Source organism: Eulemur rufifrons, chromosome 14 (genome assembly GCF_041146395.1).
Source record: "Eulemur rufifrons isolate Redbay chromosome 14, OSU_ERuf_1, whole genome shotgun sequence".
Lineage (NCBI taxonomy): Eukaryota > Metazoa > Chordata > Mammalia > Primates > Lemuridae > Eulemur > Eulemur rufifrons.
The window spans coordinates 22,187,922-22,260,010 of record NC_090996.1 but is presented as its reverse complement, the minus strand read 5'-3'; the positions used below and the strand labels follow the sequence as shown (position 1 = coordinate 22,260,010).

General features: G+C 36.1%; 2 protein-coding genes across 2 annotated transcripts; both read left to right on the top strand.

The window, feature by feature from the left end:
• Positions 1 to 24,124: 24,124 nt before the first annotated feature.
• On the top strand, positions 24,125 to 51,954 carry LOC138394649 (phospholipid-transporting ATPase ABCA3-like). Its single transcript, XM_069486838.1, has 10 exons — positions 24,125 to 24,213; positions 24,596 to 24,806; positions 27,399 to 27,549; positions 31,190 to 31,288; positions 32,962 to 33,133; positions 33,868 to 34,165; positions 38,515 to 38,761; positions 38,883 to 39,087; positions 47,020 to 47,204; positions 51,939 to 51,954. The coding sequence occupies exons 1-9, from the start codon at positions 24,166 to 24,168 to the stop codon at positions 47,071 to 47,073; spliced, it is 1,485 nt and encodes a 494-aa protein (XP_069342939.1). The 5' UTR covers positions 24,125 to 24,165; the 3' UTR covers positions 47,074 to 47,204; positions 51,939 to 51,954.
• Positions 51,953 to 70,704, top strand: LOC138394650 (phospholipid-transporting ATPase ABCA3-like). Its single transcript, XM_069486839.1, has 6 exons — positions 51,953 to 52,064; positions 52,329 to 52,523; positions 53,600 to 53,787; positions 54,383 to 54,553; positions 55,308 to 55,498; positions 70,389 to 70,704. Exons 2-6 carry the CDS (start codon positions 52,446 to 52,448, stop codon positions 70,421 to 70,423), a joined length of 663 nt encoding a protein of 220 aa, XP_069342940.1. The 5' UTR covers positions 51,953 to 52,064; positions 52,329 to 52,445; the 3' UTR covers positions 70,424 to 70,704.
• Positions 70,705 to 72,089: the final 1,385 nt, after the last annotated feature.

Sequence of the window (72,089 nt, the reverse complement as noted above, 5' to 3'; positions counted from 1 at the left end):
ATTTTTAGATGACTGGAAGTTAGACTAAATTCTTTTGCTCCCATGATAACATCGTTATCCAAAATGTGCAGGTTTGGCATAGCCCTCATCCTTACCATTCCCTGGGCTCCAATTTTGCCCTCGCATCCCTGTAAGGATGCTAGAAGTTCTTCTCAGTCTCCCAGTGACTGTCTTTAGACTGCCAAATTCCCATAGGATTTCCTTCAACCAGCTCATGGGCCAGTGATTCTTCGTTGCTTTCTGATCTCTCTAATGCAATCAGCTGATCATTTTGATACTCTCAATCACCTTTTCTAGTTGTCCTTGGGAAGATTCATCCAAAATATCTGGTCCCCTCTTCCTAGAAATAGAAGCCTGAAGTTTTTTTAAGCCGATTTAAGGAAATTTTATTATATTACAATTGACATAGCAATTCAGTGGAGAATTGTCTTTAAAAGGTCTGTCTACCTTTATAGGATGCAAGTGGAAGCACTGGAGCAAATTTGAAATCCAGATAAAATATTGCACTTAGTTAGATCAGGATTATATTAGCAGACAGCAGTGAAATCGATAGATTTTATCTATTTTTTTGGAGATTATTAAAAATACTGATGATGGATAAAGTATGACATGGGTAAACTAAGTAGAATAATTAAAAATAATTCATAATGTTAGAAAGTACTCTCTCTTGTGATTTAATCTGGGTGTTTTTTTACTTTCCTCATCAATGTTGATTTTATATCCTCTTGATATCTTGACAATAATTCTTTTGCTATGCTTATAAACTTAACGACATCCAACCCTCAGTAATTATCTATTTGTTCATCTATTCTTTCTTTTTCAGTTTCACAGTATACACTGAAAGCATATATTTTAAAATTTATCAAGGCCTTTTTTCCCTACCCATAACTTCAAACTTTCTGCAAACACTAAGTATATTCAACTTATGTTAATAGTTATGGTATACATTTATAATTTTTCAAGCTAAGTTCATGAATAAATATATTTAGAAAAAGAATTTTTCATAATAGTTGTATAGGTCAGTCTGTTTAAATGATTGTAAATATTTATCACCACATATGTAAGGCTAAGCTTTCCAGGAAAAGTTCTTCCTCACACTTTCACATTTATTCATTCATTCAGCACATATTTATTGAACCAATATTGTGTGCTGTCTAGGCACTAGAAATACAAGGGTGAAAAGGAAAGACAAATTCTCTCCTCTCATAGAGCTTACATTCTAGTAGTGGTATGTGGTAGTATAAAAAGTTATTTGTAATTCCTTATTTTACAGATTTCCCTAAACTAACTTTATAATGTCCTTCTTATTTGCAGCCCACTTTGCTGCTCCTGCTGGAAACTTCCTATTTTTTGTCAGTTTCTTTCCATTTAACTTTATTTCTCTGAACTATGGAAACATAATCCTCACTAACAAATTGGCTGCCTGTCTCAGCTCAAATGTTGCATTTGCACTAGGGCTTAATCTTCTGCTCCAGATGGAATTAAAAGGTGAGTGTTTGCCTTGCGAATTTTGCATTGCTGTTTTGATTCCTAGAAAAGTGTGGTGAGGTAGTGTGGGTAGGACAGCAGATGATGTGGTAAGAAAATCTTATATTTATTCATCCCCAGATGTTTATTTATTATTATATAAACACAATTAAGTGGACTATAAAAAAATCAGAAGTATGCAAAATTAATAGTTCCCCATCTCTCCATAATAATATCTTTAATCGATCTTATCTGATCATTTTCCTAGGGTACCCCCAGGATACAAAAACATAGGACCCATGTACTTGTCCTCTCACCTTACTTTCACTCTTTTCCTACTTGAGGTGAGGGAAAGCTAGTTTTCCTCTTTGTCTTCCTTTCTAGAATGGACTTCCTTTCCAAAATGACATTTATATTGCTGGCTTCTGAGGGCATATAATGCCACATGTAGTATTATGCTAATACAAGATAACGAAAAACAGTGTTACTAATCCAGGCTCATAAATTGGCGGGTATTTCAAATGTTACTATGCCATCAAATTATTTTACTTTTTCTTTTCTGCTAAGTGAAATAGGCATCTTAGTGTGTTTCAGTTTGAGTGGGGGGAGGAATTCTTTTGTGTTACATAAAGGGATTTGAATCCTCTATGTGTTTTAGGTAGTGTAAATTACAGTGCTTAATCTGTGGCTAATTTAACTTCTGTTTATGGTGTCTTTTTTCTAAAAGTTTTTCATTTAATGTAATCAGAATTTCCAGTCTTTTTTCTTTAGTTTGTATACTTGGATCTTGTTCAAGAAATCCTTCTATACCAAAAGTCATGAAGACAATAATCCTATGTTTTCTCTAAAATTTATAAATGTTTGATTTTTTATATTTGGCTTTTTAATAAATATAGAACTGATCTTTCTGTTTATTAGGTTCTCTAAGAACCTAACATTATTTTTTCCAAATGAAAATTGAGCTATTACAATCATACATTAAATAGTTTGTTGTTCTCTACCAGTCTCTAATTCCACCTTTGTTTTACATCATTTTTCTATATATTAATATGTGAATGGATCTATTTCTGGTGATCTTTTCTATTCTATTGATCTTTTTAAGTTTATTCTTGTCCTAACACCACAATGGTTTTACTTATTATAGTGTTATAACAAGTCTTAATATCTGTCAGTCTTGTTCCCCCCTGCCTTACTATTCTTCAGTTCTTCTTTTTTTTTTTTTCTTTTGAAAGGGTTAAGTAAAGAGGTTTTATTGGAGTGTTCGTGGGTGAGGGTAACGGGTCCCAAGAGAGGGGCCTGGGCGAGGTTCTCGGGTCCCGGGAGAGACAGAGAGAGAGAGAGAGAGAGGCGCGCCCGAGAATTCGCCTCTTCAGTTATTTTTGTTACTTTGCTTTCCACTTGAATTTTAGGATCACTTTGCCAAGGTCTATGAAAAATCCTGTTGGGATTTATTGGGAATTTTATTGCATTTACTGAATACTGGGGAGGATTGAGGATACTTAATTTTCTCATCTGTGAATAAAAATCTATGCCCAATGAATAGCTAATCAGAATATATATATGATTTATTTATAGATACTTGAATAATTCTTTATACATGAAGCATTGCAAATTTATATGTGGGTTAATTAATGTGGGATTTTCATTGGTTTAATTTGGAATAGGACATACACTCAGTTTTCTAATTGAATTTTTAAAATCAGTTTTGTTTCTTTTACATTATTTAGTGATTCTTTCTATGTTATTTTCTTTTCCTTTCAGAAACTCCTGTTGTGTTTAGGGTAGGTGAATTTTTCAAGTTATGGGAGATTTCCTGAAGTCTGTTTTCTGCCTTCTCCTTTCTTCTGTGGTTTCTAATTTGCTGTTCACTGCCTCTAAAAATGGCTTTCATTTTGATAGTCATTTTTAATCCCACTAAATACTTTTTTTCTCAGATTATTACCTTTTCTTTTAGCTTTCTAAAAAAACACAGTGCTTATAAATGTTCTTCCCAAGGTGCTGATTTACAGAAAAGAAAGGGCTAAAGTTGAAGGGTAGACAAGTTTCATGGGACATTGTCATCTTCATGTCTTGCCTCTTAGAATTATGGGTTTTCTGAAAGCCCTAATGCTTTTCCAGTTGTGCTGCCCTCTGGAGATAGAGGAGATAGAAGAGGAAAGGATTCCTTGTTTTCTTTTGGTGACTTCCTTTTTCCCTTTCCATCAGTCCTAGACCTAAGCAAAACTACTTTTTCTCTTCTGCTCAGTAGTCAGTATCCATCTTAGTGATACTAAATATTTTTCCAAATTTGTATATCCTTATAGTTATTTCAATGAGAATTTAGCATGAGAGGAGGAGCAGTGGGATAGGATCTAATAGGTCTGATTTTTTCCTGATTCTTTTGTTATTATTTATTTTTGTTTTAGTCATTTATTTTGTCTCAATCATTCCTATTTGTTTTTGAAGGTTTTGAAGGGAGAGTGGAGAAACTCAATGTTATTACATATTTTATCACTTTCTTGGATGACCTAAATACTAAGGATATCAGCAGATAGATAATTCACAATTCACAGTGGCAACATTTAGAGTATCAGTCTTTTTTCTTTGTTGTTTTAATCACAGAGCTTTCATCTATGGTAAATATCTCCTTTTTATTTCAGATATTGGTGTTAAGTGGAATAATGTTTGGACACCAGCCACTCTTGGGGATAACCTCATCTTTGGCTATTTGTTGGTAATGCTTTTACTTGATGCTTTCTTATACGGCCTAGCTACCTGGTATATAGAATGTGTCTTTCCAGGGCAGTTTGGTGTGCCTCAACCATGGTACTTTTTTCTTATGGTGAGTTTTAATGCCACTGTTATTGCAAAAAGCTATAATCCTTATAAACTTATTTCATAATATTTATGATCAAATCAAAGGTCAGGTGCAGAATCCATTTATACTGAAATGCTAGCCATTTCTTGATACACTCGAAAGCCTTCTGCGTATGCAGATGCACAACATCTATGGATAAGACTCCCTACATTAAAAATTGTGAGTATTATAACCCTTCTGCAGCCAAAGGTACATGGTGGATTATATTGGAGGATAAAGAAACCTAAAATTCTTCAAAAGGAGTTTACATCTAAATTAATGTGATGGTTTCTTAGATCCTAATGAGAAGAGGATTAGGTATTTCCTATGTATGAGTTTTCACCACTTGCTTCCTTTCAGTGGTTAAACCACTTTACTTGGAATAGGAGAGCATCTGCCTCTTGCCCTCTACATTTCCTTAAAATTACTGGATAATATATGGTTCAAAGAAGATACGAGCAAGTCTGATAAAAGGCATTGGCCATGACCTCTGTTTTGAGTAATTTCACTTTGTCTCTACTTCTTGCACATTGAATTTTAATAGTTTTTGTTTCTAAATGCTGGAGATTCAAATCCTAGGTAATTTTTGGTGCAAAATATAATCCCGGAGAGTATACCATAACTTTCTACATCTCACAGGTAAACCAAGCCAAAATGTTTTCAAGTTCTCAGAGTTTTATTTCTTTATCATATTTAAATTTTTTAATTGAAGTGAAATTCACATAACATAAAGTTAACCGGTTATTTGAAAGTGAACAAACTCAGTGGCATTTAACTCATTCACAGTGTACATAGAGGATGTGCAGCCATCATCTCTATCTAGTTCCAAAATGTTTCATCACCCAAAAATAAAATGCTGACCCATGAAGGAGTCACTCTCCACTTTTCTCTATTCCAAGCCCCTGGCAAACACTAATCTGATTTATTTTTCTATGGATTTACGTATCTTGATATTTCATAAAAATACAATCATATAATGACTATTTGTCTTTGCTTCTTTTACTTAGCATAATGTTTTTGAGGTTTTTCCATGTTGTAGCATGCATCAGTATTCATTCCTTTTTATGGTTGAGTAATATTGCATTGTATGTTTATAAAGCAGTTCCTTTATCCTTTCAACCATTGGTGGTTATATATGTTGTTTTTATATTTTGACTGTTATGAATATTGCTGCTGTGAATATTAGTGTTAAGTATTTGTTTGAATACCTGTTTTCAATTCTTTTGGATATATAGCTAGAAAAGGAACTGCCAGTTCATATGATAATTCTATGTTTATGTTTGGAGAAACCATCAAACTGTGTTTCCATGGTGGCTGCACCATTTTAGACTCCTATAAGAAATTAGAACTCTCGGGGTTATAATTTCTCCATATTTTTACCAACACTTATTTTCCTTTTTTCTTTTGTTTTAGCCATTCTCATTGGTATTAAGTGATATTTCATTGTGCTTTATTTGCATTTCCCTGGTGACTAATCATGTTGAGACCATTTCATGGGCTTGTTGGCCTTTTTCTTATCTTATTTAGGGAAATGTCTGTTCAAGGCCTGTTTCTGTTTTTTAATTGGGTTGTTGGTTTTTTTGTATAGCCTGAATATTTATTAGATACATGATTTGCCAGTATTCTCTCCCATTCTGTGGGTTGTCTTTTCACTCTTTTGATGTGTCCTTTTATGCACAGAAGTTTTTAATTTTGGTGAAATCTGATTTATCTATGTTATCTTTTGTTGCTTGTGCATTTGGTGTCATATATAAGAAATCATTGTCAAATCCAAGGTCATGAAGATTTGTCTCTGTTTTCTTCTAAAGTTTTCTTCTAAAGTTTTAGCTCTTCTTGTTTTTAGATTATTGATCCATTTTGAGTTAATTTTTTTATATGGTGTGAGGTAGGGGTCCAGCTTCATTCTCTTGCATGTGGATATCTTGTGTCTGGGCACAACTGTTTGAAGAAACTGTTCTTTCCACCATTGAATGGTCTTGGCACCCTTGATGAAAATCAATTGGCCATAGATGTATAGGTTTTTTTTCTTTATCCTCAGTTTTATTCTGTTGTCCTATATGTCTATCCTTATGCCATTATGACACTGTTTTGCTTACTGTGCCTTGTAGTAAGTTTTGAAATCTGAAAGTATAAGTCATCCAATTTTGTTCTCTTTTTCAAGGTTGTTTTGGCTATTGAGGGGTCCTTGAAGTTCCATATGAACTTGAGTATCATTTTTTTCAATTTCTACAGAAATGGCCATTGGAATTTTGTTAGGTATTGTGTCTAATCTGTTGATCGATTTAGGTAGTATTGCCATAATAAAAATGTTAGGTCTTCCAATCCATGAACTTTCTATTTATTTAGGTCTTCTTTAAATTCTTTCAGGAAGATTTTATTGTTTTTAGTATACAAGTCTTCCACCTTCTTAGTTAACTTCATTCCTAAGTATTTTATATTTTTGAATACTATTGCAAGTGGAATTTTTAAATTTCTTTTTGGATTGTTCAATTCTGGAATATAGAAACACAACTGATTTTTGCATGTTAATCTTGTACTGGCATCTTTGCTGAATTTATTATCTCCAGTAGTGTGTGGAGGGAGTGGGAGTATATTCTTTGGGATTTTCTGTATGTAGGATCATGTCATCTTTAAATAGATAGTTTTACCTCTTCCTTTCCAATTTGGGTACGCTTTATTTCTTTTTCTAGTCTCATTTCTCTGAATAAAACTTTAGTACAATGGTGAATAGCAGGGGTGAAAGCAAGCATCCTGTTTCTGATTTGAGAGAGAAAGCTTTCAGCCTTTCACCATTGAATATGATGTTAACTTTGTTTTGTTTTATTCCCCATAAAGGCCCTTTATCATTTTTAGAAAGCTTTCTTTCATTCCTAGTTTTCTGAGTGTTTTTATCATGAAACACTTTTGTCAAGGGCTTTATTTGTATCAGTTGAAATGATCATGTGGCTTTTTTCCTTTTGTTTATTAATATCGTATATAATTTTTTATATAATTTTTGTAAATATACAAAATGCATCTTTGCATTCCTGGAATAAATACCACTTTGTCATGGTGTATAATCCTTTTAATATACTACCAGATTCAATTTGCTAGTATTTTGTTGAAGAGATTTTTACATCTATATTCATAAGGGATCTTAAAAATACCTTTCTTTCCTTGTGGGTATCTTTGCCTGGCTTTGGTATCAGGATAATACTGATCTAATGGAATGAGTTAGAGTTGGAGAAGGAGTGTTGTTAATTCTTGTTTAAATGTTTGTCATAGCTCACCAGTAAAACAATCTGGTTTTGGACTTTTCTTTGTAGGAAGGTTTTGATCACTAGTTCAATCACTTGTTATAGGTCTGTTCAGATAGAGTGCTTCATTTCTTAATGTTTAGTTCGGTAATTACATTTGGCTTTCTTTGTAGCGCTCATACTGGTTTGGCAAACCAAGAATTAGAGAGAATAAAGAAGAAATCGAAGACAATAGCAGCACTGAAAGCAACTATTTTGAGGATGAATCTACTACACTGGTGGCAGGTATCCAGATCAAACATTTGCACAAGGTATTGTTTCAGAGGTCTCTGTTTCCTGCAGGGACTGAGAGCTATATACTGTGCATTGGAATTGTTTTGAACTGACCATTCCAAGAAAACAAATGTGATGCTTAAGAGTCATAATCAACATAGTTCTACTTTAAGTGACAGAGCTTGTCTGTTGGTATAATTGTGTATATGTCTATAGCTACACAACACACACACACACACACATACAACTTTACAAATATTGTCTTATTTGCTCCATATATTATGCATTACTTTGAATCTCCTTTGTCTTGGCAACCAGTGATATTTGATTTTGTAATAATTTATGTGAAGAAAATAAACTGGATAAAAATAGTAATATTTGGGTGTGGATAGGAAGGATAACACTACTGGTTGACTGGTCATGAACTTTTTCAGCTTTTCTATGTCTGCAGCAGTCATTATTTCGTCTTCATTTCTGAAAGCTATTTTTACTGGGTATAGAATTTCAGGTTAACACATTGACTGCCACACTAGAAAAAAATTTTTTCCTTGGGGCCACAGTGTTTTATTACAAAAATAGAATAAAAATGTTGAAAACAAAATGATCATTTCTAATTTAATGAAAAATTTGTTATTTTTTATTGTTTTCTGTGCATGAGTTATATGAAACTTGAAAAATAGTTCACACAGTTCCCAAGGTAAAGAGATGTGTGAGTTATTTATGCTTTATGAGGCCCCAGGCTCAAAATCTAGTGCGTGAATTAAATACAACTCACATGGCAGTTAATGTGTTAAAGATCTTGCTGCATTATTCACATGCATTGTTTCTGATTAAAAATCTGCTTTAGTTCTTGTCTTTTTCCCCCCTACATACATTATTCTTTTTTTCTGGCACCAAAAAAATTTCAAGACATTTCTTTATCATTGGTTTTATGCTATTTGATTATTATTTTCCTTGGAGGTATTTTTTTTTTTTTGTCCTTTGAGTCTATTGAATCTGTATTTTATCATTTTCATCAAAATTGGGAAATATTTGTCCATTATATAGTTATTTTTATGTCTCACACCACTTCAGGGATTCCAGCTACATCTTTATTATTCAACTAGAAGTTGTATCACAGCTTGCTGTTGCTTTGTTTTTTTTTTTTTTGGTTACTCTTTTCTGCATTTTTTTTTCTGTTGTTTCTGTTGCTGTATCTGAAAACTAACTATATTTTCTTTTGTAATGTCTAAGCTGTTGTCAATCCCATCCAGTGTATTTTCATTTTAGAAATTACAGTTTTTACCTCTAAAATTCTTTTTAAAAAATATCTCCATGTCTTAACTTTTTTGAACATATGGCACTTATAATAATCATTTTACTGTCTTTGCTCATTCTAGCATGTGCTTTAGTTCTAGGTTGATTTCAGTTGATTGATTTCCTTATTATGGGCCACATTTTCCTGTGTCTTTACATGTCTGGAAAGTTTTATTAGATGGCACATACTGACATTTTACGGTTTTTGATAATGGACATTTTTATATTCCATTAAATATTTTTAATCTTTATTTTTGGAAGCAATTAAATTATTTAGAAATAGTTTGAGTCTCTCATGTCTGCTTTGCTTCATCTGTAGTTAATTATTCCCCACTATTGAGGCAAGACCCATTTTTGTAATCTACCCAGTGCCCTATTAACCTTGAAATTTTCCAGTCTGGTTAGTGAGAACAAGCATCGTTCTTGGCCCTATGTGAATAGCAGAGACCATTGCCTCTAATCCTTAAGTGGTTCTTTCTCCAACATTAAGTAGTAGTAGTTTCCTCACAAGCATATGTTAATCAATTCTTATGTGAATATTTTAAAAGGACCCATTTTAGATCTCCAGAGTCCTCTCTATATACAGCTATCTCCTCTTCAATATTCTGTCCTGTGAATTTTATTTCTCTTGGCTTCAGTGGACTTTCAGCTCCATAATCATTTATTGAGGAAATTACCCTTTCTTGTTTAGGTATTCTTGGCACCTTTGTCGAAAATCAATTGACTGTGTATGTGTGGGTTTATTTCTGCCTTCTCCATTCTGTTCCATTGGCCTATATGTCTATTTTTATGCTAATACCATGCTGTTTTGGTATGTATTATAGCTATTTTTACTATAGCTTTATAATATATTTGGAAATTAGGAAGTATGATACCTCCAGCTTTGTTCTTGCTCAAAATTGCTTTGGCTGGTCAGGGTCTTTTGTGGTTCCCTCTTAATTTTAGGATTTGTTTTTTCTATTTCTATAAAAAATATCTTTGGGATTTTGAAAGGGATTGCATTAAATCTGTAGACCACTTCAGGTAGTATGGGTATTTTAACAATATTAATTCTCCCAAGCCATGGACTCTGGATGTTTTCTCATTTATTTGTCTCTGCTTTAATTTACATGTAAAACCATGTCATCTGCAAACAGACAATTTTGCTTCTTCTCTTTTGATTTGGATGCTTTTTATTTCTTTTTCTTGCCTAATTGCTTTGGCTAGGACTTTACTACATTCAGTAGAAATGACAAGAGTAAGCATCTTTGCCTTGTTCCAAATCTTAGAGGAAAAGCTTTCAGTTTTTCACCATTGAGTATGCTATTAGCTATTCATGATATTTATGAATATTTATGCTATTTCATGATATTTATGAATATTTATGTAAACCTGTGATATTCTAGGCTTTTCATAGATGGCCTTTATTATGTTAAGTTCCTTCTATAACTAACTTGTTGTTAAGAGTTGCTATCATGACAGGATGTTGAATTATGTATGTCAAATGCTTTTTCTGCATCTATTGGTATGATCGTGTGATTTTTGTCCTTCATTCTGTTAATATAATGTATCACATTGATTGTTTTGCATCAATATTCAACATAATTATCTCTGCATCCCAGGAATAAATTCCACTTGGTTATAGTATATGAATTTTTTAATGTGCTATTGAATTTTATTTGCTATCATTTTGTTTAGGATTTTTTAATCCATTTTTGTCAAGGATATTGACCAGTAGCTTTCTCTACTGGTGGTGTCTTTGTCTTTGGTGTCAGGATGTTGCTGCCCTCATAAAATGAGTTGGAAGTGTTCCCTCTTCTGTTTTTAAAAGACTTTGGGAAGGATTGGTATTAATCTTTCTTTAAATTTTTGGTGGAATTTAGCTGAAGGCCATCTAGTTCTGGACTTTTTTTTGTTAGGAGATTTTTAATTATGAGTTAATCTCCTTACTTGTTAATCCATTTAGGCTTTCTATTTCTTTTTGATTCAGTCTTGATAGCTTGCATGTTTCTAGGAATTTATCCATTCTGATGTTCAAGTTTTGTCATATAATCATTCATAATAGTTTCCTATGATCTTGTTTATTCCTGTGGCATCAGTTGTTATGCTTCCTCTTTCATTCCTGATTTTATTTATTTGAATCTCTTTTTTTCTTGGTTACTCTACTTTACAAACATCAGCTCTTAGTTATTTATTTTTTGTGTTGTTTTCCCATTTTTTTATTTTGTTTATTTATGCTCACATCTGTATTTCCTTCCTCTGCTAACTTTGGGCTCAATTTGCTTTTCTTTTTTATCTCCTTGAGTGTGAAGTTAAGTTGTGTATTTGGAATCTTTCTTCCTTTTTAATGTGGGTATTTCTTGCTAGAAACATCCCTCTTAGTACTGCCTCTGCTATTAAATATATCCCATAGGTGTGGGTATGTTGTTTTTATTTAATTTGTCTTGAGAAATTTTATAATTTCCCTTTTGGTGTCTTTTTTGACCAAAAGTTGTTCAACAGTCATTTAATTTCCATGTATTTGTGAGTTTTCCCAATTTCTTTTGTTACTGAATTCTAGTTTTATTCCATTTGGATATGAAAAAGTACTTGGAATTATTTCAGTCTTCTTAAATATGTTAATATTTGTTTTGTGTCATAGCATGTGATCTACCCTAGAGAATGTTCCATGTGCAATTGAGAAGAATAAGTCCATTTGGTCTATAATGTTATTCAAGTCTGTTGTTTGTTTATTGATTTTCCTTCATGATGATCTATCAGTTATTAAAAATGGGGTATTAATAGTTTCCTACTATTGTATTGCTATCTATTTCTTTCTTCAGATCTGTCAATGTTAGCTTTATATATAGGTGCTTTTATGGTGGGTGAATATATATTTATAATTGTTACACATTTGGGGGTGGTTTGAGCATTTTATCATTTTAAAATGTCCTTCCTTGTGTCTTGTGACAGTTTTGACTTAAAGCCTATTTTGTCTGATTTAAGTATATCCACCATTGCTCATTACCATTTGCATGGAATATTTTTCCATTCCTTTACTCTCAGCCTGTGTATGTCATTAAATCCAAAGTAAGTGCCTTATAGATAATATGTGGTTGGGTGGTGTTTTTTACATCTAAACAGCCACTCTAGGCTTTTGATGGGTGAGTTTAATTCATTTATTAATACATTTAAAGTAATTACTGACAAGAACTTACTATTACCATCTTGTTAATTGTTTTCTTTCTGTTTTATGGTTCTCTTATTCCAATTTTCTTCTCTTGCTGTCTTTTTTTGTGGTTTAGTGATATTTTTGTAGTGTTATGCTTTGATTCTTTTTTCCTTTGTCTTTTGTGAATATGCTGTATGTTTTTTCTTTGTGATTACTGTGAGGCTTGTATTGAACCTCTTATAGGAATCTAATTTAAGCTGATACAAATAACTTCAATCATATACAAATAACTTCAATCATATATCAAAGCTCTACACTTTTACCCCCCCACACTTTATGTTTGATGTCAGAGTTTATCTTTTTATATTGCATATTCATTAACAAGTTTCTGTGGTTTTAGTTATTAATGCATTAGTCTTTTAACTTTTATGCTAGGAATAAAATTGATTTGTGTGCCACCATTATAGTATTTTGATATTCTGTGTTTATCTAGCTGGCAAAACGAGCTAGAGGAAATCTAAAGTTGGGTAGGACCATTAACTTGTTTCTGCGGTCTAATGGGGCCACTGCCTGGGCTCCACAGTAAGGTGAGGCCACTGGCAGGGGCCACAAGGTTACCACAAAGATTGGCGATGTCAGTTGCTGAGAGCCCCTACTGCTTTCTGTGTTCTTAGCTGTCCCCAGGTGTTCTAGCCATGGCTATTATCCCCCATCTCTTGCTAAAGTTGAGTAAGACAATAATTACTATATTAAACCCTTCATACATAGAATATATGTATTTCTGTTTTTCTCATTGAAAGTAGATAAATATACTAAATGACTGTGCCTTCACATTTATTTTAACTAATATACAAACTCAGTGTACCTAAAAATATTGTTCCTAGTTCACATCATTCTTTATTGACAAACATGAATTTGATGATATAGTGTTGTTTCTTCAAATAGTGTGACTGTTTGCCTTTCATAAGGGATAGTGACATAAAAGTATTCTTATACCCCACAGGAATTCAGACAAAAAGTATTAGTAAACAACTTGTCTTTGAATATATATGAGGGGCAGATCACTATTCTTCTGGGACATAATGGGGCAGGAAAGACCACAACTTTGAATATTCTCACAGGTATGTATTCAGCTCTAAACAGAGCAAATACCAGGTTCCTTCTAATACTGGAAACCAATCAGTGAGTTTTGGTGGTGAATACGTTATCATTTCAGTGGTGATGAAAATTGTAATTATTACTACAGCTTCAGGTATTTACCACCAAGATGTTTTAGATGATTTAAAAATGCATTCATTTATTCAAGCAAAATATTTATATTCCAGATATTTTTATAGGAATTGACAATACAGTTGTGATTATACAAGGTCATTACTCTCAATTTTATACTCTGTTGGTGATACCGACAAGAAATTTAGAACTTACAATACAGTATAAGAAGAGAGATATTATACAGAGAGTGCAATTCACCCAGTAAAATTATACCTAATCATATCTTGGGAGTGAGGAAGAGGGAATAGACATCAAATATGAGGAGATGAGGAGGAATTAAGGCCTACGAAGGGAAGGAAAGAAGAATATTCCAGAGATAAGCAAAGACTAAGAGGGTTGAAATGAAGGAGCACCTGTATAAATACATCAGAGAAGAAATATGCATAATGTCAAAGGATAAAGCTGGATGAATAATGAAAAGGTGAAATAATAAAAGGATTTGGTGAAACCTTGCTATGAACATTATAATTTATGCTGAGACCAATAGAAAGCCATGGAAGGATTGTTTTCTACATTCACCGTGACCACATTTTTTGAGGTTTATTTTTTATATATTTATTTTCATTTCAGAATATTATGGGGGTACAGATGCTTTGGTTGCATAAATTACCTTTGCACCACCCAAGTCAGAGCTACAAGCATGTCCATCCCCCAGACAGCATGCACTGCATCAGTTAGCATATACCACATTTTTAAATTTAATCCACTCATGAACTGATGGGCACTTGGGTTGATTCTACATCTTTGCAGTTGTGAATTGTGCTGCAGTAAACATTCAAGTGCTGGTGTCTTTTTGATGAAATGTCTGCCTTTCATTTGAGTAGATACCCAGTAGTAGGATTCCTGGATCAAATGGTAGTTCACTTTTAGTTCTTTGAGGAATCTCCATACCATTTTCCATAGAGGTTGTACTGATTTGCAGTTCCACCAACAGTGTATAAGCATTCATTTCTCTCTGCATCTACAACAGCATCTACTGGTTTTGAACTTTTTAATAAAAGCCATTCTAACTGGGGTAAGAGGATATCTCATTGTGGTTTTTTGAATTCCCTGATGATTACTGATGTTGAGCATTTTTTCATGTATTTATTGGCCATTTGTATTTCTTCTTTTGAGAAGCTTCTCTTCATGTCTTTTGCCCACTTTTTAATGGGGTTGTTTGTTTTTTTCTTGCTGATTTGCCTGAATTCTTTGTAAATTCTGGATATTAGCCGTTTATCAAAGGTATAGCTTGCACATATTTTCTCCCATTCTGTAGGCTATTTGCTCTTTGCTCTGTTGATTATTTCTTTACCTGTGGAGAATCTTTTTAGTTTAATCAAATCCCATTTATTAATTTTTGTTATTCCCATGATTGTCATTGGGGTCTTAGTCATAAATTCTTTGCCTAGGCCAATATCTAGAAGAGTTTTTACTACATTTTCTTCTAGAATTTTTATGGTTTCATGCCTTAGATCTAAGTCTTTTATCAACATTGAATTAATTTTTGTGAGTGGTGAGAGATATGGATCCTATTTCATTCTTCTGCATGTGTCTATCCAGTTTTCCCAGCACCATTTATTGAATAGGTCTTCTTTTCCCCAGTGAACATTGTTGTCTGCTTTGTCAAAGATCAGTTGGTTGTAGGTAGATGGTTTTATATGTGGGTTCTCTGTTCTGTTCCATTAGTCTTTATCTATTTTTGTGCCACTACCATGCTGTTTTGGTTACCATAGCCTTATACTATAGTTTGAAGTCTGGGAATGTGATGCCTCCAGATTTCTTCTTTTTGTTTAAAATTGCTTTGGCCTTTTGGCTCTTTTCTAGTTCAAGAAGAAGCATAGAATTATTTTTTCTAGATCTGTGAGCTATGATGTTGGTAATTTGATGGTGATGGCATTGAATTTTAAATCACTTTGGGTATTTTGGACATTTTAACAATGTTGATTATACCTATGAGCATGATATGTTTTTCCAGTTGTTTGTATCCTCTGCTATTTCTTTCCTCAGAGTTTGATAGTTCTCCTTGTAGAGATCTTTTACCTCCTTGGTTGAGTATATACCTAGATATTTTATTTTCTTTGTAGCTATTGTGAATGGTATTGAGTCTTTGATTTGACTCTCTGCTTGACTGTTATTGATATGTAGAAATCCTACTGATTTATGTACATTGATTTTATATCCTGACACTTTGCTGAATTTATTTATCAATTCCTGGAGACTTCTTGTGGAATCTTTGGCGTTTTATACTTAAAAGATCATATCATCATCAAAGAGTGATAGTTTGACCTCCTCTTTCCCGATTTGGATACCAATTATTTCTTTCTCTTGCCTGGTTGCTCTGGATCCAGCACTACGTCGAATAGAAATGGACAGTGGGCATCCTTGTTTTGTCCCAGTTCTTAGGGGGAATGCTTTTAACTTTTCCCGATTCAATGTGATGTTAGCTGTGGTTTTGTCATACATGGCTTCTATAATTCTGAGATCTATTCTTTCTGTGCCTAGTTTGTTGAGGGTTTTTATCATGAAAGGGTGCTGGATTTTGTTGAATGCTTTTTCTGCATCTATTGAGAAGATCATATGGTTTTTGTTTATGTGGTGAATCACATTTATTGATTTATGTATGTTCAGCCATCCGTGCATCCCTGGGATTAAGCCCACTTGGTCATGGTGGATTTTTTTTTTTATTTTTGATGTGCTGTTGAATTCAGTTTGCTAGTATTTTATTGAGGATTTTTGCATCTATATTATGAGGGGTATTGGTCTGTAGTTTTTGTTGTTTTTGTTGTTCTTATGTCCTTTCCTGGCTCTGGTATTAAGGTGATACTAGCTTCATAGAATGAGTTGGGAAGGATTCCCTCCTTCTCAGTATTATGGAATAATTTGTGTATTATGAGTTCCAGATCTTCTTTGTAGGTCTGATAGAATTCAACTGTGAATCCATCTGGTCCAGGGCTTTTTATTTTAATTGGAAGGTTTTTTTTATTACTGTTTCGATCTCCTTGATCATTATTGGTCTGTTCAGGAGTTCTGTTTCCTCCTGATTGGATCTTGGGAGGTTTTGTGTTTCCAGGAACTTAACCACTTCCTCTATATTCTCTTCTTTATGTGCGTAGGGATTTATGGATGATGTTTTGGTATTCCTGTGGTATCAGTTGTAATGTCACCTTTTTCATTTCTGATTGAGCTTATTTGGGTCCTTTCTCTTCTGTTCTTGGTTAATCTAGCAAGAGGTCTGTCAATTTTATTTCACGTATTACCAAATATTTCCTCATAAAGTCTGGACTGGTTGCCATTAACAATGCATACATATTATATACTATTAATATTTAAATTTCTTGAGGACAAAAGTCATATACTGTAAATCTTTTTGTTTTTTGTAATATCTACACAGTACCTAATGTGGTTCACAAATATGGTAACTGATTGCAGTGCTAATTTAATGGTATATAGCAAATTACTTAAATGTTTTTATTACCAATATACTCCACACCCATTGCACAAAGTATATATAAGTGAAAGAAAAAATAAAAAGCGAGAAAATTTAAAGATAACTAATTCCATCACCCTGATGGAACTGTTGATATTTTTCTCTGCAGGAAATAGTGCTAATTCTTTTGAGTAATCCACGAGCTGACTGTGAATTAAAAGTGCTAATTTGCAATGTGTTACCATGTTCTCTCACCAAAGCTTAGCTTCTGTCATGTCTTCTGCTTATTCTAGGTCAGTATCCTCCTACCAGAGGAGAGGCCTATATTAATGGATATGATATTTCAAATGACATAATTAAAATTCGAAAATCCTTGGGCTTCTGCCCACAGCATGACTTGTTATTTAATAAGTTGACAGTATCAGAACACCTTTATTTCTACTCTGTGGTGAGTCAGAGATATGTTTTATAAAATTATACAGTAAATTTGACTTTTTTTCTTTTGATATACATATCTATTAATTTTAACACAGTTAACCAGCACCACAATCAGGATACAGATTCATCATCTTTGTTGTTATCCCTCTTCTCCCTACCCTGATAACCACTGTCTATCCTTCATTTCTATAAGTTTTGTCTATTTCAGAATGTCATATAATGGAATCATATACTGTTATATGTAACATTTTGATACTGGTTTCTTTCACTGAGCAAATGCTTTTGAAATTCATTCGTGCTATTGTGTGTGTGGGTAGCTTGTTCCCTTTATTTGCTGAGTAGTATTTCATGCTTGCATGTACCACGGCACACCAATTTAAGGACATTTGAGTTGTTTCTAGTTTTTGGTGATTATGAATAAACCTGCTGTGAACTTCTTGTACAGTTTTTTTATGTCAAACATAAGTTTCTATTTCTCTCAGAGTAGAATTACTGGCACATGGTAAGTATTTATTTAATTTTATAAGAAACTGCCAAACCATTTTCCAGAGTAACTATACCATTTTGCAACGCCACCAGCAATGTATGAGGATTTCAGGTGCTCCACATCCTTGCCAACATTTGGTATTGTCAGTATTTAAAAAAAAACAAAACAAAACATAATAATAGGTTTCTAGTGTTATCTAAATGGAGTTTTAATTTGCATATCATGAGTGGCTAATGATGTTGAGCATCTTTCATGTGCTTATTTGCCATTCTTACAGCCTCTTTGATGTAATGTTTATTCAGGCCCTTTGTCCATTTTTTATTTGGGTTTTTTGTTTTCTTATTGTTGAATGTTGAGAGTTCTTACATTCTATGTATATGTTCTTTGTTGGAAATGTGCTTTGCGAATATTTTTCCCAGTGTATAGCTTGTCTTTTCATTTTCTTGACAGTATCTTGCAGAGCAAAAGTTTTAAATATTGAAATCCAGTTTGTCATATTTTTCTTTATGGACCCTGCATTTGATGTCTTTTTTAAGAACCTAACCCTAATCTTCAGGACATGAAGATTTTATTCTATATTTTCTTCAAATTTTTTATAGTTTCATGTGTTAACCCTTAGATCTATTATCTCATTTTGAGTTAGTCTTTGTATAAAGTTTAGGTCTGGATTTTTTTTTCTGCCTATAGGTGAATTGTTCTAACACCATTTTTTGAAAACACTCTTCTTTCGTCTTTGAATTGCTTTTTCACATTTGTCAAAGATCAAATTTAGGGCCAGGCACGGTGGCTTACGCCTGTAATCCTAGCACTCTGGGAGGCCGAGGTGGGTGGATCGCTTGAGGTCAGGAGTTCGAGACCAGCCTGAGCAAGAGGGAGACCCCCGTCTCTACTAAAAATAGAAATTATCTGGCCAACTAAAATATATATAGGAAAAAATTAGCCGGGCATGGTGGCACATGCCTGTAGTCCCAGCTACTCGGGAGGCTGAGGCAGTAGGATCGCTTAAGCCCAGGAGTTTGAGGTTGCTGCGAGCTAGGCTGACGCCACGGCACTCGCTCTAGCCAGGGCAACAAAGCGACACTCTGTCTCAAAAAAAAAAAAGAGATCAAATTTATTTTTATCACATTTCTGTGGGTCTGTTTCTGAACTCTTTTCTTTTCTGTTGATCTGTGTGTCTTTCCCTTTGCAAATACTACCCTTTCCTTACTAGGGTAGCTTTATAGTAAGTCTTAATGTTGGATAGTGCTATTCCTTCAACTATATCCTTTTTCAAAAGCATTTTAGCTATTACAGCTGCTTTGCCCTCCCAGATACATTTTTGTATTATCTTTTCTATATCTACAAAAGTTCTGCTGTAACTTTGATTGGTAATGCATTAAATCTGTAGCTCACTTTGGAGAGAATTGATATTATTTCTATGTTGAGACTTCAAATCCTTGCACATAATATCTCTTTCCATTAAATCTGATTTTTTTATCAATATTTTCTAGTTTTCAGTAAATAGATCCAATACTTATTGTTCTGGATTTATAGATATTTGTTTTTTTGAGTTTTCATAAAAAATGATTTCCAATTATTCATTGTACATAGAAAAATGTTTGATATTTGAATGTGAATCTATTATCATCTGATCTTGCTAAACTTACTCATTAGATCTAGAGTTGTTTTTTTGTTTTGTTTTGTAGATTACCTGGTTTTACACACAGACAATCATGTCATCTGAGAATAGGGACAGGATTTTTCTTGCCAGTCTGTATGCCTTTTCTTTCTTTCTTTTTTATTGTGTTGGCTAGGAATGGTACAATTTTGCATATGATTATTGAGAGCGGGCATCCTTGACTTGTTCCTGTGCTTAAGGCGAAGCATTCAGTCCTTCACAATTAAGATTTTCTTGTAGATACCCTTAACCAACTTGAGGAAGTTGCCTTCTGTTTCTGATTTGCTGAGAGTTTTTGTTATGCATGAATGTTGTTTTTTCAAAGGCTCTTCCTGCATCTATCCATTGTTACGTAGTTTTGCTCCTTTAGACTATTAACTTGGTAGATTACATTGATTGTTTTCAAATACTGAACCAGCCTTGAATTTATGGGATTAACCCCAGTTGGTCATGGTGTTTTTTTTATACGTGACTGAATTTGGTTTGATAATATTTTGTTCAGTACTTACATTTGTGAGGGATATTAGTCTGTAGTATACTCTTCTTTATTGTCTTTTTCTGGTTTTGATATCGTGGTAACACGGGCCTCATGAAATGAGGTGGGAAGTGTTCCTGCCTTTTCTGTTTTCTGGAAGAAATTGTGTGTTATAAACATTCTTCTTTAAATGTTAGGTAAAATTCACTAGTAAAACCATCTGAACCTAGAGTTTTTAAAAATGTTTTTAAGTACAAAATTAATTTATTTAAAGGTTATAGAAATATTCAGGTTCTTTGAGTGAGCTCTGGTACTTTGGGATTTTTAAGGAATTGCTCCATTATGCTTAAGTTGATAAATGTCTGTGTAGAGCCATTTCTAGTATTCCCTTATTATGCATTTAGTATGTGTGGAATCTGTAGTAATAGCCTTTCTCTTCTTCCTGATGTTGGCAATTTGTACTTCTCTTTTTTGTCATTCTTGTTAGAGATTTATGAATTTTCATGATCTTTTCAAAGAACCAACTTTTGGTTTCTTTAATTTTTCTCTGTTACATTTTGGGGGTTTTGCCATTTATTTATGCTTATATATTTAGTATATTCTCCTTTCTACTTTTGGGGGGGGTTGCTCTTTTTCTAGCTTCTTAAAGTCAGAGCTTAAATAATTGATTTGAGGCATTTTGGTTTTCTAATGTAATCGTTTTTGCTGTGATTTTTCTCCAAGCACTCCTTTAGCTGTATCCCACAAATTTTTGTGTAATATGTTGTATTTTCATTTTTTATTCAGGTCAAAATATTTTCTATTTCACTTGAGATTTCTTCTATGCCTTATAGAACATTTATAAGTATGTTCTTTAATGTCTAAGCGAAAGAAAGTTTTCCTGATTTTTTCTTTTATGTTATTTTTAGTTTAATTCTATTTTGATCAGAGACAATGCCTTGTGCGATTTCCATTCTTTTAAGGTTGATTTTTTATGACCCAGGATATGCTCTATCTGTGTTCTGTATGCACTTGAGAAGGATGTGTATTCTGCCATTTGGTGGGAATTTTCTATATAGTCAGTTAGATTCAGGAACCTAATGTTGTTGTTTAGTTCTTCTGTATATTTACTGATTTGAGTATAGTAATTCTGTTTCTGAGTGAGGAATATTGAAATCTACTGTAGTCATGCATTTGTCTGTTTCTCATTTTAGTTCTGTTCATTTTTGTTTTCTGTATTTTAAGTTCTGCTGTTAGGTGTATGCACATTTAGGATTGTTTTGTCTTTTTTGTGAAGTAATTCTTTTATCAATATGTAATGTCTCCCTTTGTCTCTGGTAATTTTCTTTTCTCTGAAGTCTACTTTGTCCAATATTAATAAAACCATCTTAGCTTTCTCTTGATTTGTGTGTTTGCATGGTATATCTTCTTCAGTTATTTGACATTAAACCTACCTATATCATTCAATTTTAAGTGAGTTTCTTATATACAGTGTATAGATAGGTCATGTTTTTTAATCTAATCTGACAGTCTCTGTCGTTTGATTGATGTGTTTAGAATGCTTCTGTTTAATGTGTTGATATGTTTAGATTTAAAGCCACATTTTAGTTTTTTATTTTTTCCCACTTTTTTTCCCTTTCTCCCCCCTTTAGCCTTCTTTTGTGGTTGTTGAACATGTTTAATAATCCGTTTAATTTATCTATTGTGATTTTTACTGTATTTCTTGTATACATTTTCAGTGATTGCTCTGAAGCTCATAAAATACAGATAGCTTTCTATAGTCATTTAGAATAATATTTTTCAACCTCATTTAGAATGTAGAAACTTCATCACATTATAGGTTCTTTATCACCCAGCCTTTATGTGGTAGTTTTTATATATTACATTTACATATATTGAAAAAAACCCATCAGATAATGTTATATTTATTGCTTAAAGCCATGTACCTGTGTAAAGAACTCAATAACAGTCTATATTTATCATTTCTGTTATACTTTTATCATTCATATTCTTCCAAGTTTTCTTTGGTGTCATTTCTTTTCTGTTTAAAGAACATTTTTATCATATTTTTGTAGATCAGTACTGTTGTCTATGAAGTCTGTTAGTTTTCCTTCATCTGAAAGTGTCTTCAGTTCACCATCATTCCACTAGAATATTTTTGTTTGACATAGAAATCTGGGTTGACAATTCTGTTCCTTCTGAACTTTAAAAATATTGTTCTGCTGCTTTCTGGATGCCATGGTTTCTGATGAGAAATCCACAATCATCTGAATCATTGTTGCCAATAAGTAATTCCTCGTTTTCCTGTGGGCTCTCTCAAAATTTTTTGTCTTCATTTTTGAGCAATTGGTTATGATTTGTCTGGGTGTAAGTTTCTTGGGGTTCATTGTGGATGGGGTTCAGTCAGCTTTTTGTTTTCCAAATCTGAGAAGTTTTCAGTCATTATTTCTTCAAATATTGTTTTAGCCATGCACTCTTTCTTCACTCCTCTGGAACCTCAATGTCATGAATATTACGTTGTTGTTGTCCCCAGAGTCCCTTGGGCTTTGTTAACTTTTCTTCAATTATTTTTCTCTGTTGTTCAGATTAGGTAATTTCTATTGATCTGTCTTTAAATTCACCTACGCTTTTCTCTATTATTTCTATTCTATTGAGTATGTGAAATGAGCATTTTATTTTGGTTATTGAGGTTTTTAGTTCTAACACTTCCATTTTTTTCTTCTTTATATCTTCTATATATTGATACTTTTTATGTTAATATTTGTAGGTGCTCACTCAAGCATTTTTGTAATAATTACATTAAAGTCCTTGACAAATAATTTCAACATCTGTGTAATCTTGTCATTGATGTCTGTTGGGTGTCTTTTCTTATGTGAGTTGATATTTTTGGGCTTCTTTGTGTATCAAGTAACTTTTCATTTATCCTGGATGTTCTGAATGTTGTGAGACTCTACATCTTCTTTATATCCTATCTGTGGCCTGTGGTTACAAATTCAGTTTTCAAAGTCTTTGCAGCGCTGTTTCAGTCTCTCCCATGTATGTATGTATTATGTATATATGTAATATTCATTGGTCAGTCTTGTATCTGGGCGGACGTTTACTCAGTAGCACAGTTTTCAAAGTTGATATGCTGATTAAGATTAGATCAATGTATGTAAATGATGGAGTAAGTACACGAGTTCATAATCAACTTTATAATATCACTTTCCTGTTTCTTTCTCCTGCTATCTATCTAGTACTTTCTGGTTTCCCAGGATTTCTTTCTCATTCCTCCAGCCAGAAATCACTCAGTTTCATGACTGTGCCATATCCAAGGGCAGAAAGATAAAGAATGGTAAATAGCAATGAGGTTTGTTCTTGTCCTCTTGGAGCCACAGTTCCACTGAACTGAGAGTAAGGTGTCCTCCCTTAGAGTTTTGGCCCTTGCAGGCTTCCCTTTCTTATCTACTCTTGCCGCCATCTCCACCACCAGACTTCCATGGGCTGAAGCACAAGAGAACAGAAAAAATGGGATTCCCTGCGCCCTACTCTCTCTGAACTTAAAGTGTTCCCTTTTCCACTCCTCAAGCCAAAACTAGAAGGTTTCTCCTTAATCTCACTCTATTTGGACTATAGTGCTCACTTCCAAACTTTAGATTGCATTGACTTCAGACTAGGGGATACACAGGGGAAAAATGGTAAACTCACTACTGGTTCAGTGATACTTTGAATTCTGGTGTTCCTCCTGATCCAACTGCTGATACATACTTTTCATAGTTCTCCAGGTTTAATAATTAAGTTCAGTGGAAGATAAAGGGGTATATATGTTTACTCCATTTTACCTGGAAGCCAGAAATACGTTTTCTTTTACTCCCTCTGTTGATGAATTTCAGGTATGTTTATAGATTATGAAAACAAATTTTAGGAACTCTGCTTTAGGCATAAAGGGAGGCAAGGGAAAGAAAACATTATTTTCTCAGTGATGTAAGAAAAAAGCTTGTGTAAACTGTTTCTAAGCATATAGTTGCAAGAAACTTTGTATCATAGCTATGTAAGAAAAGTTCTAAGAACTTTTCAAGGATAAAGTTGGATGCACCATGTAAATTCTGACTTCTCTTTCTAGATAAAAGGAATACCTCAAAAGATGCATCCTGTAGAAATCGACTATATGCTGTCTATTTTTAACCTGCTAGAAAAGCGTGATACATTTTCACAGTCACTGACTGAAGGAATGAAGCGCAAACTCTCCATCATTATAGCACTTATAGGGGGCTCCAAGGTATTAAAGAAGAAAGAATGAGAGCAAGAGAGAGAAAAAGAAAGGGAGAGAAAGTGCAAGCAAGAAGGTGTATGAACACACAGAGTGGGGGATGATAGAGGGATAAATGTGGGTTCCTGTCATTTGTCTAGAAAACTAGCTAGCAAAAACCCAAGAATTGATAGTGAATCTAAAAGGATTATTGCCAAGGATTATCAGAAGGGATTTGCATTATTGGCCCAGCTATTATAACATGGTTGGAATTTTTTCCCTAGACTTTTGCTGCTATTTTAGTCTAGATTCTGTATCTTAGCTTGAATATGTTCCCCTCAAATAGTAAGTGATTCCACAAGTAGCATAGCATCAATTATCAGTGGTCATGGAATTTTCTTCTGGCTTTTAGGTGGTGATACTTGATGAACCATCGTCTAGCATGGACCCAGTCTCAAGGAGGGTCACCTGGGACCTCCTTCGGCAGTATAAACACAATCGTACCATCTTGATGACCACGCACTACATGGATGAAGCTGACATCTTGGGTGACCGCATTGCCATCATGGTCAGGGGGACCCTGCAGTGTTGTTGCTCATCAGTCTTCCTGAAACGAATATATGGTCTCTCTCCCTTTGATCATTCTTAGGATAGTGATACCTTACTAATATTCTTCTAACATGATTTTCATCATATTTTGTCTATGTACCCAAGACCTCAGTTACCCCCTTTGTCCTATTAATTAGGTCTTAACTATTGTAATTGGTTTTTAAGACCCTTTGCAATCTCAACGTTCCATATATATACTTATACTTGTTCTCCAGCACATACCTTCAGACTCAGGAAATATTTTTATTGACCTACAAAGGCCATATTTATTTGTTCCATTTTGTACCTACTAACAGTTTTCTTTGTTTCTGGGATGCAGTTTTGCCTCCAGATAGATTTATTTGTTGGAGTAATTGATTGATTGGTGAGGAGATGAAGTAGAGAAACCAGACATCTCTGAATCCCAATTTCTCATTTGCTAAACCAATATCAAATCCCCAGTGTAATGAGGTAACTCTGAAATGTGATAATTAACAGTAAGTATGTAGAGCTGAATGAAAGAATCATATAAATGGGCCAAAACAGTCCTTGACTTGGATAAGTATACAGCTTTGATAGGATATAAAAATGATACATCAAACAGTGAATTATTGATGGCTAAAATATAATACAATTCTAAAATTAGGGGATATAAATTTAAGTGGAAGTAATTTAGGACGGATTGCTTCAGTCATTAATTTATTCCGTATTTGAGTTTATTGAGCTCTCAATTATCTCCTCTATGTTATCCACTCATGTAAAATTCAAAACAACTTCATTTTAAAGAATATAAAACTGGGGCCCAGATATACCAAAAACTTGTCGAAAGTCCTATTTAAATACCCATTTGGTTGTTTATGATCACCTTATAAGTTTGAGTTTGTACAGTTGCCTTTTTAGGGGTTCTTCATCCAAAATTGAGTTTATGCCATCTTAATTGAGTATGCCTGGCTTAGGAGCCACATGATTTAAATAGCTGTGCTTTTAAAAGAATCATTTATAATAATTTCAAATAGCATAGAGTAATTTCATTAGTTATTGGGAAAACAGTCTAGAATATGTAACTAGATATTTTTAAAGGTATAACTTGGACATTCAAACAGATGCTATATTTTAAGTCTACTTAAACTGGATTTCTTACATTTATATCAAAAGTCTAGGATTTGTGTTTACTTTTTTGATGGCACAGAAAATTCCATGTTGGTATCAGCATTCGTCTCTCACTAACTGCCTTGCATCTCTTCAAAAGGAGGCATTTTTTAATGATCAGAGTCTTAAGAGGACAAGACAGTTGAAAAGCTTTTTGTTTTATGATTCCAGAGAAATTAAAAACAATTTACACATCAATTTGTAAGTAAACCAAAAGTAGTTTTGGTTCCCATAACTAGTAAATAATGGATAGATCACTTTATTCTCTGATGTCAGGTACCTCATTTGTAAAGTAGAATAATTGTGTCTTCCCTAGTATAAACAAGGTAAATAAACCAGCTAAAAGACCTATGCCTAAGACCGATTTTTCACTTTTTAAAAATATTAATAAGAAACATAAGTGCAAATACAATGATCGTTTGGAGTACATATATTTAAAAGCAATGATATTGCCCTCCAGTTCTGGAAAAGAGTTTCTCTATACATGCAGAATTCTAATTAAGTATAATAGTTCTGTGACTTCTTGAAGGTCTTTAATCAAAAATCATCACAAATAAAATAAGACACAAAAAATAAAAATAAAAATAAATCATCACATTTAGGCTTTCCAGGATCTCTGTCTAAAATTTAACAACCTTTTCAATCTCCCTTCTCTGCTTTATTTTTTCTAACACACTAACACACTATGTTTTAACTTACTCCTTTTGATTATCTATCTTCTTTGACTAGAAAGTAAGCTCTCATGCGGGTACATATTTTTATCTGCTTTGTTCACTATAATCCTCAGAGACTAGATTAGTGCCTAATATACAGTGGACAAACAATAATAATAGCTAAATGAATATATATCAAGACTTCCAGCCAGGCGCGGTGGCTCATCCCTATAATCCTAGAACTTCGGGAGGCCAAGGTGGGAGGATTGCTTGAGCTCAGGAGTTCAAGACCAGCCTGAGCAAGAGCGAGACCCCCCCACCTCTCTAAAAAAATAAAAAATAGAAAAATTAGCCAGGTGTGGTGGCACACGCCTGTAGTCCCAGCTACTTGGGAGGCTAAGGCAGGAGGATCACTTGAGCCCAGGAGTTTGAGGTTGCAGTGAGCTATGATGATGCCACTGCATTCTAGCCAGGGTGACAGAGCAAGACCCTGTCTCAAAAAAAAAAAAAAATTCTGCTTCAAAAATAATCATACATCTGCTGTATCTGGTTACATGTATTAATACTAAATCATTATTGTTCATTAAGAAAGTTATTGAAATTACAGAGGAAGTTTTTATTTATTCAGTGTCTTGGTTCTTGAAGCAGCATTTGGAACCTTTAGGCGTGAGCCTCCTTAGCATCATAATCAAATGTCTTGTCACATACCATGTCTTCTTCCTTGTAGACCTAGATGATGTGAGCCATGGAGAGCCAAACTGATCTTACAAGGGTATTAAAAAGTACAAAACAACTTTATTTGATCATCTAAATGGTTTCTCTCAGGTGCTGGATATCACGTAGTCATGGAGAGGGAACCACATTGTGATGTTGAAAAAATCTCTGCAATAATTCATTGTCATGTTCCAGATGCCACTTTGGACAAAAATATTGGAGCTGAATTATCATATATCCTACCCAAAGAGTATACACAAAGGTATGGATTCGAGAGCTCTAGATGGATGATTTTTCAGTGACCAGAAATCATTTTTAGTTTTCTAGATCTAGCAAGCTTAGCGAGTAGTGTTTTTCTAACAAACTGGGTGTCCAGTTATAGTTGTTATTTACCAACTAGAATTGGGAAGCTCCCAGCTGAAGATTTCTGTTACTGAACAGAGAATTGTCTCAGTAAGTTCATTCAAGGCTTATTTGATATTTTTCTTTCTATTTGTTTGTCTTTGAGGGAGGAGATTTGCAACCTGGTGGCTATAGCTTCCTATTGCTAATAAAGGATGCTTAATGGTAAGATGTTCATAGTGTCCAAATTTTCTGCATGGTGGGTAGGATCCAGGGAAATAGTAAGACAATGAAAGTAACGTGTGGCTTGAATGACAGCTCTTGGTGCAGAAGTGACAAGGACACAGAGAAAACAGTGAATTCAACAGTTAGCCAAATTAGTGATAGAGGAGAGAGACAGGGATAATTCTACTGGGGATTCCCATGCCAGCTAGGATTAATGGAAACTAAGAGTACTCATCACTGGCCTTTCAGGAGTGTGCCATTGTTGCCACCCAACCAGGTTCGTTTGCCCACTGCCCAAGAAGAAGCCAATATGCTGAGACAGCTGGGTTTACAGCAAAAAAGGAGTTTATTCCACATAGCACTAAGCAGGGAGACGGGAGAAATTTCTCAAATCTGCCTTTCCAAGAATTTGGGAGACAGGGTTTTTAAAGAGACTTTGGCATAGGCAGTTGAGCCTGCTAAATGGTTGTGTTCGGGGCACAACCATAGGGTTGTAGAAATTGTCTTCTTTGCTGACCAGGTCCTTGGGTAGAGGTCACAAGATAAGTTCAGTCAGTTCCTTGATGTGGGCCGCTGGTCTGGGTGGGTCAGCCATTCCCCTGGAATGCAGGACCTGGAAGATATCTCAGAAAGTACCCCTAGGTTTCAAAAAGGTGATGTTATCTATGGAAAAAGTTGAGAATCTTTATGACCACCACCTAGGTGGCTCCAGAGTGGCTATTATACAGAAGCAAACAGGGGGATAGTGGCTAATTATGATCATTTTAGCTGGGCCTGTGCCTTATTTGTAGCTAGGCCCTTACCACAGCCCTTGCCTGTACCCCTTTATCAATTTGTAAAGGTGGTTTCACCATTTTGTCTTTTTACCTGAAGTTGCTACTCTCTGGGTATCTCATAGATGTAAGGTGGCTGCCATACACAAGAAGAGATGAAAACTTTGTGGGATCTTGCTCTACATTTCTGTCTCATGTAGAGCTCCTGAGTATAATGGAAGAAATAACATAAAGGAGCCAGGCCACCAAGATTCTAATAAGTGAAAAGGTATGAAAATAAACAGTTGTATCACAGATGAATATAAAGAAGAAGAAATGCTTCATGAGAGTTATATTCATTCAGAGTAAATCTGAACCTTTTTGAAGAGGAGGAGCATGGAGCAGTATTGAGACAGCTGAGGTGAAGCTTGATCCTACTCATGAAGTAAAGTAAAAGAACATGATACTAAGGAGTGAGAGAAATGACAGAAGCTACAACTGGAAATTCATGATATGAAGGCACATTCAGCAGTTAGAAGACATGTTTTGTTGGGTACTTTAGCAGAGTTTAATAATTATAAGTCTGGAAGTGCAGAGTGTCACTGAAAGAAACATATAGACAACTAATCACAGCATCTGCCAGTCTCGTATCATCTGTGTACAAATGACATTATCAGAAGAGACCAGGAATAATGAATATATCATTAATATTAAGTCTAAAATGGAAAATGCAAGGATTTGAAAGGAAGTAGTATTTTCACCATGTCTTCCTACTAATATTTAGAACGTGGAAGAGAGGAAGAGGACAAAGCTCTGAGGTGTGAATAACTAGTCACACAGATTAATGTCAGCACTCTAGATGTGGTTTATGGGCCCTGTTCAATGGATCCAGCACAGTGTAAAATGCAAATCATGAAGTTGGGAAAGATATGTTTATCCAGAATTAAGTTTTCTTTCACAGGATAATTTTAAAGTAACTATTGAGAGAGAATAACAGCCAGAATAAAATCCCCACAACCCATTTAATTCATAGGATAGTTCATAATAGAATGAAAAGAATAAAATGATAAGAATTACTTGGTTATATCCAAGACTTTGATAGTTAAAATTAATTCTTCATTTGCTTTGTGCCAGACACAACTCTAATTGCTTTATACGTGTGTATTTACATGAGAAAAACAATGAAGAAAAGACTTAATACTTATAACTTCATAACATGTATTTTAATCCATAGGATGTAGCTAGCAAAAGTAAACTTGAGACTTTTAAACAAGGTTGTAAGCTGGTTCTCCATTTGTCATTGCCTCCTGTAATTTGAGAACTGTTTTATATTTAATACAGGAACTGTATGTGAATAAAGTAACTTATCAAGCAGCTACAGTCCCTAACATATATATTAATAGAAAATAAATTGATGATTTTATTAGGAGAACAAAAGAATTTATACCAAAGATCAAGTTATAGTGGGGAGGTATTTGCTAAGATAAATCTCTCCTTTCCATTTGTTTCATGATAAGCATTATAGTGAAGAACAATCTACTAAACATTTTTCTCTCTGATAACCAGAAATCTTTATGGAATAAAACAATATTGAAAATTTATCTAACAAACAAAAACCCAGTTCAGAAATGGACAAAGGACTTGAATAGATATATCCCCAAAGAAGATATACAAATGGCCAATAAGCATACAAAAAGATTCTCAACATCACCACTCATTAGGAAAATGCAAATCAAAAGCAAAAAAAATAGCAAATGTTGATGAGGATATGGAGAAATTGGAACCCTTGTGCATTGCTGGTGGGAATGTGTTTCTGCTGTGGAAAACAGTATGGAGGTTTCTCAGAAAGTTCATAGAATTATCATATGATCCAGCAATTCCACTTCTAGGTAAATACTCAAAAGAATAGAAAGCAGGGACTTGAACAGATATATCTATACCCTAATGTTCATGGCAGCATTACGGACAATAGCGAAAATGTGGAAACAACCCAGATGTCCATTGGTGGTTGAATGGATAAACAGCATGTGGTATATCCATACAATGAGTATCATTCAGCCTTTAAAAGGAATGAAATTCTGATATGTGTGACAATATGGATGAATAGAAAAAATTATGCAAAAAAGCCAGACACAAAAGGATAAATATTGTATCTATATATATAGAATACACAAATTCATAGAGACAGAAAGTAGAAGTGATGTTGAGCAAGGAGGGAGAAATCAGAAGATTTTTAATGGGTACAGAGTTTCAGTTTGGGATGGTGGAAAAGTTCTGGGAATGGATGGTGGTATTGGTTGTACAACATTGTGAATTGCTTAATGATCCTTGAATTGTACACTTAAAATAATTTTAAATGGTACATTTAGTTAGGTACATTTTACCACAATAAAAATGTTTTTTAAAGAAAACAGGAAAGAATAGAATTATAAATAAAATTAATAGTAAATTGAATAAAAAGGGAAGCACTCATATTTTTTTAAAAAATTCATTTACTGGAAAATAAAATCAACTTAAAAACAAAGAAAAATTTATCTAGACTAATGTTAGTTCTTTCTTTTCCTCATCCTCTTCTCCTTCCAGATTTGAAGCTCTGTTTAACGATCTGGAAAAGAAACAGAAAGAGCTGGGCATCACCAACTTTGGTGTTTCAATCACTACCATGGAAGAAGTCTTCCTTAAGTGAGTAATTATGGCCTTAAAACAAAAAAATTCCACCCCCAAAATCCTACGTCAAGTTGAGAGCAAACCCCACCCTATTTGCAGATAGAGTAATCACAATGCTGTTGAATTTTCACATACATTACTATTTTATGTTAATATATTTCCATATATTCAGCTGAGAAATGTAAAGATTTTGGGCTTAGGCCTTGATGCAAAAGCTTGGGTCTTATTTGTGTAGAGGGTTTAAAGTTAGCCAAGGGGAAAAAAAAAGAATTAACATCTGGGCTGGGTGCGGTGGCTCACGTCTGTAATCCTGGCACTCTGGGAGGCCAAGGCGGGCGGATTGTTTGAGCTCAGGAGTTCGAGACCAGCCTGAGCAAGAGCGAGACCCTGTCTCTACTAAAAATAGAAAGAAATTATATGGACAATTAAAAATATATAGAGAAAAAATTAACTGGGCATGATGGCGCATGCCTGTGGTCCCAGCTACTTGGGAGGCTGAGGTAGGAGGATTGCTCGAGCCCAGGAGTTTGAGGTTGCTGTGAGCTAGGCTGATGCCATGGCACTCTAGCCTGGGCAACAGAGTGAGACTCTGTCTCAAAAAAAAAAAAAAAGATTCTGTGTGTATGTTTGTGCCTATTTGTATGTTTATGGAAAACATCTCATCAGGGTTCTCTCTAGATACTAGGAGTATTTTTCCTTTTCACTTATTTATATTTTCTAATGTTTTTCTAATGAAAAATTATTACCGATGAATAAAATATAAAGGATAAAAACTTGCAAAAGATGATAGAGAAAACTGTTCAATAATTATATTTTAAAGCACAATAGTCCACAGTCCTTTTAGTGTCAAACAAGAAACATGCCTCAAAGACATTTTAAAGCAGATTTTTTAATCTGTATCTGACACATAGTTTTTAAAGGGTTACCTAACTCATCACCCTACTCATTACCTGTGAATGTCATAGTTCAGAGTTTATTAATGTTGTGTTCCAAACAAATACTAACACAAAGGTATTGAAAAGATTTTGATTGCTCTGTGGTTTATAAAAACACCTTTTAAAATCATGTATTTCCCACTAAGTGTTTTACAGTTTCTACTGGTGTAATCTTTCCTGTCTTTCAATATAGTGTGATAACTTTTTTCTTCTGTTATGCTACTTATTATTTTCCTCCTTAGAATATAATTACTTATGTATATCTCCTTATTCTTCTGAAGTATCCACATCCAAAGACTCGGCTTCAGACTTTGGCAATAGTGGGAAATGTAAGATTTAAAAAAACAAAACTTACTCTTCAATGTCCCCATCTTTCATAAAATAACATCTTAACTGCCGAAGTAGAGATAATGTCTTTGATTAAATATGAGTCATTTAAAAAAATAAATAAATAAATATGAGTCATTTAATTTGAATTAGTTCATCTTTCTTATACATGATATATTATAATTGTTTTTTTGTATTGCTTCAGAATGATAGAAACCTTATCATCAATTGGCAGCAGTCCTCTGACTGGTTTATTGGGAACCACTGTTCTGCTGACTGTATACAGTGTTTCTGCCAATCAGTGAGAAAGACCAAGGAGTCTTCCAAATTTGGAACCTTGTTTGATAGTCCTCATAAAATAGATTGAGACTATTGTTAAAGTGAAATGCTTTGTGCTTTTTTGTGCATGTGTGTGTGTGTGTGTAGGGTCTATAAGCTGGCAAATACCCAACGAAATACTCAGCCCATCCAGTCCCCTTCCTTGAAGAGCCAAAACATAGGACAAGACAAGAAGCAGGAGATGAATATGCCCATAAATGATGAGAGACCAGTTTCTTCCAGTTTGAATGAACTTCATACCATTAAATTCAATAGTGGGGTGAGCATATTTATTAAGAATATAAACCTAGTATGTTTCATTTGAGTATAAGATGTTCCTGTTTTTAGTATCTGAACATAAAAGATGTTTGGAGTTTAGCCATAGAAGATCCACCAATATATGGATCAGTCTGTACTACAGTCCCACTAATTTTCTGGTGTAGGAGAATTGGGTTCTAGATAAAGATCACAGCTGCTACTCTCACCATTGTTAATTCTCAGAATCACTTGGAAAAGTTCTCATTATAAATCTTCCCTTTGTTCAGTTCTGACAAGACCCAAGAGTTCTGACTATTGTATTCAGAAGGACAAAATTAAAGAAAATTTCTTACTATGAACCAGAGTATGTGTACTAAAAGCAGGCAAAAGGTAATAGTTTTATGGAGGTGTTTCCCTCATAAAGTGGAAAAAATGGAAAGATTATGATTTAATATTAAATGGAAGAGATAGATATAATTTTTATTTTCTTATCAGAAATACTGCAGTACATTAATGAAGAAAATCATTTTGTTAAGATTTTTAGTGGAGTTAGATCAGAAGCCAGGTTAGTCTTTTCATTTAACACCTTGCACAAATAAATTATCTTGTTGGTTTCTTGGGTTCAATTCAAAGCATGCATTTGTATTATATGTGTATATCTCCTACCATAAAATTTTGAAGCATTTGTATTAATAGATGTCAACATGAATGTCTTGAGTCACTATACAATGTAACGCTGTGTTTTTCTCCTTTTAGTTTCCACTTTACTTCCAGCAGTTTTGGTCCATGTTTATAAAAAGGGCACTATTCAGTTGGCGCAATTGGAAGTTGATGTTGCTACAAATAATAGTAATTTTGGTTGTCACTACATATCTTTTAAAAGCTCAGCATAAGACATATGATTATGAGCCTGCCAGGGAAATGGATTTGAGTCAATATGGTCAAACCATTGTGCCTTACTCAATTTCAGGGAATTCAGGTTTGGCTCTAGAACTCATAAAGAACCTTGAGATTTTTTTAAAACCTAAGAATCAAGAACTACAGGAAGTGCAAGGTAAGACCCATAGGAAAAAAAGAGTCTGTGGTGTATGAAGACCTATTTGTGTCACTTGCAAACCAGGGACTTAACTGTGGACTTGAGCTATCCATTTCTTTATTTTCCTACTAATTGCCAGTATCATAAAGGTAGCTGAATCAGAGGTTAAAAAATGTACACTTCAAGCAAGATAACTGGTTGCAAAAGTTAATAAATAATGGGGACATTTTGGCTGTAGGTGGTCTTTCAACTAATTGCATCACCTTTCAGAGGATGGATAAAGAGCCAAAATACTATTAGGTTATTAAGTATGAAATGTTCAGTTTCCAAAAGTACTAAGTTAGACACTTGATATCTCTGACATTCCGTTCACTTTGACACTTATTTTTATTGTGAGGGTACATCCTCATTCTTTCAAATGCATTGTTTGGCATGTGATTATCTTTAAAAAAAAATTTTTAGAGCAATTTTTGTGAAACCATGGACAAGTCAAATATCATGTTATTTTCTAAAATGAGTTCTGTTATGGAACCAATGCTGAGCAGACAGCTTGAAATATCAATGAAGTGTTTGGGAAGGGTGTGGCTAATGAATGCATAGGACATCAGTGGTTTGAGAAGTTCCATTCTGGTGATTTTCATATTGAAAATGAGCCACATGGGTAACCTCAGACCAAGGTGGATAATAATGAGCTGAAAGCTGTAGTGGAAGCAAATCCATCTCAACCTACATGTGAATTAGCAAGGTTTGGCGTTACTGTTCCAACAATGTTGGACCATTTGAAACAAATCAGCAAGGTAAAGAAGCTGAAGAGATGGGTTCTGCCTGAAATAAATGAGCATCAGCAGAGAAATTGTCTCAAAGCTTGCCTTTCTTTGCTGTCATGACATAAAGGCAAACTATTCTTACACTGTATTGTTACTTGTGATGAAAATGGATTCTTTTTTACAATCGCAAGCATTCGGCACAATGGTTGGATAAAGATGAAGTGCCGAAACACAATCCAAAACCAAATATCCATCAAAAAAAGCTAATGATGTCTGTTTGGTGGTCCAGCGCTGGCATGGCATTACAGCTTCATGAAACCTGGTTGGTTAATCAATTACAGTGGATGTCTACTGCAACCAGTTGGATGAAATGATGAGGATGCTTGCGATTAAGCAGCCAAAATTGGTCAATAGCGACAGACCAGTCCCCTTGCAAGACAATGCTCAACCACATGTCACACAAATCATGCTGCTCAAACTACAAAGGCTGGACTTGGAAACTCTGGCATCCACCGTATTCACCAGACCTTGCAGCAGTTGAATACCACTTCTTCCAGGCTTTCAACCACTTCCTGCAAGGAAAAATATTCACTTCTCAACAAGCTGTGGAAAACGCCTTTTGTGATTTCATTGCCACTCACTCTCCAGGCTTCTTCACTGCTGGCATAAATAAGCTACCGTTAAGATAGCAAAACTGTGTCCATAGTTTAGGCATATACTTTGATTAATTGTACTGCTTCTTGCTTGATATATAATAAACTAAACATTTGATTCTAAATCGAACATTTAATATTTAATGACCTAATATATTGTTATAAAACTTATCAGAATTTTTATTCTGACCAGAATACAAACATATCTCTTTAAGCTCTCACAGAGTGAAATATTGGTTGCAAGCCCTGCAAGCTGTTTTTTATTATATTGGCTATTCTAAAAATAGGTGGTGGAAAACTTAATAGACTGACTCTTCAAAACTAATTTTTTGAAAGTAGTATAAATAAGCGCTTAATTTGTTTAACATTTTCCTTTAGTAAGAACCATACTAAATATATTATCTGCATTATCTTCTCTGCATTAATGCTAAAAACAACCCTTTTGATAACTTATTATATATCTATTGCTGTGTAACAAGTTACCCCCAAAACCTAGTGGATGGAGGATTTGAACTTTCGGTAAGGTAGAATTAACCCACTCTCCCATAAAAATCAACAAAAATACTTGCCAAACAATTTTTTAAAATCAAGCATTTTAAAACACGGGAGATTGACCAAAAGAACAGAACAAACTAAAAAGTACCTATTCAAGAAAAACTATTGAATCTCTCTATCGTAATAGGGTCTGTGGCATTTTAACTTGGGGTTGGTTATTCCTATCACCCTCTCTTCTCAGCTCAGTGGTGTGGTAGCTATGAAAAGCCTGTAGCAGTTAACAGAAAGGACTAACCTCTTGGGAGCTTGGTTTAAGGCCCCATACCTAGAGCACTGTCAACTAGTAGCTACCTGAAAAACTCCATTCCTAAGAAATTATTGCTATTGAATTTGAGTCATAGCTCAGCTCTCTCAAAAAGAACCTGTTGCTAGGGCATTACAAAAAACAGTAACAATCTTCTGGTAAAATCACCATAGCTGGCTAAAGCTATGACATCAGTTGGGCCAAACAAGAGCCTGGCAACAAATTTAAAAGGACTACCTGGAGAGCTAGATTACCACGGTGAAGTTTGGAAAATTCTGGTATTACTTGACATCTAGAAGGCTCAGAGTGGTAGTGGGCATGACCACAAATGACCTAAGAAAGAAGATTCTAGTCACTCACCTCTGGTTGATGTTGAGGACCTGTACAAGCAGGAAGTGAAAGTTGACGCTGACTTCTGCATTACCCAGAGTTTGAAGGGGTACTTTCATACACAGATCCATGTGGCAAAGGATGGAAGGCTTACTACCTCAAAACATTTAAGTAAATCATTTTGCTAATTACCAAAATATACTAACCTAGGGCTGAGCTCTCAGAGCCAGGTGCAAAACTAAAAGCCATAATTTTTTATTAAATCTATCAGACAAATCAGTGGCTGCACACTGTAGAAAGAATCTACAGAATCAGTCCACATAAGTCACTAAACAAATGAACAGCAACAATAGAAAGAAAGAACAGTAATAACAAACTTGGAGGGCAGGAGAGCTCGGATACCAGAGTTGTTAAAATATTTATCATAAATGTCCAGTCTTCAACAACAAAGAGAAATTAAGGAGTTATGAGCTTCTGTCCACCCCTACCGCAAATTCATATGTTGAAGTCCTAACTCCCAGTATCTCAGAATGTGACTACATTTGGAGACAGAGTCCTTAAAAATGTAATTAAGTGAAAAATGAGATTGTTAGGGTGGGCCCTACTCTCATATGACTGGTGTTCTTATAAGAAGAGGAAATTAGGACATAGATACACATACAGACAGGGAAAACCATAAGAATACATAGGGAGAAGACAGCCATCTGAAAGCCTAACTCTTCTCCTAACTGAAAAAGACGACTGCGTAAAATAATAATTGCAAAACTGTGTTAATGGGCTGATAATGTATAAAAATATATAATGTGTAATATAATAAAGGATGGGGGAGGGAAGGGGGAGCTATGTTGGAGCAAAGTTTCTGTGTACTATTGGAATCAAGTTTGTATTCATCTTGACTAAATTTTTTTAAGTTAGGATTTATATTGTAAACTCTAGAGCAACCGCTGAGAAAATAACTTTAAAAAATAGTCAAACAACAACAAAAAGGAACTTAATGATACAGTATAAAATGTGTGTAACACAAAAAGGCAGTAGTGAAGAAACAGAAGAACAGAAAAGAGGTAAGACATAAAAGCAATAGCAAAGTGAGAGAGATAAAGCCCAGTATATCAGTAATTACATTAAATATAAATAGAGTAAACATTCCAATCAAAAGACAGGTTTTCAGACTGGATTTTTTAAAAAATCATACTATGGTAGAATGGACACATTCCCAGGCAAAAGAAAACACAAATTACCAAATGTCACAATGGCATCAAAAAGAATAAAATTTAAGAAAGAATAAATTTAAGAAAAGTGCAAGACTTACACACTGAAAATCATGAAATACTGTTTAGGGAAATTCTAGATACATGGAAAGACATTCTATATCATGGATTAGAAGTGTGAATATTGTTAGGATAGCAGTTCTTCCAAAATTGATCTATAGATTCAGTGCAATCCTTGTCAAAATTCCAGCAGACATTTTTGTAGAAATTGACAAGCTGATCCTAAAGTTTAGATGGAAATGCAAATGACCTACAATAACCAAAATTATTTTTTGAAAAATAAGAACAAACTATGCTTGCTTTAGGCAAGAGAAGAGCAATAAATTCTTAGTTTACTGGTTTTTTCACATTGTAGACAATATAGTAAGATTATTGTAGGGATTAGTGATGGAATAGAATTCTTGAAGAGAAAGATAAACATTTGAAAGACCCATTGTAGGAAATGGAAAGTAGTAAATGGGAAAAAAAGTCTTGATCCTTCCTCTCCAACATAAGTAGTACGTGATATATTACATATTGATTTATTGACCTATTTCTTTCTTTATTCTAGGTAATATAACAAATTACATATTGGAAAGTAAGAAGTGTCTTGAAGTCTGCATTATTGCACTTTCCGTTCAGGTTGAAAAAGACAAAACAGTAATTACTATTTTCTTCAATAATGAGGCATACCATTCAGCTGCAACATCCCTGGCGGTGTTAGACAACATTCTTTTTATGTCTCTTTCTGGCCCCAGTGCTTCCATTAGAGTCTCCAACAAGCCTCAGCCTCCCTCTCTTTATGGTTCTGACATAGGGTATGTATGTTTTTCCTTTTACTAGAATTGAGCTTTAATATATCCTCTTGCTATCTTGCCATATATGTTTGAAAATGGCTACTGAAATTGGTATTTTCTATTTTTATTTCATCTTCTGTAGACGTACAGATGGATTAGAAGTAGTATTATCTTTGGCATTTGGCATGGCTGTTATAGTCAGTAGCTTTTGTCTCCAGACAGCAACTGAGAGAATCAGTAAGGCAAAACACATCCAGTTTGTGAGTGGGGTCTATTTACTTCCTTATTGGCTCTCTGCTTTGCTGTGCGATCTCATCTACTACTTCATTCTCTGCTGCTTACTACTGGTAAGTGTTAGCTGAAATTTTATGAAGACTCATTTTCCTTATGTTGCCCACAAGAAATTCCTATTCGACTAATTGCATCCTAAAATAAAACTTACCAAGAAATTTGAAACAATATATAGGATATATTATAGAAACATCATTGTGGACATTTTTTTCCTCTTTTTTTTTTTTTTCATTTATAGAATGAAAAGGCTTTCTTGAATTGGCTTCCCATGTATTTGTTCACCATTGTACCCTGGCCAAAACAAAACAAAAAAACTACTCTAAAAGTATAAGGGCTATTATTTGTCACTTGTCCCTCACTACTCATATAGCTAAGCCACTTCCCACTAATTCCCAATGCTGAACGCTCTAGTAAATTAGACTATAATGTACAATTTAGACTCAAGACCTAAAGGAGGCTTCCTGTTGCTGTTCAACTCCCACTCTCATACCCCACATCCAAGATGGCCAAGTCTGTAAGACAGAACTAGTTTTGAATCAGACACCCAATTGTAGACATTGAGGAAGTGATACAGAGAGTGAGCATAGAAGGATATATAGTATCTTTTAATGTAATTATTTTGCTCTTCAGTAAACAGTGGCATGTTTTAAGATTTTGTATGCATATTGGGAATGAGGGAGACATAAAAGCTATATATAGTTAAAGAGGAGTAAAAACATGAATAGATAAGGTAATTTTTCTCTCTACCTATAATATTTCTTTCTTTTTATGTCTTCTGGGGACATAAATGTTATGAATAAGACATTGTCTCAGTCCTCAAATAGTTCACTGTTTTGCAGTGGACACAGAAATGAAAATCATTATAAACCAGATTGCTAAGTGCTACTATAAAAGATGAAGTACCCATTTTCAATTCAAACTATACCATGGAATGGTAAAATTAGTTTTTAGAGGAAAAAGGGTAAACTTTTGGTCAGTTTGGCTCCCACAATCATAAGAAAACTTGTGATTACTGCACAAGGTTCCTACCTTCTAGAACAGCTGCTCAGAGGGGACCAGAGGGTAGGAGTAGTCAGGGCAGTGAGGTGGTGGTAGTGTGGGGAACAAGCAGTACATCCAGTGAAGTCCCAAGATGGAAAGGGAAGAGCAGTGCTTCCTTCATCTTGCCATATGCAAGACTGTGACTGGTGTACTCAGTGCTAATTTCTTTGGCTCACAGCTCACCGGCCAACCAGCATGGCAAGGGAAGACCGCTGTCCTTAGTGAGGGCCACTGTTCACATCTTTTGCTACAAGAACCAGGGCAGTTGATCCAGGCATGGCTCCTGGCTTTACTCTCTCCCCTCTTTGTGGTTCAGTATTGGAATCAATCATACAATCCTTGAATCTTTTCATCTCCATGCCAAGGTTTCATTCTTTCTATGGGTCTTTAAACTTGGCTGACACACACAGCTATCGTTGCCTGGTTAATAGATAAAAAGCAAGATGTAAATAAGAGCATCCATTGTTTGTTAACATTTACACCAATATTCCCAATCATGACTCATGAGAAATGTTACTTGTCATGTGTTTTTAATATGTTACACCATTCAAACACCGTAATTATCTGACATTACTTTAATTAATCATACTTACAAATAAGGAAACTGAATCTAAGAGAAGTAAGTTCTTTACTCAAGTTCACCCAGATAGTACGGTATCAGAACCCTGATGGGGGTTACTCCAAAGCCCATTTTCATTTACATATTCAAAGCTATTGTGTATAATATACTTTTAAATTTCTTTTCTCATTTTTGCAATTTCTTCTGTCCAAGGAACTTACTCTAACTTTGATAGCTGCTTCTCTTTTGGTCTGGTAGCTCCCTTTCTACCCAAGATTCCCCTTCATAATTCTGAGACTGAGGTTCTCTATATGGGTTCTTAGCTTTGCTTATCTGACTTTGCTGTCCTTTTTATTTTAAATGAGATACTCCATCACCCCTCTCTTACTCTGTGAAATGCCACCAACCGGATTTGTTCTTGCACCTAACAAGAGAAGGCAAGAATCCATCATTTTGCCTAGCAACTGGGGTTCTTGTTTCTCCCTTTCTCCACCTCAAATTTACAAAGCAGGTGATGCTACTCACTGTTCATATGTTAGAAACAAGGATTAAGCTAAGAATGTTGCTGTTGTTGCAGCCAGGTCCAGGTTGGTTCTGCCCCTGCACAATAAATCATCACTGTGACATGGATTTTGCAGAGAAAAGATTGAATCATAAGGCCACTGAGCAGGGAAGTGGGAGAATAGCTAACTATGGGTTAAGGAAGTGGGGTGTTCCAAAGAATAGGGAAATGTAATTGGCAGTGGGGAAAAATGAAGTAACAGGTTTATGCTGCACAAGCGTAGTCAGAGTTCATGGCATTTCACAGGACATATGTACAGAAAATGGTGGCATTCGCATGATCTCAGGGTGGAATGTTTGGCTCTCTAACGTCAAATGGCCATCTCTTGGGCATTTGTGCAGGCCCAGTCAAAGGGATCAGTGGTCTCAACTGGTTTGAACTGAATAGGAGCTGGCCCAAGTTCCTGAAAAACAACTGTGAAGGGACCATTATAATGGTGACTTATGAATGTCATCTATAAAGTTTAAGTTTCAGCATTCAGTGGTGCAGCCTGTAGCTACCATGGTCTTCAGCTTTGTAGAAAAAGAAAACAACAACAAAAAGCAAATGACTAAGAGCAAGCAAGGCAGAAAGACCTGATCAAATTAACCCCTCGGTTTCACTGACTCTAACCCTTGATGAACTACCTGCCCCATCACTATTTTACCTGGCACCCCAAGAGATTATTGGTGGGGGTTTAGTCAAGTACTCTGCCTTCTGTGAGTCCATGCATGAAGACTCAGAAAAATTTAACAAGTAACTTTTCCCATGAACAGTGTTCTCAGTGATGCTGAGTAGTAAGGCCTTGCCATCATTCAGTCTGTGTGATGGTCGTTAGGACCCCTGAAGATTCTATAGAACCCATTTGAAAAAAATCCACCTTCCTGAACATGTAGAATTATTTATATATTCAACAAATGTTGAGCTCCTGCTAGCTAGTCTGTGTTTTCAGCATTATGGACATGACATGGGGAGGACAGACAAGGGCTTGTCTCTTGATGAGCTTAAATTCTAGTGAATGTTAAAATTACTGGCTTCACCATGAGGTTGGACAGCTAAGTCAGTATTGCTTCAGAGATACCTTGAAATATGCCATTCTCATCATCTAGAAAGTCTTCAGGGAGCTAGTTTTCCCTCTTCAAGCCATAAGGCATCAGGCACTGCTTACTTTACCAGTTTCATCTTTCGCTATTTCCACTTCATTTGTGAACTTATTTTTAGGCAAGGAGCCAAGTAAGGATTCAGGGTTTTTTCCTAAATGGCTAACCCATTGTTCTAACACCTTTTGTTAATAACCAGTCTTTTCCCACTGATGGGAAGTGCTGCTTTTGTTGTATATCAACTAGCAATATGCATTTAAGCATATTTTGTATTGTTTATTCTGTTACATTGGTGTATCTATAATGCACCACTTACTTATGGGAGTTTTATAATACATTTATTTTTATGGATTGACATTGATCGGCTTCCTCTTTAGTTTTCTGCAGAATGTCCTATTTATCTTGACATGTTTTGTTTGTTTCCATGTAAACTTTAGAATCAGCTTATGTAATTTCAAAATTGTTACTACTTTTATTTAGATTAATTTGGGAAAGTTTACCTTTTTACCATGTTGAGTCATATACCTTATCTAACAAGAAGGTATGTCATTTTACGTATCCAAGTACAGATTTAAATTTTCTTTGAAATTGGTTTTAATTTGAGACATTGCTAAATATAAGTCTTGCAACAAAGGTGCTTCTAGGTTACCCACAATTTCTGACTATATTTATTCTTTTAATTTCAGTCTTCTTAGTTGGAGTGAGGAGAACCAACTACAGTTACAACTGTTAGGTTCTTTCACCTATGACTACTGATTCTTTTCATATACTTGCTTTAAATACTATTACTTGAATGTAATCTATTTCCAATAACCTCATAGGATTCTAGTAGGGACTATCTAGTAGGGATATTCTAGTAGAGACTAACCCTTCTTTTCATTTATTAGTCATCCTGCTGAATAATTATGTCATTGCTCAAAAGGGATAACCTTGTTATCTTTGGAGAAACTGTAATTATCAACTAGTATCATGTAGATTTCTGGGAAATTCTTTAATCCCTCTAGAGGTTCCCTTCTTACTGGTCTATCCCACTTTAACTTTGTGCTTCCTGGTCTGATTCTCAAATGAAATAAAGAGAAATTGAAAAAGGAAGGCCCCATGTTGCTGAGATAATATAAGCTCAAAGGAGAGCCAGGAGCCAGTCTAAATGTGGGAAGTGATGCATCAGCCATAAAGAAAATCTTTGAAGAAATAGTCTACTTTGTAGGTTACTTTTTTTTCCCTAGAGAATTCAGTTGAGTTTAATACAGAAATAATTACTTTGACTTCAATCATGGGAGAGAAATAAAAAATTAAAACTGTTCCAGAGAGAAAAAAATACAAAAATAAAGTATAGTCATTTTGCTCACAAATGTCCTCTGCTGAGGAAGAAGTAGTTCACTTCAGGCTCATAAGCTAAGGCTTTTTTTTTTTTTAATGGGTAAAATAATTTAAGTAACAAATAGTCCTATGCTGTAATTAATGCAGTGCTTGCTGTTTTCTAAGGGTTCTGGCTTGACCTCTTATTGCACAATGTCCTTTACCCTATTTTTACCTCTATACTCTGTGCTCCAGGGAGTATTCACATATAGTGGAATGGATGCATTTGTTATGGATTACCACTTTCTGGACACGATGTTGATCTTAATGCTGTACGGATGGTGCACTGTTCCTCTCATGTATCTTGGAAGTTTCCTGTTTTCTCATAGTACTGCTGCCTACATGAAGCTCACTCTCTTTAACTACTTTTCAACTGTTTTCAGTGTTGTTTTTCGCAACTTAATGAAATACGGTGGTAAGGATCGTACATGATTTTCCCTTTCCCCAGGAAATACATTAAATAAATGAGGATGAAAGGGCATGAGAATAAAAACATTAATTGCTAGGGACTTAATGTCCAAGACTCTGAAAGCCTATGCTTTTTGAAATCAGCAAATATTTATTGAGTGGATATGTGAGAGATCGAGGTGGAAGGAGAGAAGAGGAAAAGAAGAGAAAGGGAGGAAGAAACAGAAGCAGATCCACACATAGAGGGAGGAAGACAGATCCTAGAGAAATACTGTTACCAAACGTCTTCTCTTGGACTCTGTAATTGACAAATACATGCTACAAGCTATCAAAGTGAACAAATTTAGCAAGTAGTAACTAATGTTTTCTCAAAACTCATCCCAGAGATTGGTAACTGAGATTGGTTTGATCATTTGGGGGAAGTTTGTTCTAGGGAGATTCATTACTTTCTTATAATTGAACCTAATCATCTTTTTAGTCACAGAGGAGGTACTTCCTAAGTCCACCAGGGACTTCATAGGAAATATATTAATGATAATTCCTAATTACAACTTTGCAATGAGTCTCAGCATATTATTTAATGACTTTGAGATGAAAAGACTGTGTGTCAACCGATTTCATAGCAGCTACCTGAACTGCAGTAAACCATGTGAGTATCTGAGGCTCCCCAGCTGCCTAAAAACAACCTGTTCCTTTCCAGCCTTGCATACTTAAGCTCAGATTTTGGGAGATGAGTGAAACCTGTCCTCCTTCCAACTGAGACAGTCGAGCTTGCTATTTTGTGTGTATTTCTTTGCCAAAATTATATTCACAAACTGGGTGAAAAAATGAAGCCTCAAAATAAAATCCAAGATAAATTTAATAAAGTCACTACCAAATTTAGAATGAGTTACTATTAGTCACCTATTATGTACAAGTAGCTTTATATAGATTATGTTTAATCTTCACAGCATCTCTATAAATTAGCTATTACTATCCTTATTTTATAAATACCTCTATAAACTGGCTGTTAGTATCCTTATTTTATAAGTAAGGAAACTGAACTCCTAGCTTAAATGAAAGATTGAGTTCATTCCCTGGGACGCTAAACTTTTAAGTGTGTCACAAATAAGGATAAAATCACAACCAGATCAAAATCAGGGAAAATAAAGGCATTCTATTAAGTTTTTCATACTTTAGGCTGATTTTATATTTTAGGTTGATTCTAAAAATTGAGAAATAAGCATATTGACTGTGTGTATATATGTGTATATCTAATTCTGATTCTTTCTGGAACCACATTATTTATGTGGACCCACACAGAGCAAAATGTAATTGTATTTCACTAAATAAGGTTAAAATACAATTATGAGCATCAAATAGATTATATTTTCATATAATACCCGAGTAACCAAAAAAAATCACGTTTTGGTTTGCATATTTGCATATTTGATCATAATTTCTCTCTCTCTCTCTCTCTCTCTCTCTCTCTGATTTTTAAAAACAGCTCTAATGGCCAGGCGCAGTGGCTCACACCTGTAATCCTAGCACTCTGGGAGGCCGAGGCAGGAGGATTAATTGAGCTCAGGAGTTTGAGACCAGCCTGAGCAAGAGCAAGACCCTGTCTCTACTAAAAATAGAAAAATTAGCTGGGCATCATGGCGCATGCCTGTAGTCCAGCTACTCAGTAGGCTGAGGCAGGAGGTTCGCTTGAGCCCAGGAGTTGGAGGTTGCTGTGAGCTATGATGATGCCACTGCACTCTAGCCCGGGCAACAGAATGAGACTCTGTTTCAACAAAAAAAAGAAAATCAAAAAGTTAAATGTAGAATTGCAATATCACTCAACATTTCCACTCCTGAGTATATACCCAAAAGAACTGAAAAGAAATATTCAAACAGAAACTTGTACACACTGTTTATAGCAACCTTTTTCATAGTAGCAAAAAAGTAGAAGCAATCTTAGTGTCTATCCACTGATAAGTGGATATATAAAATGCAGTCTATTCATGAAGTAGAAAATTATTCAGCAATAAAACTAAATGAATTAATGATATATGGTGCAACATGGATAAGCTTTGAAACCATTATGCCAGGCACCAAAGGCCACATACTGTATAATTCCATTTATATAAAATGTCCAAATAGGCAAATCATGAGAGACAGAAAGTAGATTACTAGTTCCCACTTGTCAGGGGGAAGAGGCAGTGGTGACTGCTTAATGGGTATTGGGTTTTCTTTTGAAAGGATGAAAATATTCTAAATCTGGATAGTGGAGATGTTTGCACAACATTGTGAATGTCACTGAACTGTACACTTTAAAAAGGCAAATTTTGTGTTTTATACATTACAATAAAACAAATGTATAAATTGCATTTCTGTATGCTGGCATAAATTAGTCAAAAAATTCAGTTCTTATGGAAAGAGAGTGATTTTATTAATTTCATATCTCAGAGATGCCTCTTGTTCTCATATCCAGAATTCAGCTGTTTGCATGAGCTAATTTTCTTTGTGGTAAGGTAAAAAACAATCAGCTATAGCCCACTTACATTTTAGACTATTTGTTATTTTCTTACTTATGAGTATTGCCATGTTAAAACTTCTTATTTGTAGAGTTAAAAATATTTTCTCTTTAAAAGTCCTTAAGGATACTCTGCATGATCTACAATAATAGTTAGATATCATAAATGCCTTTGTTTTGTATGCTTTATTTAATTACTAAGCGTTTTGCTCACAAAGGCTCAGCCTTTTGAAATTCCTTGAATATATGGTAAGATTGTCTACTACCAAAAACTAGTATAAACTAGAGGGAAAATCAGTAACAGAACAATTTTTATGATAACCATAAATGTCAGAGAAAATCAAGTAAGGTATCAAGACAATTATTTTCTATATTCTGTACTTCTCTAAATATAATTTAAAATTCATTTTGATCTTATATTAGTATTTGGTGTCATCTTACACTCTATTCTTAAAGTAAAGCTATCTCCTTTATCATTTTCAGCTATCCAGAACAATATATATAGTTTTGGAGAACGTGGGATTGCAAAGTTTTTGATTGCATTTGCTGCCATGGGTTTATTTTTTCTCCTCTTACTTTTGTCTCTGGAGACTACATTCTGGAGCCTGAAAACCTTTGTCATTCGTAACATTATTTATAATGTCTACAAGAAATTCTTAATGTTACAGGTGAGTAACTAAGATGGACTTCAGATAAAACTCAAAGAAAGCTCAACATTAGACCAGAATATATAAATTTACACATAACTACTTCCATTACTTGATAAAGAAAATATCATTCAATTATACCTAGACCCAACTGGGACTCATCTGAATCACAAGTCTCTTACCTTAGTTTGAATTTCAAGGTTGTAAATAATCCATTTATGATGGATTAACTGTGATAGAAAGCACTGTCTTTGATATATATTTGGATATAATTATGGAACTGACTTCTTTAAAACTGTGTAGGATTATTGGCCTTCGTGGCCTCTGATTTCGTGCAGTGGGAGGGCAAAGAAAACAATACTAGGATAAGGGCCTCATTTTCAGATTAGATAAGCTCCAAAAAGTCTAACTCTCGACCAAGGCAGGTCTGCTATGCCAAGATCACAGCTCTTATTGGAAAAGAATGGAATCTTGAAAGATGAGATGGGGACATCCAAGTTGATGACCCAGAAATCTAAAATTCCCAGTTTCTCCTAAACTCTCTGAGTCTACAGAAGTGCCCTACTCCTCTATGTTAAGAATTAGCACTCCTGAAAAATTGAGCAGGATGGCTGACTAGAGACTTCGCTTGTCAGACCATCCTGGCAGAAGGCAGGATATTTTGACAGGAGAGGGGAGAAGAGTCACAGCTCAGGTAAGGACCACAGAGAGAGAAATCAGAGATGGCTGGGGACCCCATGGAGAGAACTGTGAAGCTGAGAAGTAAGAAGATAAAGAGGAGAAGATACCAGTGAGGATCAAACCCAGAGAGGCTCAGAGCCCAGTGAAAGGGCAAGGGGGATTTCCCCTACCCCTCATAAGTGACTTCATTGAACAGCGGGACAATAAGTACACTGAAGGCTTTTTCACCCTCCATGAGCCCAGGCACAACAGCAAATATGGAATAGTGGAGCGAACTAGCAAGTCCCAGGAGTTTGGGCAGCCCGAGTGGGGCACCCCCTGGAAGAGTGCCACGAGAGGCCAGAGTGCCAGCTTTCTCCCAGCAGGCCACTCCCTCCTCCCCCAGCACCTTCCCTGTTCTCTGCAACTGAGAAAACAGTGTGAGTTCGGGCTGTCCAGGAGCTGCAGTCCCTCCACCCAGTACAACTGTGAGCATAGTTTGAGCCATGAAGTTCGCAAATGGCAGCTTCTTTCCCGTGGGCATGCACCCTAGGCTGAGGTCTACTCAGAAGGTGGGACCCTATCTCTTCCCTTTGAGGTCTTGTGGTAGAACGGGGTGAAAAATTTGGGAACTTCCTGCCAGCGTTTCACAGTGTCATTCACGGATGACTCAGAGAAGCAAGACAGCCTCGGTGCACCCTTGATATACAGGGGTTCAGGGGGATGCAGGGGAGAAGTCTGGGAGCTGGACTTGGGTAGCAAGGAAGTCCACACGGACATATCTGATGGGACAGTGTAGTGGGGTGCTGGGAGTGTGCCCATTTCCCCCATTGGAGAACTGCCATATGGATAAGGCTGTGGCATGCATAGAGGACTAGCATGGCCCTCAGTTCCATGGCAGCTGAACCCCTCATTCTCAGATTCACTGGCCGATTGGGTGCTGCAGCCCCTCCCTGCACTCACTACAACAGGGAGAACAGTTTGTGCCAAGAAATTCGAGAGCTGCTGTTTGTCTCTGGCAGACGTGCCACAGGCAGAGGTTCGCACAGATAGAGGAGCCCACACCTCCTCCAAGGAATATTACAAGGGTACAAATGTTTTGGTTACATGGATTGCGTGTGTACTGCTTGAGACAAAGTTATAAGTATGCCCATCACATAGTGTACACTGTACCCATCAGGTATGATTTCACACATCCCCTCTGCCTCACTCCCACTTGCTTGATTTCCATTCAGTTTTACTTCCCTCTGTGCAAATGAGTGCTGTTAGGTTAGTTCCAACTTAATGGTGAGTACATGTGGTGTTTGTTTTTCCATTCTTGTGGTGCTTCACTAAGGAGAATGGTCTCCAGTTCCATCCAGATTGTTACAAAGAGAATTAATTCTTTTTTTTTAGGGCTGAGTAGCACTCCATGATATACCCACATTTTACTACTCTGCTCATGAATTGATGAGCACTTGGGTTAATTCCACATCTTCATGATTGTGAATTGGGCTGCAATAAACATTGAAGTGCAAGTGTCTTTTTGATAAAATGACTTTTTCCCCCCAGGAGTGGGATTGCTGGATCAAGTCGTAGGTCTGCTTTTAATTCTTTGAGAAATCTCCGTACTATTTTTCATAGAGTTTGTACTAGTTTGCAGTCCCACCAACAGTGTAATATTCTGAAATTTGAAAAAAAAATGATGAAGAAAACACAAAGGCCTCCCCTGCAAAACAACTGTGCCCATTCACAGTTGTTGATTACTCTCTCAGTAATTAATAGATACAGTAAGGATGCCATAAGTAAGGATATACAGAACAGTAAAACACCATCTGCCAACTAGATCTAATTGACATTTATAGAACACACAACCCCAAAATAACAATGCACATGAAACATTCACCAAGAGAGACCATTCACAATTTTAAGATAATTGAATTATTAATAATATAGAGTGTGTTTTCTGGTCATCATGAAATTAAAGTACAAATCAGTAACAGAAACATAACAGGATAATCTCCAAACACTGGGAAATTAAACAACACACTTTTCTACAACCATTTTGTCAAGACGAAGTTGCATAGGAAGTTAAAAAGTACTTTGAACTGGAATGAAAATGAAAACACAACATACCAGACTTTGTGGGATGTATCTAAAGCAGTGTTTTAATGGGAAATTACAGCCTTAAGTGTTTATATTAGAAATTAAGATGGAGGGACAGCAGGAGAGGGGCAAAAACCCACCTAACAGGTACAATGAACACTATTCAGGTGATGGACACATTTATAGCCCTGACACAAAGCTTGTAAGAAAAACATTTGTACCCTCTTAATATTTTGCATTTTAGAAAAGAAAAAAATTAAGAAAGGTCTCAAGTCAATAATTGAAGCTTCTACTCCAGTAAGTTAGGAAAAGAAAAGCAAAATACAGAGCAAACATAAGTAAATAAAAATGAGAGAAGAAATAATGGGAAATTTAAACAAAATCAATAGAGAAAAATCAATGAATGCAACCAAAAGATAATTCTTTGAAAGATGTTTAGAATTGATAAACCTCTAGCCAGGGTAAACATGAAATAAAAAGAGAAGGCACATTAATACCCAACATTAAGACAAATGAGATACTACAGATCTCACAGATATTAAAAGCCACTTTGTGATCATAATTTGACACTTTAGATGAAATAGAACAATTCGTCGAAAGACAAAACTACTAAAACTCACTGAAGTAGAAATGAAGAACTGAATAGACCTATTTAAATTAAAGAAATGTAACGCATAGTTTAAAACCTTTCAAAAAAGAAGACTCTAAGCCTGTATAATTTCACTTGTGAATTCTACCAAACATGTAAAGAAGAAATTGCATCAGGTATATGCAATCTCTTTCATAAATAGAAAAGAAGGGAGAATTTCCCAACATATTTTATGAGGCCATCATTACCCTGATACCAAAACTTGAGGGGAAAAAAGTACAAGAAATTAATATCCCTCATGAACACAGATAGAAAAATCCTTGAAATTTCCAAAAATAGTATCTAGGAATATACAAAAGGAATAATATACCATGAACAAGTGAGGTTTATTCCACAAATACCAGATTGGTTTAATCTTTGAAAATGATCCACAGTGTTAACAATCTCAAGAAGAAAAATCATATGCTCATACCAATTATTGCAGAAAAAGTACTTGACCACATTCAGCATTTATTTACCATAAAAACTCTTGACACACTAGGAAAAGAAAAGAACTGTCTCAATCTGATAAATAACATCTACACAATGTCTACAGCCAATATAATGGTGAAAGACCGAAAGTTTTCCCCAAAGATTGAAAACAGGGCAATGATGCCCACTCTTACCACTCCTAGTACAACTGATTTTGAGATTTGAGAGGTAGACATTCATAAGGTGGCTCTCTTCTCACAACTTTGATTAGCATGTTTACTGAGCTGTATATATTCTCCTGGTCCATTCCTCCTTAACTGATACTGTTAAGTGAATACTTAATGCAAAAATTTGCAATTCCAATGAACAAAATTTTGCTTAAGCAGTAAAATTACCATTCACAGAACATTCCATGTTGTTTTATTCCTACAAATCTTTCACTAAGCTCTCACTGCTAACTTTTCTTTTTATATGAATTTTATATGCAGCTTTTCTTGCAACTCTACCTTCATTCTGTCAATAAATCCTTGTTTATTCAAACTCAGCTTAGACTTCACCTCTAGAGAGACCTTCCCTCAAAAAAGAAAAGGTTCTTTCTCGGATCTCATTGTCTCTTGAGCACGTTTTCGTAGTAACATCACACTAGACAATAGTTATTAGTATATCAATGATGCTTCCATTTTCCATGAAGTGTACATATTTTTGGCAAGAACACACTGCTTACTCATAGCTATAAGAACTTGTTCATGATGATAGTTTCCAAAACTTAGCAATGAATAATAGACCTGCACATGAGTTCAGGAAATTGGTAGGAGGGCTCTTAGAAATTACTCAAATAGTTTCTGATATCTTTGAGGTTAAACCCTCAGGTCAGATTTTCTAAAGCCACTAAGTTTAAACCAGATGTCTAAAGAGTATCCACATCTGTGATCCTTGTCTTGAAAATATAGGCTGTAGTGGCCAAAAAAGAAATCAATAAATACGGGGATGAAGACATAGAAAATGAAAGGAATAAAGTCCTGGAACTGCTTCAAACATTACAGAAAACCCCAGTGCTTCTTAAAGGACTTACAAAGGTAAAGTTCTACAATGACTACTATTGCCCTGAGCTTTATTCACCTTTCCTGCCAGGAATTTATTGGTGATAGTACTAATGCAGTAGTGTTGTATGGGCTCTATCTATATTCTGGTTTAAACAAAAAAAGGAGGGCTAAAAGAAAAAGAGATCTGGTCGAACTGTCGACAGATAGCAATCCACAGGGACCTGAGGTTATGGTTGTGGTTAATCTATAATCAGTGCTTCAATACATTGTGGGTTTTTTTTTTTTTAATTTTCTCAGATCTATTTTAAGTGTCCAGTTGTGAAAGCTGTAAGAAACATCTCCCTTGTAGTCAATAAGTCAGAGTGCTTTGGGTTACTTGGATTAAATGGAGCCGGAAAAACCACTATATTCAAAATGTTGACTGGAGAAGAGACCACCACATCTGGAACTGTGTTAATTAATGGCATTAGCATCACTGAAAATATCAGAAAGGTATTTTTTCACCCTAGTCACTGGCTTGGTGCCTTGAGGGAGGAGTTAACCAGGCAAGTAAGTGGGAGACATGGAAGGGAAGCTAAGGGCATTGATGTATAAATATTCTTTTCTCTAAAATAACAGACTCCAGGGACAGTGGTATGCATAATAACATATTCCATGTAGGGAAAGGCAAATATTCTTTCTGGAAGAAGCCAAGTATGAGTATCTGTAAATGAGTCAAACTAGAAATAGTGATATCTGTTCATAATTTTGGTTCTTCTTTATGGAGAGAGTGGGTGCACAATGTCTCTAGTTAGCCATCTTGATCCATTTCAGCCAAGTCTATGTTATCTCATATGTGTAGCTAATTGTTACCCTAGAACAGGAAATAGTCTTACATATCAAAGTAAAAAATTAATCACTACGTTTTATTTATAAACTGTACAAATTATAACACTTTAACTTTACTATTTTTGGAACTTTAGTCATTGTCATGTATTTTAATTCTATTTTATAATTCTCATGGATATTACTTTATAGAATAAATGTATATTGACATTTACTCATATGTTATCACTTTTTAACTTGGCTAAGTTATATATATATGCATACAATATTTACATTAAAATGTATGAATATATAGCTATATATCTTGTATATAATATTTATCTTATATATATCTATATGGCTTATCTGTGGGAGGGTTGGTCTGGTAGAAGTTACTTGGCCATTATTGGCAATGGAATCCTATATGTTATTTTAAGGTATAGGAATGGCTCTTTTCTAATAATGTATGAATAGGTAACTTTATCCAACACCAAAAAACTGTCCTGGTCACATAGTAGTATACAACAGATATATGTTGAAAATTCCAGTTAGGGACATTAGTATTTAATTTTACAGTGAGTTCCAGCTGTAAAGATACTATAGGCTAGAAAAAAGTAATTCTCGGTGGGAGTTCTGTGGAGATCAAACATTCTTAATTACATAAGCTAGAAAACTCTTAAGGTTTCTATTTCTTCCATGTGATGTGTATGTTCAGTGGAATAGTTGACATGGGTCAAATGCTTATGATCACCCTCTTGATTCAGGTTAGGTCAAGAATTGGCCATTGTCCTCAGTCTGACTATGTGCTGAACCATATGACAGGTCGGGAATTGCTGATCATGTATGCTAGGCTCTGGGGGGTTCCTGAGCCAAGCATTTACAAATATGTGGAAGCCTTTTTGCATTCAGTGTACCTGAAAACCCATGCTGATGAGTTTGTACACACATACAGGTAAGACATTATGCTTCTGCAATTATTAAGCTACCTACCTGTGTTTCTACTGTTTAAAATGAATGCCTGCAAACTCCATCTAAGCCCCCCGTCACGTAGAGGCAGTTACTGTGATACCTAATGTCTTGTCAGGGTTCAGATATTAGGAATAAGGCATTTGTTCACATTTGATTTTGTAAGGAATAAAAATAAAACAAAAACAATAAATAAAAAGAAAAAAATATTTTTTTAAATTTAAAAGGAAAAAGGAATAAGGCAGATTCCACTTGTGTGGGGTTAACCTCTTGCAGAAATGAGCTGTATGTAGCTTTTGCATTTCGAAAAAAAAGTACCTTCATCCCTGGCTCCCTATGGCTTTTGTCTCCCCAAAACAAAACTATTTGTTGAGTAATGATGCTGAAGCAAATTACAAAAAAATGTAATTTCAGTGAAAATGAGTTCATATATGTACTTGAACTTAAGCCTGCTACTTTGTTAGTCATATCAAATCAGCAATCTGGATGGATGAGCTAGTTCCGTCCCATGAATTAATGACATGTATACTCTTTATCTTTTTCTTTCTCCTCTACTTTCTGTCTCCTTTTTGACCATAAAGTGGAAAAAGCAAACGTAGGCTGTGTACTGCTATTGCCCTAATGGGAAAGCCTTCAGTTGTCTTCTTGGATGAGCCATTAACTGGCATGGACCCCGTAGCCCGGCGCCTACTCTGGGACACAGTTACATGGATGTGTAAAACTGGTAAAGCTGTCATCATAACTTCCCACAGGTATGACCCATTGAGAGGCTTGGTTGGAAGTTATAAGGGATTGAAATGGGTATAGGATAGAATCAGTTAGACCCAGGAATATGAATCAGTGAATTTATCTAAGTATATAAGTTACAGAGGAGAGACTGTGGCTAGAGGCTGAACCTGCTAAAGGAATCAGCCAAGAATCCTCAGTCAAGTTCTGCAATCAAGAACTGATAGAAAGCCAGGCGTGGTGGCTCACACCTGTAATCCTAGCACTCTGGGAGGCCAAGGCGGGAGGATCACTCAAGATCGGCAATTCAGGACCAGCCCGAGCAAGAGCGAGACCCCGTCTCTACTAAAAATAGAAAGAAATTAGCCAAACAACTAAAAATATATATAGAAAAAATAGCCGGGCATGGTGGTGCATGCCTGTAGTCCCAGCTACTTGGGAGGCTGAGGCAGTAGGATTGCTTGAGCCCAGGAGTTTGAGGCTGCTGTGAGCTAGGCTGACACCACGGCACTCTAGCCTGGGCAACAGAGCCAAACTCTGTCTCAAAAAAAAAAAAGAACTGATAGAAGATAGGAAGGTAGGGAGCTGTTCATATTATGGATTTAGGCATCACCTACTTTGAATTTTTAAATATCCTTTTCTCAGATATGTCCTTAGTGGTGATCATCTGCAATATCAAGGTTTCCAATTCCAAGCCTTATAATCCTGGCTGTGTTGGAAATACAGAATTTGTCCTATAAAAGGGTGTCTCTTCAGCTGTATCTCCTTTGTCCCCCCTAGCATGCAGGAATGTGAGGCCTTCTGTACTAGGCTGGCCATCATGGTAAAGGGGAGGTTCACATGCCTAGGCAGCCCTCAGCACCTCAAGAACAAGTTTGGTAGTATATATACTCTGGCAGCAAAGATTAAGATTAATACAGATGAAGATAAAGTAGAGGAGTTCAAAGAATTCATCAAAACAACTTTCCCAGGTAACATACATTGGGCTTATTTGTGATAATTGTGTTAGGTCACATTTGTTGTTCTGCTGCATGTCCTCAATTTTTTTCAGTGAGTTATTGATGTTTATTGAGCATTTATATTAAGCTCCTTTTGAATAATTGAATAATTTTTCTATGAACTTGTCCCTGATTATGCAAAGAAACTTTCTCAAAATAGCACTGGCTCTCACCAAGCTCTTGTAGAAATCAACTAGCAAGATAAAACTGTTCATGTTTTCATCTGGAGATAAATTATGGAGGGTAAATATTATTTATTCTTGATCATTCATTCAGGTCTCCTTCTTTGTGAGCATATATCCTCTGTCTTTTCCTGACCCCTGAATCAGACAGTGTTTATGAAATACATACAAAAAAATACACTACCTTTCTCCTTTCAAGGAAATAATCTGGATGTGTGACATAAAAACCAATCATTCTGCTTTTGTGTGCTAATTTCAATAAATGACGCTTTGTGCACAAGGTACAATAGCACAGTCATTTATAGCAAGCAATTCTTTCTTTCTCTTCCTTCTACTTTATTCTAATCATTAAACAGAGATATGTAAAACTTTTAATAATTTTGGCTTGATTAGTCTCCACCTTGAATAATCACTCTGTCAATAGTGTGGTGGCCATATTTTCAAGTCTCAAGATGAAAACCATGATGGCTATAGCCGTGGTGAAGCAAAAATGGTATTGGCCTGTACTAAAGAAGTGACAGCAAGAATGAAAAGGAGCAAATGGAGATATATAGAGAGACAGACAGATAGATCAAAATGGGCAATTCAAGAGGAGAAACCACTGTGTGGGAAAGATAATTAATTCAGCATTATTTGTAATAATTATAAGGCACCTATGAGATATTCAGATTAATATATCCATTAGGTGGTTGAATATTCATTTAATAATATTTATGACATTTATGGAGCACTTACTGTATGCAGCATTGAAGATCCTAAATTAACCATGCAAAGAATCATATATACTGCAAGCTGGTCTAACATCCTGCTCAACCTGAAGGGGAGAGAAGACACAAAAAAACTGGGAATAGACTTATCCTGAAGGAGGTGCACACAATAGTTTGGTTGTGAAAGTATTGTCTCATACAATATGTCTAAATGTAAGGTTGCCTGCCAATTTTCCAACCTTTTCCTTTGAGCAAATTAGCTGTTTCAAATACAACTTTCCCCCATTTAAAGACAGCAGAAAGGAAAGGAATCAGCATGTGACCTACATATAAAGATTATCCAGAAAAGGAGGAAAGAAAAAAATATAACACATGAAAGGTGACTTCAGTCTAAGATTAGGAATTGGAAGAAAATTTTAAGTAAATGCTTCTCCATAATGGCAAAGAATTTAAGATAAAAATGCCTTATTTTTTTAAAGACCATAAAGAAAAGAGTTCCTTTTTCTACAGCATGGCAGATTGTATTCTCAAATACATACTGGAAGACATAAAATAAAGTTTTTTAATGATTTTCTTGCAATCAGAAAAAAAAAATGAGATGAAATTCAAAGAACCAAAACAGAACAGAAAAAATTATCAAGCTGAAACCTGATAGCAATAAGGAAATGCGGAACTTTGTTTGCCCTGAAGCAATTTCCAATACCAGTACTGATATGAGAGGCGAAACTCATTGCAAGGTGGTTAGATTAACCTGAGATTCTCACATTAAGCAAGGATATTCCAAAATGAACAGATCCTCTGGTTTCCACTCCAGCATGTAAGAAGCTTAGAAGTTGCCACTCTGTCCTAACAACAAGTAAAAAACCTTAATAAACTAAAAAATCAAGAGTTCTTTTTATGAGGTCAGAGAGAAAACAATTGCCTCCCAAATTGGAAAGACTTGCAGGGAAATACAGAGAATCACAGCTTATCTGAGTAAAAACCCAAGAGCTGAAACCTCCACAAGAACTAGTGCCCATGTAAGGAAACCTGAACTGTAATTGATGAATTGATGTAGGCTCAGTATGGACAAGTCTGAGATAGAAAAACTCCAGGGGGTCTAGTCATTGTGGGGTAGTCCCACACTTTTACCTCTTGGAGCTCTTATTAGGTTCTCACTTGAATATTAGAGAAAAATCTCATTGTGATTCTGGCAGTGAGTGAGGGAACCAGTTTTTAAATATACCAGAGCATTCTTTTCTTCTTAACAAGGTGTCCTCTCAGGAGGAACTATTTAGCCAGAGCCTCACCTGCTGGGGTTTTATCAGAGCCTCACTGACCTGGGAACTAAACCCACTGACTCCAGCTCACTCTACCCAACCTGTCCCACCTAAAGGGAATGGGAGGGCTGAGAGGCACATGTGAAGTTCACAGTTCAGAAGCACAGACTGACTGTTAATAAAAGACAGAGACCTAATCATAGAACTGTAGAATGAGTCTCCTGAGGGGGTTTTATAGACCAGTATCCCCTATGAATATAGATGCAAAAGTCTTCAACAATATATTACCAAATAGAATCTAACAGCAAGATCAGGTGGGATCCATCTCAGGAATGCAAGGATTGCTCAACATAAGAAAAACAATAAGTGTAATAAATCACTAGAATGAAGGGGGGAAACCCACATGATCATCTTGATGCTGAAAAGCCGTTTTATGAATCCCATAGCCTCTCATGATAAAAAAAAAAAAAAAACCTCAGAAACTAGGAACAGAGGGAAAATTACTCAGCATAATAAAGGGCATTTATGAAAACACACGTCTAACATTATTCACAGTGGAGAAAATCTGAAAGCTTCCCCCCTTCAGATCAGGAACAAGACAAGGACCCCCTGCTTTCCCAGCTGCTATTCAGCATTGCACTTGAAGTTCTGTCCAGAGCAGTTAAACAAGAAAAAGAAATAAAAGGCATTCAAATTAGAAAGGGAAAGGTAAAACTATCTTTAGTCACAGACGGCATGATCCTATACATAGAAAATCCCAAATAATCCACAAGAAAACTATTAGAGCTAATAAATGAATTCATCAAAGTTGCAGGGTACAAGATCAACACACATCAGTTGTGTTACTACATACCAGAATGAACAATCTGAAGAAGATATTAAGAAAGCAATTTTACTTATAATAGCATTTAGAGAATTGAATACTTAGGAATAAATATAACCTAGGAGTTGAAGGACTTGCACAAAACACTGCTGAAAGAAATCTGATGTAATGAAAATGAATGAAGTATAGCTATACATGACAACATGGATGAGTGAAAGGAGCTAGATAAAAAGAATACGCACTGTATGGTTGCATTCATGTAAAGTACAGAGAAGTCAAAACCAAACTATAATATTTAGGGTTCCATACTTAGGCAATAATACTATAAATGATAGCAAATAAATACTTACCATAAAAATCAGTGGTTGTCTTTAAGGAGGAGGAAGTGGGTCTCGGTAGCAGCACATCAGTGACTTTTAGAGTGCTGGGTCTCAGTTATATGTTTGTTAGCTTTATTGTAATTCACTAAGCTATATGTATGTTTGATATATTTCACAATAAAAAAGGTTTAAAATTTTTTAGTTGTGGAGGCTATGTATGAACTTGTTACAAAAGAAAATCACTATTATAGACATACAGTTTATTTCTTTAAAGTATTTTAATTCCAGTTATATTCCATTTACAGTAATCTCCAAGTATGTGATAATAAATGTGAATGCATTCTATTAATTAGGGATGGCTACAGTATTACTACCATAGTTTCAAAAGCTGTGATATATAACTTCTCCAGTAAATGCTTTTACATTTGTGTTCCATATACATGAATTTTCTCTTTCCTTTAGGATGAAATGTGCCTAGTGATAAGACCAGTAGATGCACACACACACACACACACAACTGCAAGAAACCATACCCAAATTTTATGAGCATAGTTTAGTTTCAGGACTGTGTTTAAGAAAAGAGTCTTATAGATCATTAAGGTTCATATAAGTCTCAGGTTTTGCAGATGACTCTGTGAGATATCAAGTTTTCCATGCCTGAAGGTGATCATTCCACCTTCTGCAATTTTTACAAACTACAAGCAATGAGACCGTATTTCACAAGGAAGTATATCTATTGAAATATTAATATTTAAGGTCATATATACTAAAAATTACAGCCTTTGGGATAGTGTCATCTTTTGTATTAACTGCATATATTTTCTCTTCCATTGGTGTGGATTATTGGAATGGGAATTACTTGGTAATATTTTAAAACTCTGTCAAATACTGGGTCCCTCTCTGTTACTCACCAGTCAAAATCCTTCCTTTCTTAGGTAGCATGATAAACCAGGACTATGAAGGGATTATTGGCTACTACATTCCCAGCAAGGAAATTCACTGGGGAAAGGTGATTGTAGAAATCATACCCTTCTAACATTATGTATTAATGGGGGACTCCTAGGAAGCTTTGAGATTCAAGCATGTGGAATGGGAACCTGGTATTAGCAGAGGAGTGGAAACTTTAAGTTACTTTCCAAAGGCCTTTGTATAATACTTTAATTGATTCGGACTTCTGACCCTAAATTCTGTTGTTATTCCATGCCCATCAAGAGAATGGGGATGGAGAACTGCCTCCTCTCCTCTGTTCAATCATCTTTTCCTTCTATTTTCTAACTTCTCCCTTCTGTATCTTTCTGTCCCTAAGCATAAACCTGGCAGGAGTTGAGGATGGTAGGGTGAGGAAAAATTATCTGGGGATATTGTAATGGTAACTTCACCATTTTTTTTTCCCTGTTAAAGGTGTTTAGAGTTTTGGAGGAAGCTAAAGTGCTATTTAATTTAGAAGACTATTCTGTCCGTCAGATTACACTGGAACAAATCTTCCTGACCTTTGCTAATATTGATAAAATGGAAAATGATTTACTATTAAAGCTGCTATGAGATTCAGTTCCAACCAGTGACCCTTCTGTCTTTTTCTTAAACTGCTGCCTGCAAGTGGACACATAGAAGCATATTACTTAGAAACTTTAAGTAAATGGGCTCAAGAAAAAATAGAAAGTTTGAACTGATTAATAACTATGTTTTTTAAAAAATGGAAATACTAATAAAAATTTATCCCCCCCCCCCAAAAAAATGGGCCTCATGACTTTTAACTACTTTTAATGAATCTCTATTTTTCACAAGTCTTTCCAGAGAATATAAAAACTGCAAGAATTGTCAGACTCATTTTATGAGAGCATATAACCTTGATACTGTAGGGGAAGTAAATGTCTCCTCTGTCTTCTCAGGGTTTCCAGCTGGCCTGAAGACTTAAACTGACATAAGCCAGATTAACCAGAAGAAAGCATACAAAATTTATTTTAGTAATTTTTACACACACGGGAGCCCTCACAAGCAAAATGAAGGCCCAAGAAGCAGTCAGAGCCAAACACATGTATAAGGTTGGACAAATAGTAAATTTTGAAGATTTTAATTTTATTTTTTAAAAGACAAGGTCTTGCTCTGTCGTCTATGGTGGAATGCAGTGGTGAGATCATAGTTTACTGAGCCTCAAACTCCTGGGCTTAAGAGATCTCCCACCTCAGCCTCCGGAGTAGCTGAGACTATAGGCTTGAGCCACTGCACCCAGCTACAGCAGTAAATTGTGAAAACATGACAAGACAAAGGGATTTTTTTGGGCTATGGCAGTTAATTGTGGAAAAGTTATTAGGAAACTGTTAGTTTAACAAAGTTTGTACAGATTTTTCTCAGCCCTGATTCCCCATCTCTGGTGATAAGAATGTCTTTCTTTCAGGTGTTAAACTAAGGCACATTAAAATTTTAGAGAGTTTATTTGAGCAGACAGCAATTCATGAATTGGGCAGCTCCAGACCACAGGCAGTTTGGGGCTCCAATGAATGGTCACAAGGGGAAGACTTTCATAGGATGAATGTAGAAGCAAGGCAAAGAAAATATTTGATTGGTTAAAATGAAGCAGTAGACTTATTTTAGATCATTCCAGTGGAAAGTCCCTAGTTAGAGGTTAGTTGGCAGTTTTTGATTGGTTAAGCTTAAGTTTCATTTTATTATTTACATTGAGTTTGGTTTTGATTTGCTTACATAGGAACCCAGGGCACTGGAGCCACCTCAGCCTAATGGCCTCCCAATTATTTTAACACAGGGAGGGCACCTTTCACACAGGAGTTTTATCTCCTGCTTTCAGGGAAAAAAAGGACTGTGAGAGTGTTCTTCTTCCATTTGCTATTTTTCCAAGTGCCTTTGACTCAAAATAATCAATATGCCAAGGTGGCATATTTGGGGGGTATTTTGATTCCCTATAATACCAAAACTGGGTAAGAATAATTCAAGAAAAACCATTTTAGTTCCGTCTCATTTATGAACCTACATTTGGACAGCTAGCTTTTTTTATTTTTATTTTTTTTATTTCAGCATATTATGGGGGTACAAATGTTTAGGTTACATATATTGCCTTTGCCCCACCCAAGTCAGAGCTTCAAGCGTGTCCATCCCCCAGACGGTGCATACAGCTAGCTTTTTAAACCTTCCATGTATGCAGCATCATCCTAACATTTCATCATTACACTCCTGATTAGTTCCATTTTTTTCTGGTATACTGTATCTTCCTATTTCTTTTTACCCTCAATTAACTTTCTAGGCAAGAGGGAGAAGTAAGGTTTCTGAGAAATCACCTGGCTGAAAATGTCTTTGTTTTTCCTTCATATTGGAGGTACAGAGCGCCCAGGTCTGGAATTCTACTTACAATATTATATCTCCTCAGAACATTGATGACATTGTTCACTATCTACTAGCATCCAGCATTTCTTTACAAGGAAACAGGTCCCACTCCAAACATAAACACCCAGCTCTCCCATCATCGCAAGAAAATGTTTTTTCTTTATTGCTGGGATTCTACAGTTCATGAGGATGAGTCTTGATGTAGGTCTTCTTTCATTGTTCCTGTCACTCAACAGACTCTTTCAATCTAAACTCTTTCTTGCACTTCTTCCTTTATTTATTTAGTAATTGCTCCTCCCCATTTTTTCCTATTCTCCTCTACATTTATTGTTATTCAAATGCAGGATCTCCTGCATTGGTCGCCTAACTCCCTCATACTTTTTCCCGTATTTCTCTTTTCTTTACTTTTTTCCACATTCTCAGAGAACTCCTCCATTTTGCCTTCTAGCCCTTATCTTGAGTTTGTTTTATTAAGCAATGGTTTTTTTAATTTCGAATTGGTCTTGCCCCCCCCCACACACACACTGCTGCTTTTAAAAAAAGCATCCTCTAGTTGTATGCATTGCTGTCTTTTCTGATGCCTGAGGATTCTATGCTTAGAGTTGGCTAGGAACTGTGCCCTACCTGACTGGCACAACTATTCTAGACACTTTAGATTTTTCCTCTTATTTTTAGGTCTTCAAATCACATGCCAGCTCCAAGACCTAGGCCTCTCAAACCTGCGCCTGCTCCACTGAGATCTGCACCCATTTCTTTCCTCTCCCTTTGTGTATACATGATAGGCATTCAATTTGTCATGCTTTCATTTGTCAGCACGCTTCCATCCACTTTCCAAGCGCCAGCCATTTGTTGAAATCTTTCATACGGCTCACCCTCTGATGACCCTCGCCATTTTTCTTGTTAGAGGTTATTTCTATTCATTTTAGGGAAGGATGGCACCATGTCCTTCTGAATCCAAAGACTAAAGATTTAAGCTAAGGGCGGGGGGGGGGGGGTGGAAAGCCACAAGAACTTTTTTTTTATTTATTTTTTTTTTTTGAGACAGAGGCTCGCTCTGTTGCCAGGCTAGAATGCCCTGGCTTCAGCCTAGCTCACAGCAACCTCAAACTCCTGGGCTCAAGCAATCCTCCTGCCTCAGCCTCCCGAGTAGCTGGGACTACAGGCATGTGCCACCATGCCTGGCTAATTTTTTCTATATATTTTTAGGTGTCTGGTTACTTTCTATTTTTAGTGGAGACGGGGTCTCGCTCTTGCTCAGGCTGGTCTGGAACTCCTGACCTCCAGCGATCCTCGCGCCTCGGCCTCCCAGAGTGCTAGGCTTACAGGCGTGAGCCACCTCACCCCGCCCCACAAGAACTAACTTAATCTCCAAAGTATCTGGAGGTGATAAACCTAAGACATAAATTAATCAAAGGGGAACAGGTAGTGTTAACTGCTGCAGAGGGATGAAGAGGCGCGCCTGGGAAGCTGAGGTATCCAGCCACACATTCCAGGGCCTGACTGAGGGGAACAGGGGACAAAGTAGAAAAGCGAGGGAGCGCGGGAATCGCCCGGGAGGCCCGCGGAGGGGCGAAGGGGGTGGTGAGGGGCCAGCTTCAGGGCCCAGCCACGCGTGCGCGGGGGAAGGGGGACTGAGGGTGCGAGACGAACGTGGCAGGTGGCCGTGGAGGTGAGGGACACGCTCGAGGAGTGGGCTGAGGAGGAGGGGGACACCTATGTGGAGGGAGCTACGGAGGTAGGGGCACACGCCGGCAACTGTGGGTTGAAGTGTCCACACGTACGTTGAGGGACGCTACGGAGGTGGGAGGTGCGCGTGGGCTGGGGGGCGGGGCGCACGCGCGGGGAGCGGTTGAGGGGCGGGGCGCATGCGCTTGGGTTTGGGGGAAGCTGGCGGCTGCCTGTGTGGAGAGAGGGACGCCATTGATCGGGTATCACCGTTGGGCGGAGGCCTTGCGGGTCTGGCGTGTCCCGCGCGGGTTCGCGCAATGGCAGTTTGTGGGACCGAGGAAGGAGCCAGCGGCCTCGCCAAGTTCCTCGGGCAAGAAGGACGTGGTGGTGGCGGCTTCCACCAGCCCGGTGAGTGACCGCGGGCTCCTGGCCTGCGCTGCTTCCCGCTCATCCACGCTGTCTCGGTGCTCGGTGCACTGGGCCCCAACTTGCCGAAAGCCCGACGACGTGCACAGCGGCGTGCAAAAGTTTTCCCGTCTAGCTTTGCAAAACTTTTGGTCGATTTTTGAGGAAATTTTGAAATGATTTTTTCCCCCTTTACCCGGTACAGATGTAATGTTCCTTTAAGAATACCCTGTAATTTGATTCATGCAAAACATTATCCTGTTTGTATATTGTTTAAGTACTAAATTGTAGTTTGTGCATGCAGTAACTACAAAATAATTTTATTTTAAACAACTTATGTTTAAAATGGAATTTTAAAATACGTTAAGACTTAAGGCATCTGGGAGCTTTTAGGTTTTTCCAGTTTATTAGGTGCTTTTTGAAAACGAACAGTTTTATTAAAGGATACAAATTGTAATAGTTCTGAACTGAACATCTTCCGTACTGTCAAATGAAGGATAAAATATTTGTGGGACCTTATTGTCTTTACCCCCAGGACCTAGCATTGTCCCTGGCTCATTTAACAAATGTTTTTGAATAGGAGAAGGTTATTTAAAACAAACCTGTCTTGTGCAACTATTGACACCCATCCTGCCCACTACTTTAGCAGTCACACTTGCCTAGAAGGCTGTCATTAAATACACCTGGCCAAATCCCACCCCTAAAGCTTCTCTTTCATGAAGGCTTTGGTTTGACTGCAGAATCTATATTTTAACCAACCATGTGATTCTTATACAAAGCCAAAATAAAGAATTTATCTCAAACTGGGATTTCAGAGGTATACTATGAAAGGAAACTTCAAGAAGTAGGATGGCAGTGAGGCTTTTGTGGACTAAAGCACAGCCAGGCTTTCTCAAGTGCACGCTCTATGTCAGCTTAATTTCTTCTACTACATTTAGTCCTTTTTTACACGGTGGGATATTGCTGCCACTGGCTTTGAGACTCACATGATCACATTTTATCATCAGAGAGAACTTCACTCAAATTAGAAAATGTCTAGAAAGATTCTGATTGTTCTTGCTGAGGTCATTTCGACCACACACACAAAAAAGATGTTAGCCTCCATTTGGAGCTCATGTCTAGAATGAGTGATGAGTTCACAAAGAGCTACCAACATACAGTTTATAGGTTGTTGGGTGGGGTGCCTATTTTCTAATTTGCCTGTGTCGTATAAGCCAGCAGAACATTAAGTTCCCCAATAGTAGTAATACTCTTTAATATTGAATACTTAAAATGTAAGGACTGTATTAAGCATTTTATATGTGTAAACTCAATTCTTCAAACAACTCAGTTAAATAGGTATTTTTATTCCCATTTTACAGATGAGAAAACAGGCAAAGAGAGATGGTGTGACTTACCCACAATCACACAGGTGAAAAATAGTATACTGGGATTTAAACTAGTTATTCTGGTTTCTTCCAGGGGTTAAGAACATACTGCTTCTCAAAAGGAGGGAATTGCTGTTTCCATAAGCTTATAGTTCTCAGTTAAGGGCAGTTTTGTCCCCCAAAGGACATTTGGCAATACCTGGAGACATTTTTGGTTGTCACAGCTAGATGGGGTAGGGAGTGTGCTTCTGGCACCAAAGGTCAGTGGCCAGGAATGCTTCGGAACATTCAATAATCAACAGCCCAGCACAGCAAAGAATCACTTAGCCTAAGTGTCAGTAGTGCTGAAGATGAGAAACCCAGCCCTAAGAGAAAAGAGTTATTGGCCTGACAGGGTATCTTTTTTTTTCTTTTTTTTTTTTTTTAACATTCTTAAGGTTGATCCTCATTATCCTGGTGTACATGTGAATTTCCTGGGGAGCTTTCTAAAGTTAATGCAAGCCTTCGCTGCAATTCTTACTTTTTTTTTCCACCCCAACACTTTTCAAGTATATCTCACACTTAAGGACTTCACTGCTGAAATGATTCTCAAGAGGGTCAGGTGATGAACAAGGATGGGGGGGGGGTGGTGTATATTTTAATCTGTAGCAGAATTTTAAAATGAAACAATAATAATTGATTATTTCAACCTCCTTCTTTACATTTAGCGCCAGTGTTCTAACAACACAGTTTGTGTGCCCATTGGTTTTCTAGCTTCCTTCTGCCTTCCTTCCAAGTGGTTAAACAAACAATTATAGGTAGTCTCTAAGTTATTAAGCACCCACTGCAACCATGTGGACAGAATGAAGCTGTGTAAAAACTGACACTGTTTCAAGAAGATGCCTAGGATTGCTCGAATTTATGGTTCTCCAGCAACGTCACCGGGTAGCTTTTTGTTAGTTTTTGAGGGTTCTTTTAAAATGTTTTCACTTTACTAAAGATTTATATTACTCTTTTTGGAAGCACAAATTTGGAAGGGTTAAGCCATTCATAGATTAGTTCAATCAAGTCACTGTTCTCCCAACGCTTACTGAGATTAACTCCCTTGTCAGGATACAGGGTTGCTGGAGTTTCGTTATTTGTCTGTTTTTTGTAGATGGGTAGAAGTGGAACATTAAAAAGTGGAGAGAGGGTAAAGCATGCCTGGATGAAGAGCCAAGAAGGGGAATGAAATAATGAGATTTTATACAGCCTGCAATGCTCAGAGCCATTCACTAACAAATAAGAGAAAGGTGTAAAATGGTGGTGTATGGTACAAAAACAAAACATTCAAAAACTTTTACAGGGACAGCTGATGAAATTGGCAAGAATAAAATATATTTTGGAAAAATATATTTTGTGTCTGACATAGCTTATTATGTAACTGTTGTTATAATTCCAGATGTGTTTTCAAGATACTATTACTAGCACATATAAAGGTGAAGTAGCAGTAATGGAGAAGGTAGCATAGATGTAGGAAACCTTTTGAAAAAAAATGGCAGAACTTAGTAGCAGACTTAGTGGGGAACGAATGATTAAATAACAGCTGCATGGATCTGATCTTGGTGGGAGCAATTAACAGAATTGAGGAAGTTGGGAAAGGGAATTTGCAAAGATTTTGCCAGCATTTTTGTAAACTAGCTTGTGCCTTAACAGCTTTTTCTTTTCCCGAAGACTTGTTAGTAAGCATCTAAATGTCACTCAAACTGACATTGTTTAAAAATCTGGACAAGATCTATAGACCAGCGTTATCCTGTAGAATCCAGGATACAAGGGTCACCATATCTGTAAAAGATTCTACCCTCCCACCACAGCCACCAGATTGAATGGTAGGTATATTCAAATCTTTGCCATAGGCAACTCAACAAAATTTTGAGTATGCACTTTCTTCAGGCACTTTGCTTGATGCTAGAGATACTTAGATAAATAAGATATCCTCCCTGCCTGGGACTTTATAGTCTACTTCCTATAACTGAGAAAGAACACATATAGATACAAAAAATAGCATGTTTTTTTTTCAAGACATTTTTTCTTAAGCAATTTCTAACAGAAAAGCAGCCTCAAAACATGCTTGGAAATTTTCCAGTGGACTATAAAATGTGATTATGAAAACATATCGTGCCAGTTCAGTGATAGCAGCAGAATTAGATGTGCCATACATAAAAGTTATATATTTTCATAGCAGAAAAATAACACGAGCATGTATGTAAGGAGAGATTCATTCACTTATTATTTTAAAAACTATTTATTGAGCGCATACTCTATGCTAGATACTGCTTAACACTGAAAATGGGGTGAAGAACTAGACAGAAGAGGTATCAGCTCTCATGGATTGCATTTTAGTAACCATGATAATAGATAAACAAGATACTCACAGGTTGATAAATGCTACAAAGGAAGTAAATGAAGTAATACGAGAGAGTAATGAAGGGTAAGCTAGTCTTGGAAATCCAAAGCAGACCTGAGTTTGGGATGGTCCTGCTACAGGCACTGCAAATGTACTATCCCTCAAAATATTTCCAGCTATTCTTGTAGAGGTAACTATTCCTTAGCAGCTAGTTTGAGCCAGAATTATAGCTCAAGCCCATGTAACGTGTAATCATTGGAAATTTTGTAATTTCTCTTTAATGCATACCACTGAATTTCCTACATTTTGCCTTTATTAAGAATAGATCAGATTTTGTCGTATAGGTCTTATGTTATACGAAAGATACCAGAAGAATGAAAACAAAATTAGGGTCTGGTTGTTTATTTTTATTTTGGTGAACACATGCAGGAAGATTATTAACTTCAATCTAGCATCTTGAATTAAGATAGATAAAGCTTCTACCAGTTTGTCTTTAAGATATGTTGGACAGATAGAACAATGAGCTAAGTTAAGAGATGACACACATACCTGATATGAATAGGAATTAGGAATTAGGAAAAACCCTTTGGAGAAAGCCTGTGCTAGGATTTTAGTAAGTAGGTATTAGCCATTAAGCAAGGGGTGGTGGGAGAGGGGAGGAGCCAGGAATTCCTAGCAGAAATGAAAACATGTACAAAGGGAAAGAGATAGGCAAACTTTACATATTCAAAGAAATATAGGTAATGCAGTATAACAGAACCAAAGATGATATTCAGAGCTATAGTGATTCCAAGTGACAAGAAGGGAAGGAAACTGAAGGGAGCTGAGGTAGAGATTATATAAAGATTGTTAGAAATGAGATCACCGATCTTTGGTGGCTGTGATAAGGAGGGGCTCATCCACATAGGCTTAAAAATAGACCAAGATGGAAGAATTTGGAGGGAAAAGAGGAAAACTGAGGGATTTTGTCAAATGTGAGATCAATAAATGACAGTAATAGGGAGATAGAGTATGAAGTAATAAAAATTAACCTAAAGAAAGGTTTTTGCTGTTATTTTGTTTTACCCTGACAAGAAGGTAGAAATGCAATAATGGGAAGCCTAAAGTTTAGTGTAAGGACTTCTAATATGGGACAGTCCATCCTCTACTCTTACCCTCTGCCTTAGTCCTTTCAGACTGCTAAAACAAAGTACCATAAACTAGGGAGCTTAAATGAAAATTTATTTCTCACAGTTCAGAAGGCTGGGAGGTCCAAGATCAAGGTGCCTGCAGATTTGGTGTCAGATTAGGGTTCAATTTCTGGTTAATAGGTGGTACCTTCTCACTGCATCCTCACTTGGTGGAAGAGGCAAACAAGCTCCCTTGGGCCTCTTTTATAAGGGCACTGATCCCATTGATGAGGGCTCTGCCTCTGGGGAGGCGATTCACAATCCCTTAATCCTCCACCTCCTAATACCATTGCCTTGGGGATTAGGATATGAACATATGAATTTTGGAGGACACAAACATTTAGACCATAGCAGTTGGTAGTATTTGTAAATCAACATGTTACACATGAAAACAATTTCTAGCTTCTCTTAAAAAATAAGACCTGGTAATACTGGATCTGAATTCCTGCATGGGAACAGTTGCCTAGGACTAGGTAGTGGCTACTTCCCCTAAATGAGTCATTACTTTTCATTTCACCAGATTCCATTATTCATTTCATACCTGGCCACTCCATCCCTGTACTTTGCTTTCTTATATCCTGTAAGTTTTTGAGTTTTCTATATAGCCTATACTTTGCCAGAAAGTAGGACACTTTCAGGAAGGCAAGATATCTTAATTTTGAATAGCTATGTTACAGTATTTTAATATTCATCTCAAATCTGTCTCTCCTAACTTGAAACCATAAATATACCATCATTGTAATTCTTCCTCAGCATGACAGCCCTTCATTACAGCTTCAAATATTTGAAGGTGGCTCTTACATCCCCCAGATTTTCTCTTCCATCAAACTTACCGTTTATGCCACTCATGTGGAGGCACTTTGACATATACTTTCTCAGTTTACTATCTTAGTACTTCCTGGTGTTTGTGAGAGGAAAAGAGAGACAGAGACGGAGATAGACAGACATGTTCTTCCCAGTAATATTATAAAGTACTTTGCATAGCATATAGTCCATAGCGTGTGCTCAATAAATACACCTTGGAGTTGAGCTGAACTCTAATTGGAGATTTACTGTAGTATCCCCCACTAATAGGCAGAGCTACACGTGATCCATAGTGGCAAAAGAAAGCAGGGAGGAGCAAAACTTGCTCACATGAAAAGGGGCTCCATCCAGTTTCTCATTACCTGAAATGTCCTTCAGATAAGCAATGGGTAGCATTTTCTCTTTCAGTCTAATCTCTTGCCTTGGGTCCATTACTTCCATATGTTCTCTTGTTTCAGGTTCATCAACGAATTGGCTACTGCCCCCTACATGACCCCTTGCTGGAACACTTTACAGTGTATGAGATGCTGGCTTTGCATGCCTGTCTGTGGGAAGTTCCTGAACAATATATTCCTGTTTATGTTAAAAACATACTAAGTTCACTTCTCCTAGATGCCTTTGCAGATGACCTCATCGAAACCTTCAGGTAAGCCTATGCCTTGCCAGCATGGCTTTTCCCACACCCATTGTAATTTGAAGAAGAGCTTGTTCTAGGCAAGGAGGACACTCCTCAAGAAAAGAAGATTGCCATCTGTGAGAACTACTCTTACCTGATCAGCACCTTCTATAGCCTTCACCCATTTTTAGAACATCTTTCTCTATGGCTCTGGGATCCTCGGCAAGCCTATCATGAGCAGTCTTAGGTTCAACTAATATTCACCTCACAAGACTATCATAGGACCAGTCTACTGAGAGAGATACAGGACAGGAAATGCAGCGTGCCAGGGCTGCATCAGGTACTGCTCTTCTGCAAGTCCTTGCAGCTTAACTCAGGCACAGAAGACAGAATCCACATGGCATAGGTGTGGGGACCTCACTGGCTTAGAAGCTTCATGTCCCACAGGAGCCTGTATCTCTTACAACACAATTCCATAGGCATAACTTCCAGAGTCCCCACAAGAGATGGGCCTAATAACAAATGACACAGGTGAGTCACTGAACTCAAGGAAGCCCAAAGTATGGCTTCTTTGTCAGGTGTTTATAGTCCTCCCTGTCCAGCTATAATTCATCAGTCAGGATTTATTTTTATCATAAACAATGCATTTTTTTCTTCTGATTTCCAAAGTAATTAAAAATTTCTGCAAGTATTATGGGCCCTAGGCACTGTGCTTACTGCAGACCCTGTGAAAATACATGTGCCAGGAAATGGTCCTCATTCTGCCCTATCCCTCTCAAAGTGTCTCTTTCACTTTCTCAGACAGCTCCCTAACATATGAGCACCAAAGTATGGTTCATTACCACATACACAGCTGTAACCTTACCTGGGGAAAGGTGAGTGTGGTACCAGGCCCTCCTAGAACCACAGGAGGTGTTTGACTTTGGAGTTGGTAGATGATACGGAGCATTCAAATTCAGGCACCTGAGAGATTTTGGTCCAGCCTAGCTCCATCAGGGACCATTGCTAGGCCTGTAGTCTACTCTTCACTTTCTTTATTTACTTTATAAAGCCAGTATAGTTTCCTCCCAGCTCTCACTATAGTAATTTTATAAGACATGTCTCAGCCTTAAATTATTTTGGCCTATTAGAAGTTATTTATAATTTGGGGGCAAAGATAGAAGAGTTCAGTGTCAGCAAGTGGGGGGTTTATAAAATCACAGTATCTTGGGAAACTGACATTAACGCAGAGGTACATAAGCAAAACTTTTCCTCTCTAATTGGGATTTATTAGCTGCAAAGGGAATCTCCAGGTCCATGCAAGGGGAGGGTAAACAGAGCCACCTTCTCCCCATTAACACAATATTTTTCTCCACTTGTCTCTGTGAGGGGCTTTGATAACAGTGATTTCCTTCTGCTGCCTCAAAGGTATTTGGTATCTTGGAGTCATTAAAAGACAAATATGGACTAGATTATTCCATTAGATCACACTGGAGCAAGTATTCCTGAGGTTTGCCTGAAGAGAGATTTAAAAATAAAAACAAAATTATAAAGATAATTGAAG

Bases quoted from the DNA above. Each gene is read 5' to 3' on its own strand.
- LOC138394649 (XM_069486838.1), top strand. From the start codon at position 24,166: ATGAAGCGCAAACTCTCCATCATTATAGCACTTATAGGGGGCTCCAAG. The intron at 33,134-33,867 runs GTGAGCATATTT...TTCTCCTTTTAG, and splicing joins CCATTAAATTCAATAGTGGG to TTTCCACTTTACTTCCAGCA. The intron at 34,166-38,514 runs GTAAGACCCATA...TCTTTATTCTAG, and splicing joins AGAACTACAGGAAGTGCAAG to GTAATATAACAAATTACATA.
- LOC138394650 (XM_069486839.1), top strand. From the start codon at position 52,446: ATGTTGACTGGAGAAGAGACCACCACATCTGGAACTGTGTTAATTAAT. The intron at 52,524-53,599 runs GTATTTTTTCAC...CTCTTGATTCAG, and splicing joins TCACTGAAAATATCAGAAAG to GTTAGGTCAAGAATTGGCCA. The intron at 53,788-54,382 runs GTAAGACATTAT...TTGACCATAAAG, and splicing joins GAGTTTGTACACACATACAG to TGGAAAAAGCAAACGTAGGC.